General features: G+C 48.3%; 1 protein-coding gene across 1 annotated transcript; it reads right to left on the reverse strand.

Moving 5' to 3' along the window:
* Positions 1–18,655: 18,655 nt before the first annotated feature.
* On the reverse strand, positions 18,656–31,653 carry EFNB1 (ephrin B1). The gene is made up of 5 exons (XM_084789472.1): positions 30,725–31,653; positions 22,069–22,346; positions 21,070–21,162; positions 20,765–20,890; positions 18,656–20,524 (listed from the first exon to the last, which is right to left on the reverse strand). Exons 1-5 carry the CDS (start codon positions 30,850–30,852, stop codon positions 20,112–20,114), a joined length of 1,038 nt encoding a protein of 345 aa, XP_084645598.1. The 5' UTR covers positions 30,853–31,653; the 3' UTR covers positions 18,656–20,111.
* Positions 31,654–71,689: the final 40,036 nt, after the last annotated feature.

The raw sequence follows: 71,689 nt of genomic DNA on the forward strand, positions 1-71,689 counted from the left end.
AATTGTCATGTACAGTTTAAATTGGTTGAAAGCAGACTCTGGGAGCAAAGAGGACTCATTTGTCCCAAACTCCAGCGTGTTTATTTTCAGTGTTTTCCAAAACTCCCTGTCCTGAGGCAAACTGGGCCCCTAATTCTGTAATGGGGAGAAAGGACATCAAAGTAGCCTGTGAGTAAAATCACCACACCCTTGAGAGCAGCTAGAAGGGAAACCATTGCCAAATGCAGGTTACTACTGTTTATCCTGTCATGGAAATATGCCTGCAGTGGGAACTAGAAGCCAAAAGCCAATCAATGGAAAGACTCCCAGGCAGGCAAGGCAGGCAAGGCAACATGACTGCGTCTTCCCCAGTCTGTTTTTGCTGGGCGTTGTAAGCCCCAAATTTGATAATGCTCCTTTTACTTGCTCTCTCAATTGAACAATTCCAGTTGTTTGCACTTGATTTGATGATGACAGACAGCTGTCTGTCTGTCTACCTGATACTTTTTCTTTGCTCCTCTATTTTTGCTTGTCAAACTTGTAATACACTCATTCACTAAAAATGGAAAGTAAGGCTAGCACGGGTCATTCTCTGAACCCTACGCAAAAAAAAAAAAAGTACCTTATCTACATATCTGTCCTAAAACAGAGCTACAGTGGTCACCACGAAAAAGTTCTTAATCCCATCTCCCCAATTCGTCCTCTCGCTAGCTGAAGAGTTGCCTAAGAGGCTCAAGAATTGAAGACTTGGGCCCTAGATAGTAGGTTCTAACAAGTTAAGGAGGTAAAGACGCACTAATGGAATTAGGTCACTAGAGGGGAGTCCTTGCAAGTATTTTGTTCTTTTGGGGAGAGGTTGAGACAGTGTTTCTCTGTGTAGCCTTGGCTGCCCTGCACTTGAACTCACAGATATCCTCCTGCCCCTGCCTCCTGGAGTGCTGGGATTACAGGCATGCACCACTGCGCCCGGCAGGTGTTTTGTCCCGGACCCTAAACTGTCTGTTTCCTGTCTTCCATGAGGTGAGTAGCCACTGCACATACTCCCACTATTATGAGCTTCTGTTTCTTCATGTACCCAGAATCAATGGAGCCAAGGGCTAAGGACTGTCCTCTCTGAAACCATGAGCCAAATGAAATCCTTCCTCTCTTACTAGATGGTTTATTGTCAGATATTTTGTCACATCAACAAGAGCCAAACTGATACACATAGTCCTGGTAACTAAGAAAAGAAGAGACAAATCTATAGTGCAAATCATAAGTACATACCTCTACCACCCATACTGTGTTCTGCACGGATTTAACCTTCCCCCTTGCAAATGTGAATATCACCAAAAGTTCATGTGTTGGAAATGTAATCCTCAATTCAACAGTGCTGGGAAATGAACCCTAATAAGCAGGCCATTTGCACTTGGTTCTCATAGGTGGATTTGTGCCGTTACCACAGGAGTAGGTGTGTCTAGATGAGCTTGTTATAAAAGTGAGCTTGGCATCCTCTTGCTCTCTCATTCCTGCCCTTTCTTGCCCTTCTGCCTTTACCATGAGATGACACAATGTCCAAGGCCTCTCTAGACGCTTGTGCCCTGCTTTTATACTTCCCAGACAGTCCGAATCACACAGCAATTAATTTCTGCTCACTTAACATTATCCAGTGTTAAGTGCTCTGCTACAGCAGCAGAAAGCAGAGCGAGATAACCCTCCAGAGTGCAACAAGATGATTCCTAGGCTGGCCTGCAGGAGCCCAGCCTTGCAGTGTCCACTCCTCTCTGGATGTGTCGGAAAACCTCAGAGAAGGACCTTAGTGTCCTTTGGTGAAACCTGGCAGTGCTGGATGCAATCAGTCCTGCTCAAGCTTGGGATATAATCCACTGCCTGTCAGAGGACACCAATTCCTGACTTCTGAATAGATATAGCTCTTGTCAATTATAACCCAGTACACATGTGTATGCTCCCACTTAAGAGACACTCTCCAATTGAATGGCAGCTATGAAAACACCTTTCAATTGCAAATTGTAGTTGTCTTTACAAGAACAACTACATTTAGTATTGAAATAAAAGCATTTTTTTAAAAAACCCAATTTCATCCTCAAAGGACCTGTGCCCAGTCATGGTGGCACAGGCCTGTCATCTCAGCACTCACAAGGCTAAGGTAGGAGGGCCATATGTTCATGTTTAGTGTGGATTTCATAGCAAGTTCAGAGTCAGTCTAAGATATATGGAAGCCCTTGTCTCAAAAACAAAACCGAACAAACAAAGAGGAGAAGGAAGATGGAGGGAAAGATTGGGGGCGGGGAGGAAAAGGAACGGAAAGAACTTGTGGCTCCTAGTGATACAGCATTAGACCCCCCAAGATGCCACAAACCGTAGAGAATCAGTGGGCCCAGTGCTTGCCAATATGCTTTGGACAGAAGCCCACTCTCACAATCTGTTAGATATGTGGATATTTATATCTGGGGGGGGGTAGCTATTCCCCCTCTTCATGTCCTATTCTGTCACTGCCAGTCCCTCTGGCAAGCTAGGCAAGACGGTTCCCCAATTTCTCTGCCAAGGACCCAAGAGCAGGCTGGCCTGTGGCTGGGGTTAAAGAAAGGCCTGAGTAGGAGTCAGCCTAAATCCCACCTCTCACCTGCCAATGGGGCCATGGGCCCAGGGTCTTGTGTCCTAGCCCAGTCCCAGTAAGAGTTTCCATATCCTCTAGAAAATGGCTGGACCCCAAGGGCCCTCCTCTTTCCTGTATCGCTGTCTCCTTCCATGCCAGGTGAGCTCACCTGAGGCAGAGGGAACTTGTTCTACAGGTGCTGCTGACAGGAAGGAGGGAATGTTGGGGAAGGATTTGAGGAGGCAGGGTGACGTAGCACATCCTTCTCTTTTCTCATTCCAGGGGAGCCCTAGCCTAGCTTGGGGGCAAGGGAGCACGGAGGCTCAAAGGGAGGCTATGCATGCTCAGCCTCAGTCAGAGAATGGTTGTCTTATGACGTCAGCACCAGCGATGTCAGTTTCCTCCTTGAGAAATAGACAGGGTCCTTGTTGCTGAGAGACAGGAGAGATCACTTGGAAACTAAGAAGCAATGGGCCCCCGAGCACAAGTGAGAATTCACATGGAAGCACGAACTCCCAGCATGCTGTGGGACTTCTCTCCTGTACCTATCTCCTGTTCACATTTGAGCAGACTGCAGAAACCTTGAAGGGCTTGCTAAAACACAGATTGCTGGGGCCCCACCCACACCTCTGACTCAGCAGCACTGGACTGGAACCCAAGAGTGTGCATTTTTCAACAAGTCCCTAGCACCTGATGCTGCCAGCCTGCGCCACACAGTTGAGAAGCACTGCCTTTCAGCGCCCCCCCCCCCCGCCCTTCATGTACCTGTTCATGGTTGTAGCTCGGGAACTTCTGCTACTCTTTAAATGAAGGCAACCCCAGCCCCCATGGGCAGAAGCACACCAGAAAGGTCTTGCAGAGCATTTGCCTGTCCCCAAGCAGTTCCATGGCAGAGCACAAAACAGATTCTGAAAGCAAGTCAGCCATGCTTACACCCACAACCACAGCACACTGTCACACACATGCCCATCTCACACCTGTATGTCCTAGTGGCTAATACAAAGCCACGGGAGCTAAACTGCTGGACTTGGCCAGCTGCCCAATTTCCTGATGCGTGCGGCCTTGGACAGGTCGCCTAACCTCTCTGACTTCTGGTTTCCTCATCAAGGAAATTAGGGGCAATAATAATACCTCGCAGGGTTGCTGAAAGAGTTGGTGAGATAACAAAGAGAAAAAGCCCTTGAAACCCAGAGGTCAACGGTAGCTGTAGTTTTGAACAGTCAGTTGCAATCACCCAAGCTTTGGTAAGGAAAAGGACAAGCTGGGCGCTTTGAATATTGTAGCTTGGCAAACACCCACTTGGAGGGCAGGAGACCTAGACTCTAATGCTTCTGAATCCCTCACTGTGTGCGTGCCTACCAGCTGGTCCTTGGAATACCCAGGCCTTGCCATTCTTATCTATCCTGTAGGGACTATGTGGCAACATTTATTGTGGTTTTCTTCAGGCACTGCCACACTGTGGGGTTCATGTCTAGTGGTACAAGATAGAGGCGATAGCCACAGTGCCATATGTCTGGTGCATAGCCTCATTTCATCCTCCCCGGAGCTATAGATGCTGCTCGTCCCCTTCTCCCCCCTCCCCCCACCTCAGCAAGAGTCTGTCAGAGTCTTGTCTTCTCTTCCATAGCTCCTCGAAGAGCCCTGGGGCTGCTGGAGATGTGGGAAGAGATACTGGAGAAGACCCACAACAAGCCCCGCCTCTCTACTCTGCATGCAGCATCTTCTCAACACAGGCCTGGACAGTGCTGAGCACAAGAGAGTATGGAGGCTCCCAGAGGTGAGTCTTGCCTAACATACCGGAACATGGACCCAGGGTATTAAATCCCACAATTCCTGTCAGGGGCTATGACAGTCTTGGAATGAGACAGGAGACCATTCTCACATGACCTCTGCTTTCTTCGAGGTTTTGCTTCAAAACCTCGTCATCTCTACAGTACCTCAAGCCAGCCTTGCCTCTCAGTCTTAACTCTCCTTAGACGCCTAATTTTCTTGTCTTTTTTCCTTTTCTTTTGTAGCTCTTATCACCATCTCTCATAGTATCTACATTACTATCGTGCTCACTGTTTATTATGCATGTAGCTCCTTCCATGTAGAAAAGTAAAGCTCTCTGTGAACATATTCCATGCTGTCTATTTCAAAGATCAACACATGCGATAGGGTGGGGCACAATACAAACTCTTCTTGCCTCTGCCCACCACATTGCTCTGAGTGTATAGAAGACCCTGAAATGCAACACTAACCAGGACCCCCAACCCCAGCCAAGCCTTTCCCACAAGCTGTATAATACATCCCAAATGCCTGCATGTCCCCAGTCACTCACATATACCCTGCCCTCTAGGAAACTTCTCTCATGCTCCTGTAGTAGCTCAGCTTCTTCTGACCTCCAGCACCCACCCCCTGAAGCCTTAGAGCCCTCTGATCATGCCCTCCTCTCTACTCAACTCCCCTCTTAGAAGCCTTTTCCAAAGACATGGTAACTTCAAGCACCCCCCTGCCTGTCTCTGATCCTCTCCGACTCTTGACCACCTCAGTGGCTTCCAAATGGCTGAAAGAGGTTTGGAGTCAAGGTATCTGAGGTATCCTGGTTCAGGGTACCTTCCTCAGAGAGTCAGGGGCCCCTTGAGGGTGGAGACTCATCATGTCTTAGTGACCTTTATGTCTCCAATGCCCAGCCACGGTGCAGTTTCATGACAGAGCAGTGGCTGAACGGCTAGAAGTTTATAAAGACTTCAGTGCATAGACACTGTCATCTCCATTAGCAAACACCCTACAGGAGAAAAGTGTTTCCCTATGGCAATGTTGTGTGTGTTAGGACACCAGCTTCTTTTGCCTTGGGCTAGAAGTCTATCACCTGGATGAGGCCACTCCCATTATCACATAGAAAGCCCTATTACATCCTCACCTATGCTCCCTGCCATGTAGACCCACTGTGCCTGCACACATCTATCGAATCTGTCACCTGTTTGCATGCATTCCCTAGATACTGCCTCCATACCTGTCTTCTGTGAAACTGAGACAGATCCAAAAGGGAATCTCAGCCAGCACAGGCATATTCCCAGATCAGACCCATAAGCCAGGTGGATTGATGTAGCAACTTAGCGCTGCTGAACCTCAATGCCCTGTCTGTAAAAGGCGGTAGTGACAATGTCCCCTTCCTCATAGACTCGTGAGATTAAATCAGCTGATTCTCTGTAAGCACTGGTGACAGTGAACATTTGTTACATGATGACACTTCTTACAACACCCATTCATATCATGTTATTCATGAAAAGACTTGAACAGCTGAACAAATGCCATAAAATTGAAAGTGATCAAATATGTATTTGAAAAGAAATCAAGATAAAGAAAAATGAGGTTAGGAAAATAATACACCCTGGGGTGCATGACATACTCATATACAAGATGCCTTCTGTAAGGTTCTATAGCCACTAAAGTCTGCATTTAGGCCTTGGCTTGTCTGAAAGTCACATAAGTAAAGGAAATGGCATCGCCTATAAGCCTCAAGACATCTGTAACATGGACATAGAGAGTGCGCCTCTCTTAGTTCTTCACAAAGGGGACCCCAGGAGACACCATCACATAACAGAGTACTAGGTTGACTTTCCCATAAAGTTCGCTCCAGCAACTGTGGCAACTGTCAAAGAAAAATGACAAATAATGATAGCCACCACTTACTATATGCTAAGCATTAAATTCCCCCAAATAAATGCAGGAGGAAACTGAGGTCTGGTGAAATCACTTGCCCAAAGACACACAGACAAGAAATGGTAGGAGGTAAACCCAAGTCCCAATGCTACTGGAACCCAGATTGATGGCTACCATCTTCTCCTGTCTCCTGAAAGGTCAACTGTGCTGTAACAAGCTCAATGTGCAAGCCTCTGCTCATGCGTTATGTGAAGGATAGCAAGACACTTGAGGACAGAGACTTCACAGCCTGCCTGATAGGCGGTCTCTGCTCAATGCTACTTCTTCAAGCTGAGCCAGCAGTCAGATGGGTGCATCAGGCAATTGGTGACTGAGTTCTCTGAAGCAGTCCTGCCCCCTCGATAGTTGTGAGTTGTTGGTGCGCAGCAGAGTCCTGGGCACCCTTCCAAGCTAGGCAGAAGGTGGTGGTGTGGTGCTTAGATGGATGAAGAAGTCCCAGGGAACCCAGAGGGTAACCCCAGACAGGGCATTTTCCCCCTGAAAATGGTCTACAAACCAACCAATGTGCTAAATTCCCCCACCATCGAGCCAGGCCTGCAGCTATTTCTGTCTGGAATGCTTTCAAAGCAGGCGTTACCAATTGCCACTGTGGCCATTTAAAAACTCTCAATAAAACACCCCTAGAACATCTAATTTAGGCAATATAGCTTCCCGGTGAACCCTCCAAGATGAATTAGTTGCAAATTGCACCCGCAGGTAACTGAATGATTTGACCTGCTGTATTAAATTGTTGGAGAAAAACCAATTGAATGCTGGGGGCCGTCTGCCAACGCTGATGATCTCGGGTTTCGGGTAGTTGATCTTAAGTCCTGCTTTCTGACAATAATTGGGCAGTAGGATCAATTGTCTGTTACAGTCAATCCTAGACCATGACAATAAAGCTATATCAACAGCAGAGAGGAAAATACTGATCTTTCTCTTCTCCCTTGCAGGGGGCCCAGCACAAGCATCCAGTATGCCCAGAAGTCACATGGAGTCATTCAAACTCAAGTTCAGAAGAAGTGGGGGGTGGCAAAATCCATATACCTCTTAAATGTAGTATCTGATTTCCCAGGAGACCAGCCTTTCCTGCTAGCCCTGATTTATAGTTTTAAATGCAGAGCATTTGGTAGACAAAGCTCTTGCAGAGCCCTGGCCCCTTGGTCAGGCAAGAAGAGCTAAGAGGAATAATTCCAAAGGGCAGGACTGGGTGCCCCAAACGGTTAAGGGGCCTCTGTACCAGGCCAGCTCTAACACTCACCCAGCTCCACAAGGATGATGCCACTTTAGTGATTCTAGATGCCACCCCCAGACTGGCCACACTGCATCTACCTCTCTAAGTGCTGACTTGACCCTAAGCACTTGAAGATGTAAGCCCTTGTAGAATCAGGCTTGTGGGCAGGCAGCAGGGTTTTCTGGGACAGGAGGTCATTCCATGTGGTGGGAGCTGCTCGGAAATGACGCGAAGGCAGAAAATCACTTGGGTGTTCTAGAAGCCCTCAGTGCTGCAGTGCACTGCAGTATGAGGGACGGGAAGGAGGGGAACTTGGAGTGTCAGTTTAGGGAATTTAGACTTTATGCTGTAGCTACCAAGGAGTCAGCAACTTCCAAAGAAGGTTAAACAAACAAACAAACAAACAAAAACACGACAGCATGAGCCAGGCGGTGGTGGTGCACGCCTTTGATCCCAGCACTTAGGAGGCAGAGACAGGCAGATCTCCGAGTTTGAGGCCAGCCTGGTCTACACTGTGAGTTCGAGGGGACAGCCAGGGATACACAGAGAAACCCTGTCTTGGGAAACAGAAAAACAAAACAAAACCAACTGAAGAAAAAAAAAAAAGACAGCATGGTTAAGAGGCCAAACGTAGAGTCAAACAATGTGGCTTTGATGTGTGCTTTGCTGGTTGCTAGCAAGTTGCATAATATCTCTGTACCTCAGAGTCATCTATGGAATGAGATGACCGCAGTGATAGCATGTGAAGTTGGTGGGGAGCTTACGTAAACTAGTCACATGATCTGCGTAGAAGAGTACCTGGTGCAGTCACCGCTCCCTTAGTGTCAGCTGCTTTCCTTGTGAGCAGGCGACTTGGTGACACTGAGCAGTTGTGTTACCTCAGGCCTGGCTTGGAGCGTTTTGGAAGCATGCTCCCTGGTCAATCTCACTTCAAAGATGAGCAAACTGAGCCTTAGAGGACTTACTCAACACACGGGGATGTGGGCTGGGGTGTAGAAGTAAGCAGAGCTTCAGTGTGTAGGTGAAAAGTCAGAGGTAAGTAACTAGGAGGAGGGCGAGTCTTAGTGAGCAGGCAAAGCAGAGGCAAGGGGTAGAGTGAGAAGCTGTAGGAGCTGGACAAAGAGCAACAGCAACAAGAAAGAAAAGTAGGAGGAATGGGTGTGGCGCGGGCCTCGCTCCTCTAAGCTGAGCTGGAGCTCCTAAATGTCTATCTGGGCCTCCGCCGGTGTTGAGAGAGTTATGCCTCACGTGGCTGGAGGGCTGGGGGTAAAGAGCACTGTTTAGCAGGCACAAGGACCGTGGTTTGGTTGATAGCAATGAAAGGAAACAAGACACTTCTTGTGAACACCAGAGACAGAGACAAGAGGAGCCCGAGTTCTAGTCCAGCTTAGGCTACATAGTGAGACAATGTCCCAAGAAATAACAATCAGTGGGACTCAGGCCTTGTCCAGAAGTTAGATAGAAATGGGGACTGGGTGGCTCATGCGCTTCAGCTGTGGTTAGGACAGCACCAAGCAGACATGCAGAAGCTGCCATGGTTAGTACCAAGGGGATGCTGACTTAGTCTAGCCTCTAGGTCTCCTTGCCCTCCGCCCTCAATTTATCCTGCTGTGCCTTAAAGAGGCAGCTCTTTGCTGTTTCTGAATACAGAAAAGGGAGGCAGAAGCAAGGACAAAGTGCCAGGTGGAGATGGCCTCCGCCAAGCAAACTTCCATCGGATTGTCTGTCACTGACACAGCCTACACAGTGTCATCTGGCCCCTGCCCTCCAGATCACTGTGGCCCCGGGCCACAAGGGACTGCCTTCTTCTTTCCCACAGAGATTCATGACGTGTTGGGAGTAATCTGGGTTGGGGGTGTGTGTGGGGGGAACTGAGTAATAAAGGGTAGGGCTGCCTGAAGGAGAATCTTTTCTGGCCACCACCAGCAGCCACAACTCTTGCTCGCTGCCCCTACCCCCACCCCGACCCAGGCAGGCTCCCCAGTGAAAGACTGAATAAACACAGGCAGCTGGGCCCTGTCTCGTGTTTGGGGTAGGCCAAAGGAGGGCACGTCGGCAGCCCCTTGCATGAGGGTGTGATGGGAAATGTCTTCCACACATCCCCATGCACGTGCTGGCAAATGGAAGGGGTTCATCTGAGTGGCAGCAGATCCAAGGCCAAGTCTCTATTCACTGCGATCCTTCCAGTGTGGGTACTGGTTAGTCCTCTTCTCTCTAGGGTGTGAGGTTCTACTAAAAAATTGTTGGCTCCTTTCCCCCAAATCCTAGCTAGAATGCACGAGAAGCCTAGGAGAGGGGCTGTCCAGGACCCTGGCTCTGTGCAGTTTCCTTGGGTCCTGCCTTTATCTGAACATCCACAGGCAAAAGCCATCCTCAGCAAATCAGGGTGGGCTTTAGGGAAGCAGAAAGCCTCAGGTTGGAAACTCCAGTTCTGTCACTGTGTGACCCTGTGTGCATCCTGTGCCTTCCCAGCCACAGAGATCCCCTCTCAGTACCCAAGAATACTATCTCCCTTGTAGGTTTAGGGAGATTTGAGGAGACAGTGTGTTTAAAGGACCCTAAGTCATTCCCTATTCACCCCCATTTCCATTAGCTGGGCATGCTGCCACATCAAAGAGCAAGCTTGGAAAAGAAGGGGACAACAGTAACTGCAATGGGACCTCCTAGCCCTCCACCTCAACTGAAGGCAAAGGAGTGGAGAGAGTTAGCCACAGGCCTGAGGAAGAGGAGGCAGAGGAAAAGGGAACCTTGGAATGGAAACAGGGAAGCGGGGAGGAGAAAGGAAGTTTATTATTCTTCTTGCAGACCAATCACAAGGCTCCTGGAGTGTCGAATTCTAGCTCCTGCAGCCAGATGTGACCTGTTCCTGTTATCATGGAATATTAATCAGAGGGGCCCTTGGGTAATTGGGGAGTTTTGATTAGAGAACTAGCCCTTACAATAATAAGCAGGCAGGAGCCTGGGGATAGCCACCCCACCCCTGGCCGCCCGCCTCTTAGGCTCCATGGTTTTGAAGCCCAGGGCCCCAGACTATAAAGTCAGAATGCAGAGAGGGGCATGACCCCATTGTTGGTGTGGGGACCAGGATCAGATGGGGGTGATGGAGGCTTCAGGGATAGTTGGCTCCAAGTTGGACTGTACTGGAGTTCTGAGGGCCTGGGGCTGGCCTGGCTCCACTCACCTCCCCATCAATCATCACATTAGCTGTTCTCTGGGCTTTCCCTCTCCAGGCCCCTTCCCAGTCAGCCCTCTACCGGTACTGCAGCCTTAGGCTTGGGCCCTACTGGGACCCCAGCTCTGTTGCAGGCTGCACATGGCCCCCAGGCTCTGTATATTTAGATGGTTAATGAATCTTCCTGTTTGGCTGAGCCAGGCTAGAGCCCAGGATAGAGGGAACGAGGACCAAAAAAAAAAAAAAAAAAAAAAAAAAAAATGGGGAGGGTGCAACCTAATTGGCCCCACCTTGGACACCATCTCATCATAGAGAGCCCAGACTAAAGATGATGAAGAGGCAAGGATCTCCAGCTCCAGGAATCCAGTAGGTTGTTCCCCTGACACCTGCTATCCCAGGAGATCACAGTGGAAGGTCAGAGACTTGAATTCCAATCCCAGCTCTTCTTCCCTCCCAGACCCTTGGTGGTCTCTTCTCTACATTGAAGGCATCAGATAGTTTACTCTTTGACCAAACTCACTCAGCACCTATCTTGTGCCAGGCTCTGTACTGGGCAGTGGAGCACCAAACAAGAAAAATAGAAGAGTTGTGACATGCCCAGCACTCTATAAGGGCTTGATGTGTTACCTCTTGGCATCTTCTAGCATCTCCATGTCACAGATGAGGGAGCTGAGTTACTGTGCGTCTCTTCTGTGTACAACTCACTGTGAGTCAAGTAGCACACATGAAAAACTCCTGAGGGGAGCCAGGGAGGGTTTTTATGGGGGCATTTACTGTATACTGTACTGACTTTACAAAAATGTTATTGGAGGTATGTGTATACGCTCGCACATATGTTTGTATATGCATATGCACATGTGTGCACCCCAGCCTGTTTATATATGTATGTGTATTTGTGTGGGTAGGTCACTTATGAAAAGCATTTGGAATGACACAGCGGAGGTGTCTTTCCAGGTGTGTGCCCAGTTCTTGATAGTAGAATGTTATTTTCTAATATATATGGCTGTGGCTAGTGTCCCCAATATATATGGCCTTCTTTGGTGCTGGAACTGATTTGTACTATTTAAACAGTCTTCAGAAAGGCCTTATCAGTTCCAACTTCATCCATGTGACAGTCAGTATAGAAAGGAGCCATCTACTGCAGAGACATCCCATCAAACAGAACCTGGGACTCCAGTGACTCTAAAGGATAGGAAGGAAAACAGTTTCTGCCTTCTGCATTTTTTTTTTTTTTTGCCCTCCCAGAAGGATTCTAGGCCACTTTGGAATGAATGTGCCTGCTTCAGAGTTGGTGTGCTGGCTGGAAGAGGCTGGCTGGGCAGGCAGCGGATTGCAGGTGGAGAACATTTTTGCTTCTTCACTATTAAGCAGATTTTGCTGAGGTACAGGCCTACTGCTCCAGAGGTGCACACATTCTAGGAGGAAATGGTAGCTCCTCACATTGAGCCACACTTGCTGCTTGTTACAAAGGAATTCTGCTAACATCGTCCAACTCGTATTCGGCAGATGTTAAAACGCAGAGCTGAGGAGAAGAGCTGACATTTGGGTATCTGTGGCAGAGTCCCATCTAGAAGCGAGTCTGGATGCTGACTCCAAGCCCTTGCAAGGGGCACGGTAACCTAAGAGTCATACCAATCACTCTAAGCCTGGGGCCTGGGGCCTGGGGCCTGGAAGAGCTTGCAGCCCACCGTCTCTGCCCTCCTTAGTCCTCACTGTGGCAGCTGGGTGTAAAAACAAAAGTGCAACAGAGTTTCAATGACTCGATTGACGTTCCTCACTAGAGCATGGCAAAGCTGGTGTGTGTGAACCGTGGTAGCCTAATCTAGATCCGGGGCTCTTAACTACTACACTACACTGCTTCTGTAGCCACATGGCTACAATCAAAGGGACAGGCCCTAGAGCCTAGACTCCATCAAGCTGAGGACAACAGTTTCTTCACTGGTCTAAACTCTGGACTGTTCAAATCCATGTTCTCTAACTTTCTAGCCATGTTCCTGAGAGCGAGGTACTTTCCCCCTCTGATTCTCTATTTCCTCAACCATAAAACAGGCTAATCATAGCCCTGTCTCAGATACGGACCTCCATGAGACATCAGTACAAGAGAAGGTGTCAAGGAAGGAATACTTATTCAGGGTTGAGCAAGGTGCCTGGCCCATAGTAAGTATTCAATAAATGTTAGTGTTTATTGCATGGTAACAGAATGGGACTTTGCATTTCTGGATTGGCTGGGCAATACTGTGAGCACGGGAGGGCAGGAACTATCCTAGCCCAGCCAAGCCCTTTCTATTGAATCAATATTTCAAAGGTTTATTGACATCGCCTTTGTGCTAAGCTGGCTGTATGCTGAGTAGCCCTTCCGGTGAGCAGCAGCTGGAAACAGGCCCCTGCCCTCTGGAAGCTCACCGTCTACTCTAAGTAGCCATAGGCGCAGACGTACTGTGAAAGCTGAGAAGCGTACCAGCCTGGCTTCCACGGGGGTCAGACATGTGTGACAAGGATCAGGAGGAACTTGCCAGGCCACCAGCCAGGGATTTCTGGCTCATAGGCGTGCATGGAAAGCACTGAGGCTTAAGGCCGGCTTCTGTGGTTGGGTGCCATAAGTAGGCGGGTGGTGTTGGGTACATAGCTTAAGCAGCTGTGTGTGGTGGGGAAGGGCGAAGGTGAGATGCTGAAGTCTTGAAAATGTCTAGGCCACCCAGTGGCCTGTAAACCATGTTGAGGAGCAGGGGGGTGGGGAGCTGGCGGGGGGGGGGGGGGAGGGGACAACAACTGATAATCTGGAAGGTAAGCAGAGACAGACAAGGACTTTCTTTCCTCTTTTCCTCCTTTGGTGTTGATTTTGGTTTCCTTGGAAAGTTCATTTCAGAAAATTCCTCCACCTTGTTCAGCTGAAGGAAACTGGAGAAAAGTCCGTCCCCCACTCCCACCCCCACACCCGCCTGCCCGGCCATATCCCAGCTGGGACCAGAATTCTCAGGGCCTCCCAGAGCCCAGGCTTTACTGTGGTAGGAACTCACTGGAGCAGTGAGAATGCACACACCTGGGGAGGCCGCAGAGGCCTTGGACTGGACTGGGCTTGTTGGGGGCTCAGCAAGCCTGCTGGGCTAGGGGAGGAGTAGTTTGGCCTGGACCAGGGGATGGAAGGCAAAAGAGACCAGTTTAGCAAACCATCCTGCTGCCTGTTCCAAAAGAAGAATGGCTCCCTTCCCTGGGCGATGCCCTAAGTCACAGTCACCTCTGGCCTTTTCTTCCCAGATTTCACACTCCCAGGCCCCACACGGAGGGGTGCCTAGGAGAATCTATAGCTCCGCTAGAAAGAGAGGGGGGGGGATCCCCAAACCCATAGTAAGCAAGCCAGATGGGAGGGGGCTGGTGGGTGTAGAAGAGGCAATGGATTGGGAGTCAGAGGAGACCTGGGTGCGGGCCAGTCCAGTGAACTCTCTGCATGATTTGGGCAGTTCCTGCCTCCCCTCTCCGGGCCTCAGTTTTCCCATCCATCTAACAAGGGGGCTGGACTCCAAGGTCTCAAAACGCCCTAACAGCTTGAAAGATTCCATTCTCTTCTCTGAATCTGCCCAGGGGGAGGCCTTGGGGGCTGGGGCACCGGCAGGGGCTGAGAATTCCATAGCAATTTGCATGTGAAAGCATGTTACTGCCATGGCTATTAGTGTGTGCTTGGGGGGGGGGGCGGGGGTGGAACTGAAGACAGGGCAGGGACAGCTAACTGTCAGGCTAGTCAGAAGGGCCCAAGCAGCCTGCTTAGGGGAATGGAGGGAGCCTGCCCTGAAGTGTGCCCAGGAGGCTGGACAGTAGTGCTCAACACGAGGGGGTAGGGGTGGGGGACCTGGATCTTTAAGCCTCTGCTTAGCCTTGGATTGCCCAATTCCGCGTCTGGGCCACAAACCAGTGGGTCGAAGGCCTTTACAGATGTTGGCAAGCTGTTATGCTGATGAGTGGCTTCAGAGCTGTGTGAGGTGGCCCGGAAGAGTGGCCCCCAGGGAGAAATGCAGTTAGTGCATTTTCTAAGTCGGCTTTGAACCAGGCTTAAATCGCCCAGGGCCACATTTTCCTCAGCTGGTCTGGTAATCACCTTTAGCAAGAGTACCCAGTTACATATATGTAGATATGTTTGGTTCAGTCCCCTGCAGCCCTTTGATGTGCGCACCTGCCCCCTCTCTCCGGTCTCTCCTCCTCCTCCCCCTCCTTCCCCCCATCTCGGTCTTGGCAGTACAGAGGAGTTTGCTCCTGTGTGTCCATGGGGGTAGAGCCTTCCAGCCTCAGTTCCTTCATGAGAGATTTGGTACGGAAAGGTGGAAAGGAGATAAGGGGGAAATGCTAGCTCTACAATTTCTGCCTCCTGATCCCCCCCGCCCCGCCCCAGAGGAAGACCTGTACAATTTAGCCAGTGTGCTTCTCCCCATGTTTCTCCTGGAACTGCCACATGGGCCGGTTCCCTAGGGATCTGGACAGAGAGGCCCAGCTCCTCTTCATCACCTTCAGCCATGTGGCTGCTGGGACACTCCTTCCTATCGCCTACGGAATTGTTTGGGGTTGGAAAGGGAGGTGGGCTTGAAGAAGCAGACTAAGAGGCCAGCTTTGGCCATTTATGATGAAAACATAGGCCAAACTATCCACTATGCTGCCCCCTGAAGAAGCTGCAGCGTGCTAGGGACTCAATGTTCATTGGTTTACAAAAGAAACCAATGAGCTGGGCAGTGGTGGCGCCCGCCTTTAATCCCAGCCCTCGGGAGGCAGAGGCAGGTGGATCGCTGTGAGTTTGAGGCCAGCCTGGTCTACAAAGTTAGTCCAGGACAGCTAAGACTACACAGAGAGACCCTGTCTCGAAAAACCAAAAAAAAAAAAAAAAAAAAAGAAAAAGAAAAAAGAAAAAAGGAAACCAATGTATGCATGAATGCCTGACGTTAGAAGCCCAGTTTTTAATCTGCATATGTTTAATCTGCCTCTCTCACTCCTCCCACCCAGTCACAATGTAAGGTGAAATAACGTAGCCAATTACTAAAAGACTTTTCTAGAACATGGGGATCCTAGGACTAGGAATCCCATCTATGCTGTTTATTGCTGTAATTGTTTTTAAGAAGATGAATAAATCTCATACCAACTCTACAATTATGAGAGGAAAAAATGAACACCCAAAAAGGCAGAGGCCTGGTCAAAAAAGGAGTGATGGCCGAGCAGGGAAGGGCCCTCAGGTGTCCACTGGTTCACCAGCCTGGGATTCTTTCCTCTGGATTAAAGGGCCCCATGTCCAAGTCCTCTCACCTTCCCACAGACCTTCATCAGTTCCTCATTCCGCACGCCCTTCAGCATTTCCGCTTCCCTTTTTCTTTGCCAGATGAATAATAAACCACTGGAAACAGAGCCTACAATTATTTTCTCCTCCATGCCCTTAGATTACTTTCATTTGGGGCTCTGTGAACTCTATCTTGGGCAGGTGCTGGTTGCCCCTCTCAACTGTTTCCCAAAGGGGGGGGGGCGTCAACAAACATAACAAGTACCAACTGGGGTCCCAGTCCGCCAGATCTGATGGCCAGTTACACCACCCGCAGCAGATGGGCAAGGAAAGTCCCCAAGCTGACTGAGCTTGGGTGTCACTAAGATTGTTACATGTCCAGCCAGGTAGGACAGGAAGCCAGGCAAACAGGTGGCGAGCTGAATTTCTAAGAGTGATTGATAACCAGCTGGCCAGAGGGCCACTTGCCTAGCAGGGCCCACCCTAGGCATTTCCAAGTAGGTCGCAGCCCTCTTCTGATTTTTGCACCCATTTTTTTTTATGGCCCTGTTTAGAGGCTCCCAGGCCAGCCACATCCCACAAACACCAGAAAGTACCCAGGGATTTAAAATTGGGTGTCAAGAAGCTCAAAGGACCTTTGGCCTTCAAATTCTCCAGGGCCCACCTGTCCTTTTCAGGAGCACCAAGGCCCAAAGGTAGCACCTGTTCAGTTTCATTTCATAGGTCAGTTGGGTTCTGCTTGCAGAGGAAGCCAGGAAGCCCCACCCTCACCTGGGAAGCATCCTCTATGTCTGACTCACCAGGAGCTTGGGCCCAGCTGCAACAGGAAGGCAAGTAGAGGGCGGAGCTGTTTTGGAGCTCCAGCCCTGGAGGACCACCCGTTCCGCCTCAGGGTAGCTAAGCCTGGCCCTTCCCTGAGCCAAACAGGAGAGTAAGGGGATTGAGTGAGAAAGACTCTGGTTCCTCAAGGCTGCCCCCTTCACAAGGAAGACAAGAGGCAAATGGGGGGTTGGGAGTGGAGGAGTGCTTCACTTTCAGAGAACTCCCATAGTCCTCACGACCCTCTTCACCTGGGGTATATTCTTGGGTAAGTTATGCCCTAACTGCCACCTTCACAGGGCATCTTCTGCAGCTCAGAGAGATGGGTTAAATTACATATTTGGCAAAAGTCCTGGTGGGTTCCTGGTGAAGGTCACTGTATATATACCACACGGTATACTGAAGAGTACCAGCCACAGGACGCTTGCCAGGAAAACAGCTTGCCAGAAGCTTTCTGGGCTTGGGTAGACTGCCCAGTCTTTCCTTGGTCTTCTCCTACTCATTTTTTTCTTTATAGTCATACATCTTACTTCGAGAATCCTAGCCCCCCCCCCATCCCCCACCGCACTCCAACCCCACTGGGCCAAAGGCCAGGTTAGGGGACTGCTAAAGGACAGTCTATTGAGGAAGTATAGATAAGGCTCACCAGAGGTCAGTCAGAGACAATAATCTGTCCCGAGCTAGCCCTGGTCAGAGGACCCCCCCCTGCCCCCCGCCCCCCCGCCCCCGCCCAGCCCAGGCTGGGCCCCACTCTGGGCAAGCAGTCAAATAGCAGAGGCCTGATCTGATCCAAGCACTTCCTTTGGTTAATGAGAAACCAAATAAACAGACTCTGCCCCAGCTGGCTCCAGCAGCAGCACAGGCTGGCCCAGCCCTATTCTAGCCCAGCCTCTTTCCCCTCCCCTGTCAAATCCCAGTCTGAAGGCCCTCCCTGGGAGCCAGGCCTGCTCCTAGCCTGCTCCACTGGGCTTCCTGCCTCTGATCCCTTTCTCACCCTCCCCTTCCTTCCTTCCTCCTCCTTTTCTTTTCTCTGTCACCTTCTTACCCATTTTTAGCTGGTGGGATCTCACCTGTCCTCATCCCCTGATCTGTTTTGGCCATTGCCAGAGGCAGTCCCTTGACAAGGTTCTCAGGCTGCTCTGGGCCCCGCCAGTCAGTTCCTCTTGTCAAAGGAAGGAAGCCCAAGCCTGATTAGGACCCTCCTCCACAGTTTCCGAGCTGAACAAGGTAGTGTCTGCCCACTGACACTCAGCAGCCCTAGCCTTAGGGCTTCCGCTGACAGCCAGGAGCCACCAAGTATGCCATGGTGGCGCCTCTGGCGTGGTCCCATTGTGAAGACAGGAACAGGAAGATTGTTTTGCCTGAGAGGCAAAATAGGCAGTCAGAAGTCACCCTAGTGCCCAGTGGGCCATCTTCAGATGGCGTTTCTCTCCGGCTCCAGGCCTCTTGTGGTAGGTAGGACAGGGCTGGGCCTGGCAGCAGGTTCCACATTTTGCCCCAACCAGGTGCTAACAGTACCTGCAGACACACCCAGGTTCCCCAAGGGAACATCCCCTCCCGTCAACCCTTTCTGGTGGAGCCTGGTGCAGATGCCTATGGTCCCTGACACAGAGGTGACAAGATGGACAGGGTAGAGGGATAGACTCAAGGTCCATGACAGCAGAACTTAGGAGGTGGGAAGTGGGCAGGAAGGGCATGGGCACTTTAACCATCTTGTTTCACAGGATAGCCACCTTCCCAGATTAGCTCTGGTCTGGCAAAAGAAATTCTCTCATGTACAAGTGCAGGCACACACATACAAGCACACCGTCACACTTCATGTCCCAACATCATGACACTAGTTTACACTCATTTCTCCATGTGGTTAATTTTTTTTTTTTTTAGTTCTCATTTTTTTTTCTAAGAAAAAAGCAACAAGAAAATAATTCAGAGTTTATACAAAACATCTTTACATTATTTCTTCCAAAAAGACTAGTATTTACACAAATGGCAACAGAAACAAAAACAAAAACCCCTTCCGACTGCCACCTGGAAGGGGCTGGCTGTTTTGCTCCCTCTCCCACCTGGCACTGGGGTGGGCAGCTGGCCAGGAGGCAGTGTGGAGGTGGGTGGTGTAAGGCCCAGCTCCTTCCATGGCAGCCCTGGGAGTGCCTGCAAGGCGCACATGAGTGGCAGCCTGTTAGCAGCCCTGCTGGCAAGGAGCTGGGGTCAAAGTGCACTGCAGGCTGGCCCAGCCCCAAGCAGCCTCTTCCTCTTTCCAGGCCCCAGCTCAAAACTTGGGAGGGGGGAGTGGGAGCCATATTGAGTGAGTAGGGGTGTGTGTGCTTACTTGTACTAGAACCCAGAGAAGGAGCAGGCCACCTGGCCTTACACCCGTTTAGATTTCCACCTTGAACCTCTGTCTCCCCACTGAACCAAAGATGCCAAAGGTGAGGAGAGAACAGGGTGGTGGTGGGGGGGAAACTCCCAGCTCTGCAGGGCAAATAGCCACCTGGGCACCTCACCTCCCTCCACCCCCCATGAGGTCATCTGCCTGCAGCAGCTCTCTTGTTCCCCAGGCAACAGCCAATTAAGACATTAATTACCGTGAGAGTGAAGGAGGCAGGAGATGCCCAAGAATCCCACAAGGAAGGGATTTTTTTTTTTTTGGTAGAAGGGTGGTAGTCACTACCCCACTGCTAGGAACAGCGTTGTATTATGAGGGTCAGAAAAGGAGGGTGGGACACCTTGCCCATTGGCACTCTCCTCTTCCCTCATAGGCCTTCCCAGAAATAGCCCTGGCCTACCCTCCCCCCCCCCCACTCTCCTGAAATACTGAGGAGTCTATAAAAGAAATGCCATCCTATGCTTCCTGGCTGGCCACATCCTGCCCCAGGCCCTCTTATACTGGGTGGTGCCAGGGCTCAGAAAGCCTAGGGAGGGGCTGCCTTGTACATTTTTCATTTTTTTTTCAAAAAACAGATGAAAATGAGTTGACAGCTAAAAAAAAAAATGAACACAAAAGCATTAAAAACAGTGATGATAGTGGACGAGCAGTCCTGGGAATGGGTAAAGGGGATGAGGAGGGGGGCAGGGCCAGGGGGCTGTCTCCCTGCCTGCAGTCCATCAGTGTCCAACCCTGCCCTCCAAGAAAGGGCACCCCCACAGAGCCCAGAGGCCTGGCCAGAGGGGGAAGGCACAAGAGCATTGGGATTGGGGGCACAAGCACCCCCCTCCGAAGCCCAGGGGGCAGGAAAAATGGGGGGATTATAAAAGCCAAGAAACTACAAAACTAAATACAAAGGTGGGCACAGCTGGCAAGGGGAAAGGTGTGGGGGAGAAAAGAGAGGCCGGTCCAGGCCATGTGTCCCGTGGAGCCTGAGACCATGCTGGGCCTTCAGACTTTGTAGTAGATGTTCGCTGGGCTCTGAGGTGGCATCTCCTGGACGATGTAGACAGGATGCCCGTAGTCCCCACTCACCTTCTCATAGTGGGGGCAGTAGTTGTTCTCTGTAGTCCGTAAGGGGATGATGATGTCGCTGGGCTCAGTGCCTGCTGTACCACTACCCCCTTTGGGGCTGGCTAGGGTACTGAGCGAGAGGGCAGCCGCCCGCTGCTGTGTATGCTTGCGATGTCGCTTGCGGAGCTTGAGTAGTAGGACTGTCAGGAAGATGATGATGAGCAGGAAGATGACACAGCCAGCGCCTACAGCTGCGAACAGTGCTACCTTGGAGTTAAAGAAGCTGTCCGCGTCCCCGCTGCCACCACCACTTGCACCTGAGCCACTCTTCTCTTCCTGGTTCACAGTCTCTGAGGAAAAGGAGAGGGGAAAGCAATGGTCAGCCAGGAGAAAATGAGGCCGTTCGCATGATGGCAGCACACAACGCCACCTTGGAGCTGAAGAGATTATCTGGGTCCCTGTTGCCACCCATGTTCACCAGAGATAGACAGCACGTGCTAGGGAGGGGGCAGGCAGCAGGCCTTTCTTCAGATACAGGACTGAGCAGGTGCATGAGCAACGCCCTCTGTAGAATATCTCCATATACTTACCATGCTTGCCATCAGAGTCACCGTGGGGTCCTCGACCAGGAGCCTGCGTGGCTGTCTTGACAGTGTTGTCGGACTCTTTGCTTGGCCGGCTGGTAGTCAACTGCTCAGGCATCACAGCATTTGGATCTGAGGGAAGGAAGAAGACAATGCGATGAGAGGGAGGGCTCTGCCAGACTGGGTGCCCTTAATTTCCTTGGGTGGATGAAGAATGGCCCGAAGATTAGACCTCTGTCCCTCAAACCACGTCCCCGCTGCCAACATAACCCAACCAGCTGGCTATCCCAAAGGCCTAACTGGGCACTCACCTTGCCCAACCTTCATAATGATCTTCATGGTGCGCGTACGACACACACCTCCCTCCCGGTTCTCCAGCCCTTCCAGGCTCCCGTTGGATGTTGCTGCAGGAAAAAGGCAGAGAAATCAGGAACTGGGGGTCGGGGGGGGGTTTCAATTTCCTCCCCTTTTTTTTGGACAGACTCATCAAGAGAGAGCCAAGAACGACGATCAGGAGTGGAGCACAGCAAACAGCTTCTACCTACCTCCCCCCCAACCCTTCTACCTCCTTCCCAGCAGGAAGGAACTCAGCTTGCCAGGCCCATATATGAGCTCCTCAGCTAAGGGCACTCCCTGTGGTCAGGCCTTGGTCCTGGGGGGTAACATTAAGGTACGCCTTTTTTATTGGGAGATGCTGCTCAGACCAAAAGAAACGGAAGTGGTACCATTAGAAGGGTTTTGTCTTAGACTAGAGGGAATCCTACAAAAAATGTGAGCCAAGCCAAGCTAAAGTCTCCATCAATTTATCCCATCAACTCCTTTTGTGTTCTGAGGCAAGATGCCTATGTATCTCTTGGCAGGGGGTGGGGAGGGGAGGGGAGACGAGGAAGGCAGGGACTAAAAGGGCCTCACCCCTGCTAGTCACACACTACCACTGAGCAACATCCCCAACCCTATTCACCTCTTGGGGCCCTAGACCCAACCCCCAAGGCAAAAAAAAGCTGGCTGGCTTCAAAGGATTCTGTTCTCAAGAAAGGAAGAGAAAGCAACATGGATAGGAAGCCTTTCCCATCATGCCCTGCCTGCAGCTGAGGCAAGCTGCTGTGCATTGAATGTTGAGGACAGAATTCCAAGGCCAGGCTGGGAGGACAGCATGCTAGTCTTCAGAGGGGATCAATCAGGTAGCGCTGTAATGTGTGCAGGTGGTATCACGGTACCACTTGGAAGCTGCCAACCCATAGGCAAGGAGGCTACAGGAAGGCAAAGCTAAGGCTAGGGAAAGAGCCAGCGATGGCTGAGTGCGGACTCACATGTAATGTAGTAATCCTGGTACTTTTTGAATTCCAGGCCCATGTAGTTGGGGCTGAACTCCTGGAACTTGATGGTAAAGCGGATTTCCTGCTGTGGCTTGTTGCAAGTGACCAGTACATTGGGATCAAGCACAGTGCTGCAAGCAGCTGCCTGCTCTGGCCGCACCAGGTACAGCTTGTAGTACTCGTAGGGCCGCCCTGCTTCTGCTCGGGGGCAGATGATGTCCAGCTTGTCTCCAATCTTCGGGTAGATCACCAAGCCCTTCCCACTTAGGAACCTGCCCAAAAGAAAGAAAATGGTCAACTTCAAGGTTGGGGCGCTCTGGCTATCCCAAAACCAGGCAATGCAACACGGAGGCCACACCAGTCCTACAGGGTGGAGATAGCAAATTAGCCTTCTGCCCTTCCTCTATCCTTGGGCTGGGGGGTGGGGGGTGGGGAGAGAGAAGCTAGCAGGGTGTGGAAGGGGTGGCCCATAGGCAAGGCTGCCAGGCTTTCAGTGCATTGCAGGGTGGGGCAGTGCCTAGCTAGGGGAGCCCTTTGTCCTAATGGGGCATTTCCGCAGGGGGGGCTGACGTGGCCAAATGAGCCAGGGACCTATGTCAGGCCTAGGATGCCTGGAGGTGGTGCCCTATTCCCCATACTTCCTAGCATACTCACATTCCTTCAAAGGACACTGCTGCTAAACACACACACACACACACACACACACACAGAGAGAGAGAGAGAGAGAGAGAGAGAGAGAGAGAGAGAGAGAGAGAGAGAGAGAGCGCGCATGCGCGTGCAAGCCCACACAAGTCTTAGCCACCACCCCCGCAGCTCCCAGCCAAAGACTAGGGGAGCTCAACCTGCCTGGAACCTGCCCCCCCATCTTGCTAATCTTGGGCATGATGGGGAGACAGAAACAAGCAATGGAGCCAAGATCTGACGGCCACCATCTCTGGTTAGGGGCAGTTGTATCATACCCTTCTGCTGATGCGCTGACCCCAACTCCCAAAGCGAGAGGTTAAATTCCCAAACTTGACTACTCTCGTGCCTAAGATGACTAAGGGAGGGAAAGAAAGACTACTCCTACCAAGGATAGCAGATACGAACGTAAGACAGGACCTCAGGAGTCCCGCACCCCTGTAATCTACCCTCTTACTTCTACACTGCAGCTATGACAGATCCCAAGGGGAGATGACTAATGCCTTGAGCCGGGCTTCACTGTCTAATCTGGGAAGCACAGTAAAGAAATGAAGCTCTGTTGACTATTTCTCAACTTGTGCAGGCAGAAAGAGAACGTGTTGGAATCAAATTCCACCGCCAGCGAGGCCCTTACTAGCTCCATAGTCTGGGACAAGCTCTTTGAACTTCAGTTTCTTCACTTATAAACTGGCGCCCAAAATTCCTAGGGTTGAGGGGTGGGATCAGCACCTAGAATGCAGTAGGTACTCAAGAAGATTGAATCCTTCTTTGAAATAGTCCGCCAAGAGGCAGGAGATCAGATACCAACATTAAGTTCTGTGGTTTCTTAGGCAAGATCCAGGAAGAGAAGATACAACTTGACTGCCATGGACTTGATTGTCTGGTTTGGTTCAAAAAAGTAAACAGCCCACACTCTAGCCACAGACAGCTGCAGGCTATCTGTAGGTTACATGTGAAGATGGTGTTTCACATAGGCAGGGTGGGAGGTGTTCAGAGGAAGAAGACAGCTCATCTGACCATAACATGGTGATGCTCTGAGATGGTTCATACAAAGATCAGGATAAAGGTGGGTACTACGTGAATGATTAAAAACATCAATACACGGCAACAGTAGACAGCAATGGGTAAGACAAAATCCAGGCTTGCTGATTGACTCCTACAGCCTGCACAGGAAAGAGTAGAAAGTATTGAGAGGTAGGAAAGAGATCTAAGGCTACATGGAAATTCTTCAAAGGCTATGACAAACAGTGTGGGTTTCATGCACTTGGTGACAGACGCTCCAGCAGAAAGAACAGTGGAGGACGAAAGCTAATACATACAAAGAATAGTGTCATTTGGTATATTGGTGCAGAACCCCAGTTCACAGGCTACTATTATGTGGTTCCATTTGCTGAGGGCCACTGTGCAGTGGGGACAAGCAATGAAGGTATATGGGAAGCTCAGAGCAGCAGCCGTCATATCGTCAGACACATGCCCTTGTCCTGACATCTTCCCAGGCAAGGAGGGGATTTGACTAAGTAACCAAAGCAGATGAAAAACACAGGCCTCCTTTGATGTCATGTCATGTTCCACCAAACTAAGAGGTGCCATCTTGATGTGCAGGAGAGGCGAAGCCAGAATGGGGTGCTTTGTCCTCGGCTCTCTAACTCTACAGCTTCCCAGCAGACAGAAAGGAAGCAAACAGGGCACTCGGGAGGGGGGGGCCAAAGTAAACATTTGACATGGAATGCCCTCATCCGCTTTGCCATACAAAGCCCGCATGTCTCACCAAAGCTTCTGTAACTCTCAAAGGCATTTTTGAACTTTCCTCTGTTACTCTCCAGATGGCAACAGACCATTTCTAACATTTCAGAGCTCAGAGGAACCCTAAAGACCAAGTCAGGGAGCCCTTAATATGAAGAAATGGGGGGGTCAGAGAAACATTTCCATGGAGGAAAGCTGCTCAGATTCCTCAAGCTTTCACAGGACCTCAGCAGGGTCTGATACTTAAAGAGCGTTGTACCCCAGCATGACGTGTAAGTGCAGCTACACACATGACACGAACATGGGAGACACACCAGCTTACTTCTTAACCACGTGGCCCCAGCTTTCTCACCAGAGAAATGTGTCTGCTCCGCTACTACAGTCTTCCATCGCCACCCACCCAGACTCTAGAGCCCCAGGACTGAAGAGGGCTTTTAGCTACTTGGGGTTCTACTTTGAACCCAGACACATTGAGGAAACAGATGTCTGCATCGTGGGGGGAGGGGAAGAAGAAAGGACTATTGCCCCCAACACCCCTCAGAGAGGCTCCAACCTCAGTGAACGGGCCTCATAAATATTCAACGGCTCATTTGCATAGCAGCCAGCAAAAGAAAACTCACCTTCTCCTAAAAGTGTGGAAGGGAAAGGAGTCTAATGAGGCCTGCATCCTTGACCCCAATCCCACGCTTTCTTAGCATCTTCCCCTAACTGGACAAATTCCACACAGGTGTGGGCACATGAGAAGTCCCAAAGTACAAGGGATCACAAGGGTCGGGTGTATAGCCAATGAAAGTGAAGCCCAAAGCCAGGAACAATGTTAGTGACACTATATATGGGTATCCTACCTATCTCTCCTTTTTCTCACCAAGTTATGAGAGGAAAGAGAAGGGGAGAAAAAGGCCTCTACCGTGAACTCTTTAGGCACCACCTTTCAGAAAGGACTACTCCCCCCACCCCACACACCACCACTGTCAAGCCAAGCTTTCCTGCCTGGGGCCACCCCCAGACAAAGCCCTTTTCTAGAAAATAAGGGGATTGACATGGCCCTGCAGGAAGCCTAAAGCAGGTCACCATGGCAACCTGAGGCCTTCCCTCCCTAGCCTCTGATAGCCCTGGGACCCCAGGGAGCCACCCCAGGGAGTAAAAGGACTTTAGGAAGGCAGCTGGAACTATTTCAGCTCTAGTCTTGTGGCCAGTCCTTTCCCTCCTCTCCTAGCCCAAGTTTCTCCCTCAGCCTTTCTCATTACAAGTGCCGCAGTAAACCACTCAAAAGGATACTGAGCTATGACAATCCCATAGGGTCTGGGGACAGTAGCCTCCAAGGCCCCCAGATGAGCTGCTCTCTACTTTCTGGAAGTCACCTACAGGGGAAGAGCTTGCAGCTGCGACACTTCTGCCTAGAAAGCTATTCTTGCCCCACCAGGCCTATACTTCTCCCCTCAACTTTTTCCTCAGGCTCTACCAGAGAGGTTTAGGGGGAAGGGGGGGGGAGCTGATTCCCAGCCATACAAGTCTAAACGTGGTCCAAGACTCTAGCCACAATTTTGGTTTGGTGACCCCACCACTACCAGGCCTGGTCTCACCCCAGGGTGGCAATACTGGTAAGGGACAGACCCCAAGCCAGAACTCAAGTCTGCTCTCATCCCAGCTAGGGTGGGGAGCCCCCAAATTAAAGGCTCCTCTTTCACTCCCCCAGCTCCACCCAGCCCCCGAGGCGGCAGGAGCAGGACTGGCGTGTCCCAGCAGTGCCCGCCCAGGCGTGGGTAGGCAGGAACAGCAGCTGGGCCCTGGCACACACACAACTCTGTCGGAGGCAGGCAAGCCAGAAGAGTCCTAGCGGAAGTCACCCTCCCCACCTACACGAACTATGCCTGCCTCTCGGTCCCACCTGACTAAAGCTAGTCTGCTGGGGTTTAAACCACACACACTCCCCCCCCCCCCACACCATGTTTTCCCTGGAGTTCCTAAGAGGAAGAGATTCCTGGCCCAGATTGGAAGCAAAGGAGCTACTCAGAGCTGGGAGGGGCAGAGTGCCAGTCAGTGAATTGGGCTAGGTCACCTGTACAGGGTGCCCTCAGAACTAAGCCTAGGTAAGTTAAACGAAGAAGCTGGAACCCTACTCACCCCTACACAGGCAGGGCCTGAGTCATAAAGCAGACACAGGCCCGCCTGGGAGGAGAGAGGGGAGAATGCAGGGGCAGCAGAGGTCTGGTTTGAAGCCCACTTTGAATTCCTGTCCCTTGCAGCAGGATGGGGTGGAAAGAATGGCACACGGAGCAGCTCTGCCCGATTCAACAAGTCACGGGCTGACCTCAGACAAGTCATTTCCCCTTTCTGGGCATATGCCTCCTCCTCTAGCAAGTGGGGCCTATGCCTACTTCCCAGGGCTGTTGGGAGCACCCGATGAGATCATATATGAGCATGCATTATAAGTAGCAAGGTACTACCTGCCTATTACTGAGCATGCCAACCACAGTATCATTTACAAGTAGCAAACTGAAAATGCTTCTATGTCTGGCTCGCCGGCACCCTGACCCCAAACCACCACCACCAAATCATACTGGGAAGAAGGGACTTTCCTAGTCTCCAAATGCTGTTGCTGAACAGCCCCCACCCCCAGGGCCCCTTATAAGCACAGAGTGGCTATCCCCCAAACCTGTATTCCCATGACAACCAGCTACTGGTTGGCCCCACCAACCATACATACATACATACATACATACATACATACATACATACATACATACATACATACATACATACCAGTGCTGTACAGCAAGTAATATCCAAGGTCCAGCCATCCTCACGTACCCAAGCTGGTAAGGCAACTAACTGAGGGCCCCAAGGACCCAAGAGAAGAAAGGGAACCCCCAACTCGGTCCCCACCTTGGCTTCCTCACAGGACATTCTGGGCCTTGCCTAGTTTCCCTGGGTGAGGTCAGGGAACAAGAACCTTTAGGAACTGCTGGGTTCCCAGGACTCTCAGACTCTCACCTGTGGCCAACCAGACATGAAATAGAATAGTCATGTCCCTAACCACTCTGGAAAGGAGTCCCTTAGGCTGGCCTCCCCAACACTGTGAGCTAGAACAGCTGTGAGGGGGCTGGGACCAACACTTTAGCTTGTAGTAGGCAAGCATGAGTTGGGGTCTGCAGCTGCCCCACCCATGCTGGATGGAGTCAAGGGTCCCGGATGCCAAACTGAGTGCCCCCCAACCCCCATTGTAGGGAAGGTCTGTAATGTGATCTCAAACACATTCCCACTCCTTGGAGGTGGGGGAACCTGAGTGAGGGGGACAGTGTAGGGTCAGAATGGGACTGAGCAACTGAACTGCAGCAGCTGGACTTGCCTGAGGAGTCAAGTGTGAGGCTTTCCCGGCTGCCCCAAGTTCCCAAGGGGAAGCAGCTGGGGAAGGTGGCTGCCCTGAGACCATTTAGACCGTACCCGTCTTGCCATGCTCCCCCACCAACACGCTCGCTCTGGTTTCCACCAACCCTCAGTGGGACCAAAGCCATCTTCCCATCCGGTACTCTTGGGGCAAAGCTGACAGGAGGGACCCAGGAGGCAGAAACTCCTATCACACAGGGCCTACCACCAGGACAGCCCTTAGCAGCAGTCCGAGAGACAGATAGACTGGCAGACTTAAGCCTGCTCTTCCAGCTCACCGAGGCTGGGGCTGCATGCGCCCTGGAACCTAGAAGCAGACCCCATCACTTCTTTATTTTGATTTTTTTCCCAAGGAGGAAGCAATTAAGCAAGGTTTATAGGCACTGGGAGATTTTTAGAGGGAGGGGTGCCAGCTCCTGACAGGGCTGAGGAGAGGGGACCAAAAGCCAGGAGGAGGAAGAGGGGAGGGATAAGAGAAAAAAAAATGAGCCTGCGAGGGAGAGCACGGGCATGTGCGAGAAACAAAAGGACTTGAGAAAAAGAGGCAGAGAGTGACTAAGAGTGAGAGGGAGTGTGAGAAAAGAAGAGCAGGTGAGCCTCGCTGGGAAGGGAGGTGAGCTTCACTCTCAGAGGGTGTGAGAGGGCACCAACGCTGGCCTGAGAGGGCGAACTCAGGCAGGACATAAGGAAGCAGAGAGACAGACAATGTTTATTAGAAAAGCTGTGGCAGCCTGAAGGTTGGGTGCGGTGACACAGGCAACCCCCAGGGCTGAAGGGCAGTGTCTCCAGCCTGTCCTCCTGCCCTGCACCCTGTGCCAACAAATGCAGACATAGACTGCATTCCAGACCCTGAGCATAGATTAAACGGGGGTGGGGGGGTGGGGGGGCAGGGAACGGACCCTGGGATCAGTCCAAACTGTCCCCAGAGTCTGTTCAATTACAGGATGGAATCTAGGCAGGTTCTACTGAGTCCAAAGTCAGTGTCCCATCCCCACCCCCAGGGATGCCTGTCCTCAGCTTGAGGTGAACAGGATGAGAGCAGAGGGAACACAGCCTTCTCAAGCTTGTAAACTGCTCTAGAGCTCTAAAGGCAGAGAACACATAAAGAGGGACGCTCCCATAGATCTTGTTTCTCCCAGCAACCTCAGCTCTGCAGGAGGGCTCTTGTCCAGCTGTGGAGTTGCACGGTATCTCAACCCAAGAGAGCAATTAGGTCACTCCCATGAGCCCCTAGGATGGGCTAACCCTGGGGGGGGGGCACTGCAATTCTCTTAGCTAAGGAGCCTTTCCAGCCTCCACCCTTACAGTGAAGAACTGGGCTCTTCACAAGCTTTCCCCATGGCCTTAACAGCCTAGAGGGTCCCCCCCCCAGAACAATTTGAACCCCCAGGAGTTAAGGCACAGTGACCAAACAGGCTTCTGAGTAAGGTAGAGATCTTTGTCAGTCCCTTTCCTTGTATGGCGGGACAATTCTCTAGCCTGACCCCCTTTTAGCTACCAACAGTAATAGGACCCTACCTTAACCCAAGGAGAAAAAAAGAAGCCCTCTTCTCTCACTTTAGGGGTGAGAGATACACCATCCCTGGGACTCAAGGTGGGCAAGAACCTAGTAAGTTAGCAGAAAGCCCAAAAGAGTGGACAGGAGGAAATTCCAGAAACAGCAATCTGGGGACGTGGAAGGGACAGGTCAAGTGCTGCCCCCCCACCCCGTTTTCCACTAACTGTGTTGTCCACACACTGCCCATACTGCCAGAAAACGGGAAGAGAGATTATGACCCCGAGTCCTGAGTCCTAGACACCAAAAGAGAAAAAGGTCCAGAGGTCACAACAGCCTAGGCTACTCCCCACCAACAGCCCAGAAACCACTGAGCCACCGCCCTGAAAGGTGTGTGTTGTTTAGAGATGGGAGGGGGCAGAGTTAGGAAGGAGAAGGAGAAGAAAGAAAAGGACCTCCTTTATATCACTGCTCCCCCCCCCCCAACTATTGGAGAAATCTAAGCACGGCTCTCCAGTCTTGGGGGGGGGGGACGGGGACGAACTAGGACCTGCCTGGACAGGAATCACACGTTCCCCACCCACCTCCCTCGCTGGCTCCCGCTACCATTCTCAGCCCTGGCTGGCTCTAGAAGAAGCTCTGCTGCCTGGCTCAATTGGACCCCCGACGGGCGCTGGATCGACCCCCCCCCCACAACAAACCCTCTTCTACTCCGCCCTTCTCCACCCGCCGCCTTTGTGAGCCTGGAAGCAGCGCCTGCCTTTCTACCTCCCCGGCAGGGAGAAATGGGGGGGGGGGGGAGATACAAGAAGAGAAAGCAAAGAGAACGATAGGGAGGCAAACAGACAGGGAAGAAAGACAAATGAAAACGGGAGAAGCTGGAGAAGGGATACAGATGCTGCCACTCGCCCTGGGCGCTAGGTCCCAAGCCGCCCTGACACCTAAGCAAATTAGGAACCTGTGTTCTGGCCTGGTCCCTTGCTCAGGTCGATCTCACCCGTGAAGTGGCTGTGAGAGAAAACCACCACGTTCCCAGGGGCCCCGGGGTGGGCTGCTTACTCGCCCCCACCCAGCTCCCGGGTGCGCTTTCCTATCTGCTTGGTATGACCACCGCGACTCGATCTGGGACTTGGGGAGGCTAACCGAAGGGTCACAGCCCAGCTAAGTGCCCCCACCCCACCCTTCTGCACCCTGCCCCAACTGCCCTCAAGAAAACATTAGAAAAGGCCAGATAAAAACAAGGCGCCGCACCTCCTACGGACACCCCCCACGCACTTGGGGGTGCATCTCACCCCCGAAGAAGTGCCTCCCACCCCCAGGGAACAGAGCAAATAAGTTACTCACTTAGGGTTAAGAGAGCTCCAGGACACCGGCTCCAGATTCTTGGCCAACGGCGTGGCAAGCCGGCACAGCGTCAGCACGACCATCGCCACAAGCCACTTGCTGAGCCAACGCTGCCCAGGCCGGGCCATTTTCCCGAGGGCAGGATGCACTTCGGGATCCCCTGGCGCCTCCTCAGTAAAGCTCGCCTCGCCCGCCCGTGCCGCGCAGCGCTCGGAGCCACTCAGGCGCCCATCCTCCGCAGCCGCCGGCCTTGAAGCACTCCCCTCCCGCCGGCCTCGGGGTCGCTCTCCTGCGTCCGGCTGGCCAGGAGGACTCACTGGGCAGGCGTCCCCAACCCGCGCATGGGCTGCGGCCTCCGAGTACTCTCTCCCCTGGCCTCTCCGCCGCACGAGGCGCGCCGGGGGCTCGCCGCCCCCGAGTGATCCCGCCGGATTCCGATCGGCTCTCCCAGACTGTTTGGGACTGTGAGTCCTCTCCTCGACGGGGTCTCCCCGCAGAGCGCTCAGAGGTTGCCCCGACGCCTCGACCGTCCTGGGATTGACGCCTCTGGGAAGAAGAGAGGGTTGTCTCCCAACAAGGCGAGCTCGGTCCCCAGGCTCCCGACTGGGTCCCTCTAGCACGGACTCCGTTCCTCCGGGCCACAGTGGGACTCCGCGCCGCGCGTCCCACGACAGCTTCTACTTTAGCACCGGCTCCTCTCAGTGTACTTAAAAGACTAGTACGGCCCTGCCGAGCAAACCAGTCCCATCAATTTGCACCTCTGAAGCCTCGGCCGGGTATTCCGGCAGCGCCGTCGCCAAGTCCTTAATCCCAGGCGAAGGAGCCCGAGTGTCTGCAGTCAGTGCGAGTCTCACACACCCCCAACTGCTGTCCAGCGCGCATAGACTCCCTCCGCTGCCGCCGAGCTTTCTACTCTCCTGCTCAGGCGAGCGCAAGGCCAACCCTGCTCCTTCGAACCAATAGAAAGCTCTGTGACGGGGTCCTTGCCCCATACCACGCCCACAGAGCAGGAAGGGGTGGGGTTTCGGGGAGCTCTTAAGGACGCTGTGCTCTCGATGGCACTAATCTAAATGTGCGGCTCTTGCGGTTATGGCTGTGTCCCGCTTAGTCTGGTTCCCAGGGTGTTCTTGGGAAGTTGGCGTTTCTCAAAAGCTGCTGGCCTGCTCTCCTTCGTGCACACCTGATCAACACCCGCCCCACTGACCTAGACCAGACAAGCTCTGTCCCAAGTACCTCCAGAAAGCACAGTGCTCACACACACACACACACGCACACGCACACGCTCACACTCCATGCGCATAGTCGCATACCCGCTCCAGAGTCCTACCTAATCTGTGCCCACTTCTGTGGCCAAGTCAGCCTGCCTGCTCCCAGTCCATTATCCACACTCTGTTGGGCTCTCTTTCTGCCCTCGAAGTGCACCCCTTCCTTGCACTGACCACAACAAAATGCTAGCTATGGCTGGTGGAGACTCAGAAAAGTACTGTGTCCAAGGAGGAGGGGGAATTTCTTTGCATCTAGGGACCAAGCCTTTAAGAATCTCATCTTCCGAGAGTGAACCCTTTGGGACCTTCCACCCTCAATCCAGGCACACAGATTTAGTCCGTCCTGTCTGAAGGCACAGGCACACGAAAGGGCCTGGGTTAGGTGAGGAGGGACAAGAGGTCACATGCCATACAGAAAGCTCAAGGGCAGAGCGGAAAAGGAGCAGAGCGGAGGCCTTTTGAAAGAGCAAAAGCAGGCATCTGGGCCCTGAGATTCCGGACTCCAGCCTTTCCCCCGGCCTCGGCCTCACCACCATCTGGGTCTTTGTCTCACAGCCCTGGCCCGTTCTCTCCGCCCCTCCTTGTCTCTTTGCTTATAATTTGGCTCAATCCCATAGCTCAGACCCTCCCGGTCTGACCTAGTCGCCTTCCTCAGGTCCCAGCGGACGTACCCACGTGCTAATGTCTCCCCCTGCTGGCCTTCTGTAGACTTGCGGGCTCCCAAAGTAAGAGGAGGCCTCTCCCATCCGGAGCCTGCCGAGCAAACCTGGCACTCGAATTCGAGCGCACAAACAGGGACAGGCATGGCAACAGCAAGAGCCGCCCCTCCGGGTAAGAAAGGTGGGAAAGAGCTAGGGGAAGGGTCTTTGCTTGGGGACTGCAAAGGCTTCTTATTCATGCGCCTCCTCTTTCTCCTCGTCTTATTAATGCATCACCCGGGGGTTCTAACTTAGGGTCTTAGACTTACTAGGCAAGGGCTCTACGAGGAACTAAATTCCCATTTTTTTTCTTGTGCTGCTTCTCTATGGAGATAATTGGCTGAGCACCTTTTTTGTTTTTTAAGTGCTGAGCCATTTAGGAGTTCAATGTCGATCATCTCACTAGCTGGGAAATTGAGCTACCGAGTTGTTCCCTGCACCATCTAATGATCTTCGTAGTTGTAGTGGGGACATCTATGTGGGGGAAGAAGAGTAGGGAAGGAGGAAGCTGAGCTTCCTTCTGCTTTTGGAGCAGATGGCTCTGGATACACAGTCTAGGGTCTCTGTGTTCCCCAACTGGACTCTGCACTGAGATGTAAGCCGAGCAAGGAGAGAAAGGAGAAAAGGAGAAAGACACATCGGCAGTCCATCTGAGAGCCACGCCATTAAGAAGCGTCAAGCCATGAACCTAGAAGTTGTCTCCTAGGCATCAAGAACCACGTGAGATGACTTACTCTCATCACCCTTTGAAATCCGTTCTGCTGGCCCTGTTTTTTATTTAAGAGGGGGAATTAAGGCGCAGGGTTGAAGAAGCAACCTATCCCTGGGGGAACTGGGCTCAGTTCCTGGTGTGTCTGTTCCCAGTGCTATAGCCATTCTCTTGTACGATCCCGGTGGACCCGCTTGCGGCCTCTCCGTATGGACTTGCTGGCTTGGCTCCTTGTGAATTCCAAGCGGCGTGGTGCCTCCAGGGTGGCCAGAACCCTGCTCTTCACCCGCACGTCTCAGAAGTCAACTAGTCCTGAGAAAGGTCAGTTATTTTGACCCTAGGCCAAAGTTCTTCTCAGACGAGATCACTGGTGCTAAGCCCAGACCTTTCCTTTCTATGGACAACATGCCCCGTGGCCCTCCAGGGGACAGCCTCAAGCTGAGTGAGAGCTGTGGGAATGTGGCTTTGCTACCCAGCTTGGGAAACCTAGGAAGACAGAAGTAGTTTCTGAGTGTGCCAACATCTAGGGAAGAAGCGAGGACAGGACTCTTAGGTCCAGACCTGTTCCACATACTGCCCACCTCGGGTCATGCCACCGCCCTTGTGCCTCAGCCTACTCACGCTAGCCTCAAGGACCTCAGGAGCTTGGTTAGACAGACCCACTCTCTGCTTCAGACAGAGCCAGCGGCTGAAAGTTCCCACCCTTGCCTGACCCTAGCAGGTAGTGATCCAGGTCCCTGACTGAGGAAAAAATTGCCCAGGAGTGCCAGAAAGGAAAGCTGGATCTTCGGGAATGCTATTCTTTTATCCACAGACTGTCATAGTCCAAGACTCCCAGGTTATGGTGTCAACACAGACACACAGACAGAAACACACACGCACACATACACACACAGACACGTCGTCGTCATCATCATCATCATCATCATCATCATCATCATCATCATCATAATCGTCATCAAGCTGTACCTTCTGGGCCCAGCTGCTCACACCCATAGGCAGGAAGAGGGGCTAACCTTCAGCTCTATCCCCTTGGGCAAGTGACCTCACCTCTGAGGGTCTGTTACTGTTCTGTGACCTGGAGGTCATTCCTCCTTCGTAGCTTCCTGCAAGTACTGAATGAGATAATAGGCATGCAAGGCTGAGCATCATACCTGGCCTACCATGGGGCTTACTAAATGGAAACTCCTATTCTCCCATGGAGACACACTTATCCCTTGTGGCACGTGTTTGTACCAGTTCACACATGCTTTGTGTGCCACACACATACTTTTCCAATCCCCTGTAGTCTCACACACACGTCCACTTTCACATACAAACTTCTCCTCTTTGCTGAGCAGCAGCTGACAAGGTGAGGTTCTGGCCTTAGGGAACCTAGAGTCCTCGGTTTCTCATATTCACTGTACCTATAGCCACACAAAGGCCACCTCCTTTCCACTTCGGTGCCCTGTGCCCTTGACCTCTCTCTCTGCCTGCCCTATACTCAAGAGCCAGTGCAGTAAAGCTGTTCACCCAAGGCCACACTAGGAAGTAGAGAAGTCAGGCCATCTGGACAAACAACTTGACTTTCTAATCACAGCTCTCTGTTGCTAACCCAGGGCTCTGGGCTGGAGAGTGGTGTTTTTGCTGAGCCACCAGGATCAGCCAGAGGCAACACCTGGAAAAGCAACCAAAGGGTCAAGGAGCAAGTATCCTGACCCGAGATGCCATGCCAACTGGTGAACCCAGCGAGGCCGACCACCTTCTGATCTCTCAATCTCTGGCAACCCTGTGCCCCTTGTCTTTCCCCTTAAAATTGACTGCTTCTGCCTGTAGCCTCCTAGGTTGTACACAACCACTCCTTCCAGGCAAGGAAGAGCCACCTTCGTTAGACACCCCCCAAGCCGGAAACGTCAGGTGAGCGCTTTCACGTGGTGCTACAACGCCTTTGTTTGGGCCTTGCAACATCCCTAACGGTATATGCATTGCCCTGCTTTAAACATAAAGAGCCCGAGGCTTCTCGAGTTCAGTGTGGTTGCAGCTTGCCCTCTGCCCTGTCATCTTTAGTTTGCAAGGTCTTCTCTTTTGTTTGCCAGCTTAGCCCCACCGCTTCTACCTACAACGGCTTCCACGTGTCTCCCAGCTGAGGGCAGCTGATCTCCAGGTCTCCAGGTCAGGCCCAAGCTAACTTCCTTCCTCCAGTGAATTTCTTGGCTTTTCTCAAGCAACTATCTCTAGGTCTGTCTCCTGGTGAGCACAGGATGGACAGAGCCACCCCACTTCTCCTCCTCCCCCCCATCTGTTCCAGGACCCTAGAGCTAGGCCACATAGAGCCCTAGGTTATTTGCTCAGGAAGTATGTTTCACAACAGTGGCCAGGGAATGTGGGGGTGATTCCAGAGGCCAGAGGGGCAACCATTCTCTCCCCCTATCTCCTCCCTATCCCTGCTCCAGCCGTATGCCTGGTTTCTGGGGGTCTGCACTGAGAACACCTGGATCTGTCAGGTGACAGCCTGGCTCTGGTCAGGCTGATAGCAGGGTGACACCAGGAATGAGAAGAGCCCCCATCAAGCCCAGGCTCGCTCTCTCCCCCTGTGTCGCTGTACCCCCATACCCCTTTGATCCCACTCTGGACTCCTAGACACCTGTCCTAAGTCTTCAGGCCCCATTCAGGCAAATGGCCTGACCTTGTACCCAAAAGATCATGGACAGGGCATACAAAGGGTAAAAGGAGAGCCCAGGTCTGGCAGGTGGATGAGGCTCTGGCCTATAACTAAGGGACCTAGACTTTTCTAAGGCATCATCGCCAGCCTCTCAGACCTCTTGTGTTTCACCGAGCTGCTCCCAGCTTCCTCTACAAGGTCCTCTGTCCTGTCTGCTCTCTGGTGCAGGAAGAGGTAGCCCAGGTGGTGGCGGGGAAGGCTGGTGGCACTGTGGCCCAGGCCACCTGTTAACTTCCTCACTCTGGTTACCTGGGGATGTACAGGGAGGGGCGAGGCCATTCATCACTGTCTAAGGCTCAGGAATTCAGGGGAAGGGAACAGCAGCTGTCTCCACTTGTCACTGACCCAAGCCTCGTTCCCTATCTTAGAGGGGGGAGGGGGGGGCAACGCTGCCTAGAGAAACAGCACCTTTGCCCAGACCCGAGAAAACACCTGACCCACCAGGCTCTGTGTTTACAGAGTAAAGCTGCTGGGGAGGGACAACCAGATTGAGCAAGCAGTGGAACGGGGCTGAGGAGATGCAGCTGTCTGGAAAATCTAATCCCCCCCATAAGCTAGCGCACTGACTTCTTGCCTCACATCCGGCAAACAGGCTAAAGGGTCAGAGTCCAGGTTTTCTTCATTGATAACCTCAGGCCAGTGGGAGACAGGCCATGAGTTGCAGGGGACATGCTTGGACAGATAAGAGGTCTGAACCCACCTTGCCAGATAACTATGGGCGGATATGTAGTACTCAGGCCCACTCCTCCGCCACCACATCCTTGAGTCAATTCAGAGACCATGGCTGACACTGAAACCTACCTTCCCTGCTCACACCTTAGCCCCGGGGGGGGGGGGGGCTTTATGCCCCATTCGGATCTCGACCTACTTCCCACAAGATCTCAATCTATTCCCAGACCTTTAGTTTCCCTTCTAAGCCCCCACAGCCAGGCCTCTACCTTCCCAAAACTGCCCAAGGAGGTCAGGCTGAAATGCAGACTGAGCTCCATTAACAGACCACCTCGGATCTTCCCCTACGGAAACTTTTGACTTTCAGTTCCCAGGCCTGGCTAGCCTGTCACAGCCCTTCCTTAGGACGCAAGACCAAGCATATAACAAACCTCTGCCTCCTGACAAGGGCATATGAGCTTTCTTCCAGGGATTTGGCCTGGGCTGAGGTGTGAAGGTAGGAAGATTAGGAACCCCTGAAAGGAGAGTTCCCCCAGGGTATTCGGGTTCCAAAGACAAGAGAAGGAAGGAGTGGGTCTCAAAGATGGGAGAAAGAGGTTTTGGCAGATGAAGGAATCAAAGAAATGGAGTCCTTGAGGAAATAGTTCCCTTTCCCTAGTAGCGTCCCTATTCTTCAAGCTTTGTCTCCCTCCAGTGGTCAGTTTGGACATTGCAGTCTCAAAGCTGACCTAGCTGTGAGCCTGAAGTCCAACAATCCAACAACAGTTCAAGAGACTGCCAATTTGCAGTGTTGGCTAACTCTGAAAGAAGCTGGGAATGCACGCACACACCCATTTCTTCATACCCTCTGTCCCGTGATGAAAAATCAAAGTATTGAGTCTATCCTTAAGTATTTACTTCTGGGTGGCCTTCTTAGAAGTCCTGCCTCACAGCACTGCCTGAAATTGCCATTTGGTCTCAGGTTACTTATGTACATTTCAGCTTTGCCAATTAAATACTAACCCAAAACAGAATCCTCTGAATGTTTCTCCTTTATCTGCTGTGACAATGCTAAGGAAAAGGACTGGCATACAAGAGGCACTCAATAATTGCTAATGATGATAGTGCTGGCCGTGAAAAAACACAGTTTACTGAGCACCTATTATCCTTCAGGTGCTTTGCATACACTCTCTCACACAAAATGTATTTCATATACAGACAAGGAAGTCAGGGTTCTCAGGAGTTAAGCAGCCTAGACAGCATCTCCTGCCCAAGGAGAAGCAGAACCATTTTCTATGTGACAGATCCGGCCTTCAGCCTTGAAAGAAATGCAAGAATGACTCCAGCTCGGTTCCTAACAATGTAGGTGGCGTGGTCCCCAGTTAGGCTTGTGTGGGTACCCAGTACATAGAGGGGCTTGTTGTACATAAGTTCTTTTTATCTCCCACCCCAGGGCTAGCCTGCTCTACTTTGTCAGTGACAGGAGAGACAAACCTCAGCTTAGATGCTCAGTCTCCCACCAGATGCTGCCAAACAAGAAGCTTGTGGTCAAGTAAAAGACTCCTGAAGTCAGCAGGCCCAGGAAAATGCCAAGGCTACAGGGCAAGGAGAGTGACTCCCTCAAAAGTTTGTTCAAAAACTCCTAGGGATCAACATGGATTGATCCAGTTCAAAAACACAGCTGGCCTTCCCCAGGAGTCTGCCATGTTCCGAGGCCTGAGACCTAATGAGAGAAAAGCAAACCAGATTTGGTAAAAAAAAAAAAAATGTTGGTAATTAGAGTAGTTGAGATTTGAAAAAAGGAGAAACAGAGGTTCAAGGTTAGTCCCAGCTACATAGTGACTTTGAGAGAGAGAGAGAGAGAGAGAGAGAGAGAGAGAGAGAGAGAGAGAGAGAGAGAGAGAGAGAGAGAGAGAGTTGTGTGGCTCCTGCCCATGATGTTATGCTGTTGGCTCACTCTCAAGCTAGCAAGTGCCCAACAAAAGAGGCCCCCACTGACCTGACTTCTACTCTGTTTAAGGCTTTAGCTTATGTGTATGTATTTGGCTATAAGTATTTCTGTGCAACACATGTGTGCCTGGTGCCCACTGAGGTCAGGAGAGGCCATTAGATTCCCTCCCTAGAACTGGAATTACAGATGGCTACAAGAGCCACCATGTGGGTGCTAGGAACGAAACCCAGGGCTTCTGCAAACGCAGCAAGTGTTTGTTTTTAACTGCTGAGCCATCTCTCCAGGCCCCTGAACTTTACTCTTGTTTGGCTTTGCTTGAGAAATCTTATCTGTGTGCACTGTGATGACCCTGGAGGAAGCCGAGATACGTTACTCTTTCCCAAGGGGGCCCCTCTGTGAAGATCCCTTCAGGAGCTGAGTAACCCTCCCTCTTTTTTCCTGTCTCCCCACTGATGTAGCCACAGTCCGGCATTAAGGCCTGGGACTCCATAACTGTGATCCCCTCCTTTTTTTCTTCACTTGGTGAGTTACAAGCTGATTGTTGCAGAGACTCTTGACTCTCCTTCCAGGGCGTCCCAGGACCCACTGCTGCACAAGAGCACAGTGAACACACTCTCAGAAGGAACAGGCCATCATTGGCAACTCAGCTTCCACCAGTGACTGACAGGCGCTCTTCCAGCCTGGCTGATTGCTAAGCCTGAGGGCACATGCCTGCCACTCCCAAGTCGGCATTCCAGGTACTCAGCAGAGGAGATGGGTTTCCATGCTGCTGCCCTCTACGTACAGAAACTCCAGAAAAGCCGAGCCAGCAGCCCGCCCCAAAGCCCTGCAAGTCAGCAAGCCTCCCTGACACGCTTAGCCCCTCCCCTGATGAAATCAGGTCGCTGGAGTCAGTGGTGTCCAAGTGGGCATTGTGGGAGCACATGTCACCTCACACAGCTCATCAAGGGTCCTGGACAGGCCAGGGCTGGCTGGCACCCAGGCTTCATTGTGAGGGGCTAGGAGCCTCATTCACAATCATGGCAAAGCTTGAGTGACCCGTGAAAAGCATTTATGTAGCCAATGCCATAGAAGGATTAGACCTTCTTAGCTGTCTTTGACCTCTTCAAATATTTGCTCACCGTTTATATCACATTCCTCCTTTTCATTTTTATTGAAACTGGGCTTTGGAATCTACATTACTTTTATAGTGTTACTGTTTTTCAGGTTATTCCCTATTTTATGTCAACTTCACAGAGATAGAATCTGCATGCCATAAAAGCTGTTCCTTTAAAGTGTACAAACCCAAGGGCTAGGGTGTGGCTCACCAACAGAATGTTTTCTGCCATGTTAAAGGCCCTGGGTTCCACTATCCCGGCATCACAAAAATAAACAGTCAACCAATCAGTAGTGCTTAGACCAGTACATTTTAATGCACTTGGGCTGCTGTGTAAACACCACTGCAGAGTAATTTCAAAAGATTTCACTACCACCTTGGAAAAAACCTATGTCCATTATCAGGCACTGCCCATCTCTTTCCTCCTTCCTTTCTCTCTAATTCCTGGTAAAGACTATTTTTCTTTCTCAGTAGATTTGCTTATCCTGAATACATCATACAAATGCATACATTAGGTGGTCTTTTGTGACTGGCTTTTTATACAGGATCTATTTTAGAGGTCCGTCCATATTGGGTGATATTGCTACATGACATTCCACTATATGGATGGATGAAATGACTTTATACCTTCATCACTTCATGAACATTCAAATTGTTTCTACTCCGGGCCATTAAACATCACCTTGTAGGGCTGGAGAGGTTCTTCTGTAGTTAGAAACACTGGCTGCTCTTGCAGAGAACCTGTGATCTACTCCAGAATCCAAATGCTGGCCCACAACTGTTTGTAACTCCAGTCCCAGGGAATACGATGCCCTCTTCTGGACACACACATACACACACACACACACACACACACACACACACACACACACACACCCTGATGAGCTCTGAGAGCCCCACCAAAGATGAACATTTCAAGGACAGAGGAGAAAGGATTCAGGAAGTGAGCAGCCAGTGAATTGTGGGGAATGGGAAATTATTTTTTCTCCCAAAGAAAACTATTAGAAATCACAAAAAAGGAACCCATCAAAATCTCCAAAACTAAAATCTCAGTTTGAGTCAATGATCCCACTGAAGACCTCCAGGAAGATGCTGTTACTTAGGCAAGGACCAGGCAGTACTTTGCTCTCCTCAGCAGACCTTCAAGTGATTGGCTAAATCTCATCCCCATTAGGACCAGAAACCTGCTTTACTCACTCCACCACTTATATGTTAATATTGGGATTTAATGGTTAAGAGCTCTTGCTGCTCTTGCACAGGACCAGGGTTGGGTTACCAGACTAACACATCAGACGGTCATCTATACGTAACTTCAGATCCAGGGGATCCAATGTCCTCTTCTGGTCTCCTCAAGTACATGGCATGTACTTGGTGCTCAGATGCACATGCAAATACTCGTACATAAAAGAAAAGTTTTAACTGATAATATCATCCAAAATCCTGCACATAGAAATATCCAGAACAATCATTTCAGTTTGGTGGTTTTGTTAATTGTATGGTTTTTTTCTTTTTTCAGCAAGCGTCAGGGCTTTATTGTACACTGAGGAAGGGGCCCATGCCTTAGTCAACCTATTCCCAAAGTTTCAAGTCACTACTGCTCTGAGATTCCTAGCAACTCCTCATGATGGCCACATGGACCTTTGAAGACAATATACTCAGGGGAACTCTTAAGACTTTCTCTCCTTATACACAGACACCATTAGACACAGACTTCACTGTTAGGTAGAAGCTGAAAATTACACTAGAATTCATCCCTTACTTTTTTTTCTTCTAAATCTCTTTACTAAATGTCTTCCCTGCCCCAGTGATTTCTCACTCTTCATTTCATGGTGAATGTAACATCTATGCTCCTCTTTAGATTTTTCTGTACCTTTCCTGTCAAAGAAGAGCACAAAGACCTTCCCGAGAGTACACAGAGTACAGCTTCAGAGGAAGTCTACACCTAGGGCCAAAGTCAGCAGGAAACGAACATGCTTGACGTCTGGAGGACCCGAGTGACATCTCCCAGCTCATGTAGCAGAGAAGGAAACAAGTGAGAAAGATATGAACATTCCACCAAAAGGTCGGGAAAAGAAAGGCATCCTGGGAATTCAGACAGTAAGTGTGTGAGATCTAGAAATACTAGAGCACAGCCTGGAGGAAATAGTATTGGTTTTTGTTTGTTTTGTTTTGTTTTTGTTTTTGTTATTTTTTGGTTTGGTTTTGTTTTTTACAAGGTTTTTTTTCCCTCTTTTCCAAGACAGGGTTTTTCTTTGTAGCCTTTGACTGTCTTGGACTCTCTTTGTAAACCAGGTTGGCCTTGAACTCACAGCGATCCACCTGCCTCTGCCTCCCTCAAGTGCTGGGATTACAGGTGTGTGCTAGTGCACCCGGCTCCAAGACAAGGTATTTTTCTGTAGCCAGGTTGGCCTTGAACTCTTGATCTTCTAGCTACGTCTCTTGAGTGGTTAGATTATAGACACCACACCCACCTCCTAGAATAATGTTGGATCTAGCGGCTGTACACTTGATTGCCCCCAATCAAGTTAACATGTAAAATTAACCATTAAAAGTCCATCTCTTGTTAACTTGTCAATAATATACATCTCCTTAAACCAGGTTTTAACCTTCAAAAGCAATTTTAAAAGTCATAATGCCACCCAGTATGATACAAAAATCCTATGTAAGACAAAAATGCACTAACCCTTTCCTCAGAAAAGAAGACAAGGCCTTTGAATGATGCTATCTTCTCCAAACCTCTTGTAACTTTGATAAATTATAAAGGTAACAATACTAAGATACTGGGATGATAACATCAAATAGCTCTCTGCCTTTTTGTCATGAGGACACTCATCATTGGAATTTTTACTAAGATAACTCGTAACGATCTCTTCATCCCAAGATCGTTAACTTAATCACGTCCACCAAAAATGCCTTTCCAAATAAGAGAATACCACAGGTCCAGGACTTAGGACATGGACATGTCTTTCCGTATCCATCATTCACTCTCTGGAGTAGATAATGAGATAAGAGGATGGGATGAAGAGTGGGGACAAAGGTAGTGCTGTCACGATGTGTTTGTCCCAGGCACTGCCACCGGCTCATAGACATTCATTGAGTGGTTACAAAGTGCCAAGCTCCATGCTAATCCCTTTATGTACATTACAGCATTAAAGTGGCTCAAGCCTCTGCATTCTCACTAGTATTACTGCCATTTGTCACCAAGGAGGCAATGATATAGAAAGGTTAAGTAACTTGTCCACATTCCAGCAGTTGGGAGATGGTGGTGTCTGGTTGCTTGCTAGCTGTCTGACTTCAATTGCATTTCCTCCTAATTACAATCCTAAACATCCCTTCGGAGAAGCATCGGGAGTGCCCATCAAGTAACTGCAGTGATTTAATTTGCATCTTAATACCGCTGTTGGGAGCTTGGATTCTAAGGTAAAACTGATTTGGGTTTCGATTTCCACTTCTGACCCTTATAAACTCCTATGCAGCCAACTTGAATACAGACTAAGGCTAAAGTACACAGCTCTCTAACATGTACTACATAAAGGACACACACACACACACACACACACACACACACACACACACACACAAGGTTGGAGAAAGAAACAGAGAATTGGAGAAGATAGACTGAGTCAGGTATGGAATAGCCCAGCCAGGGACACATTGGATCATACAAGTCCTTAGACTCATGTAACAATCATGAAAAAGAGACACAAAGCTTCATATGTCTCAGGAGTCACTGTGCAAATGCCAGATGATCATCTCTGGTGAACTTTCAGCTAACTGGAGAGGTGGGATGGGCCTGGGAGCAGTTGAAGGCAATTATGTCCAAGTTAGAGGCTCAACATCAATCCAGATGTGTGGCCTCTAGCACTTATGAGGTCTTGGGCAAGGCTGTCATATGAGAGAGGGCAGTAAGTCAGGGGAGCAGATGGGTGAATACAGCAACATCATCATGCTGTCAAACTTGTTCCTCAGCTCCGCCCCTCCCCTCCCCTCCCCACCCCCAGCACAGCAGTGAACACACCAGAAATGCTTTAGTGACTGGATGATCCTTACATTCCAGGGAGAGGAGAAAAAATGAGGTGGAGACCAAGATACTGGCCGACAGTCAACAGTCTAATGAGGATAAGGCAGGAGTATGAACCTGAAAAGGCTGGAGCTGCTTATGGTGATGGAGTTCCTTCAGAGGCAAGTGTAGTGGTCCCCATGGGGAGTCCTTATGTGAGCTGCAACCAGGACAGCAAAAGGAGCCCCTGCACCATCACTGCAGTTTACCTCCACCACAGGGATGCCTACGAACTGCAGCGCCCGTGCTGCTGGTCTAGGCTATAGCAAGGATCTCCGGATTGAAAAGATGACACAACAATGGGTCATTCGTGCTAAGAGAATGCTATTTATTGGGAGTAACAGAACAGCTTATATAGGGGAGAAAACAGCAACCAAAGAACACTATGGAAAGTCTCCAAGAGGAGGCAAACCAAGGGCCAAATAATGAGACTCAAAACAAGGAAAATGAAGGCAACCAGTGGAGCACAACGTTTCAACTGCAGACAAAAACAAGTAATGTTTCAACTGCAGACAAAAACAAGAAAAATTTCAACTGCAGGCAAAAACAAGTAACGGTCAGTACCAGCATAGCTGCAGGTCCCACAATGAACTCTTACTGGAGTGCAAGCTGGCTTCTCAGGCTCCCTAGAGCTAGAATTGAGACATGGATGCACTGCCATTCTTGACCTTGACTGGTGACCTTTCTGTGACTGCTCCCTCTTTCTGTCTCACCTGGCCTTGCTTAGCCTTCTGCCATGTTGTGATGAAGTAAGAAGGCTCTCAGATGCGGACTTTTAATCTTTTTTCATTTGTTTGTTTTCATGCTGTTTAGCTTCTTGTGAACTTGACACAGTTAGGTCATCTGGTGAGACCCTAAACTAGGAAATATCATCATATTGGCATTTTCTTTGATTAATGATTGGTGAAGGACAACCAAGCCCAGTGTGGGTACTAATAATACACATAAACAGGTGGTTCTGAGTAAAAGAAAAAGTAAACCGAGGGATCTGTGGGGGGAAAAGCCAGTAACCAACATTCCTTCATGGCCTCTACTTCCAAGCTGCTGCCTTGAGTAGCTGCCCTGACTTCCTTCAGTGATCGAATTAGTTACTTTTCTGCTGCTGTGATAAAACACCAAGGCCCAGGCAATTTATAGAAAAAAGCAGTTTCTTGGATTTACAGCTACAGAGGGTTCGAATCCATAATAGCAGTAGCCATGGCAGCTGAAGCAACAAGCTGAGAGCTCGCATGGTGAACTGCAAAAAAGAAGCAGAGAAAGAAAGGGAGCACTGGAAATGGTGTGAGGTTTAGAAACCCCAAGGCCCAATGCCAACAATGTACTTCCTCAAATAAGGCCACATCTCCTAGATTTCCCCAAACAGCGCCACCAACTGGGGGCTGTATTCAAATACATGAGCCTACAGGGGGCACTCTCTTTGAAAATACTACAATGATGGGTTCCTGATGTGGCAGTATAAAGCAAATAAATTATTTCCTCCTCAAGTTGCTTTTGATTAATGTGCTGGTTAGTTTTGTTTGTTTTTTGTTTGTTTGTTTGTTTGTTTGTTTTGCCAACTTGACACAAGCTAGCATCATTTTGGAAGAGGAAACTTCAGTTGAGAAAATATTCGTACCATATTGGCTGACAGGCAATACACTGTGGTGTATTTTATTGTTTAATGATTGATGTAAGAGTGCTGAGCCTACTAGGGCCTGAGCTGCCCCTGACCAAGTGCAGTTTCTGTTTCAGTTCCTGCCTCCAGATTCCTGCCTTGCTTGAGTGCCTGTCCAGATTTCCTTCAATGATAGATGTGATTCAAGAGGTGTAGGCTAGACAAATTCTTTCACCACCAACTTGACTTTGGTCATGATCTTTATCACAGCAACCAAACTAGGACAGTTACAGTGTTTATCACAGCAATAGAGAAACCTAACTAGGAGAATGTGTTCAGTCTTGTTTTTTGATACAGAATCTCATGTAGACTCAGCTGGCCTCAAATTCACAATATAGCACAGGTTGACCAACTCTTGAATCTCCTACAACCATCTCCTGAGGACTAGAATGACAGGTCTGTAGAGCTCCAATCTTAAACTTTTCACCCTCCATAACTGTGCTAGTGTGTAATGGGTACTAAGAACATCCAATTCTCTTATTTCCCATCCCTGCTGATATTTAAAAGGCACTAACTGTACATTCATCATAAAACACATGGAATGCCTTGTGAAGTTGAATAACAATCGCGCTCACTAATTCCTGCAGGCCCAAACAGACCATGTCTCCACCCTTTTGTGCATTTCCTGCCAGCTTCTTTCTATGTTTTTCTTGTCCATTTCCCCCTGAAAAGGGGCCTTATTTAGCTATACTTTAGATATCATAAAGTTCACCTTTTAAATTGTGCATGAAGTGGTAGATTCCTACATTCACAAAGATGTATGGTCATCATCACTATCCAGTTTTCAATATTTTATCACTCCCCAAAAAATCTTGTATCTATTAGCAGCCCCTTCTACATAACCATGCACTCTCTGCCTCTATCGATTTGCCAGTTCTGAATAGTGAATATTCAGTGTGTCTGGCTTCACTTCGAATGAGTTTGAGGTTCATCCATGTTGTGGCATATATCAGCACTTCATTTTTCCTCACAGTCAAATATAACCTCCTGTTGTAGGGCTATGCCACATTCCACTAACTCAGTTGTCAGAAGATAGACACTTGGATTGTTTTCGTCTAGTTGTTATGAATAATCCTGCTGTGAACATTTGTGTTTAAGTTTTTGCATCCACACGTGTTTTCATTTCTCATAGGATTGGAATTTCAATGGCATATGCTAATTGTGTTTAACAGTTTGAAGGACAGGAAGACAGCCTCTATTTCTTTCTTCATGGTTCTGGTGATGCCATGACATAGTCCACTGCACTAGCTTCCTGAAACTTTCTGGCTTTCCCCTAGTTTCTTGGTTAGAGCTGTTTTTTAATCATTCTCTCAAAAATTACATTAGCTCAATGATGCATGGTCTAAGCCTTGGGCATCGAAACCAGAATAAAAGGATGTCATACAATACAGAGAAAAACTAGACACAGCTGGCTAAATCCCACATGACCTGAGATACACAGCAAGGTAGGCCAGTGCTGAGAAAGCACAAAGGGAAAAGAGAGCCAGATATCCTGTGGAGTGTGAAGGAGAGCTTCTGCAGAAAGGTAACAGAGGCCTAGGCTGGCAGGGTGAGTGTGGGCTTATCAAAGAGGTAGAGGAGGGAAGACATGCATCAGGGAGAGGCACGAAGATACACAAGCTGCATGTGGAAGCACGCATCTTTAATCCCAGCACTTGGAGGCAGAGGCACATGGATGGATATGAGTTCAAGGCCAGTTTGGTCTATATAGTGAGTTCTAGGTGAACCTCTGCCTTAAATAAAAACAGCAGCAAGAACCATGACTAGTTGTAGAAGCACCGAGGACTGAAGGGAATGATTTCCAGGATGCTGCAAATGGATTGGCATGGCCAGAGTCCTAAGTGCTTTCAGAACGAGCCAGTTATGACATTGGCAGTGTAAGGTGAGGTGAAGTTGTGAAGGGACCAAAGTGATACATGAAGAATTCACAAGGAAACCTATTTAAGCTTTAGAAAGAATATGGACAGGAGTGACAGTGTTGACTTTGCTGGATGTATGGCATCTTTTTAAATAAAAATAATGTGTATATGGTTAAAAGTCAAAGAGCAAAGGTGTTTGTGATGACAACGATTTCTTTTGCCCTATCATCTCTTGCACCAAACCTTCCCTTCTTTCAGCTGCTTCTCTTGGTAATGAGTTCCTTCACTTATTCTTACTAATATGCTTAAGCTGCTGCTCCTTAATGTGTCAACTGAAGATGTAACCTCCCTCCACTCCTGCTATCTTCTCAGTGCACCTTATCCTTAGTTCCTTCATTGCTTTTATGTGGAGCTTTAGATAGTATACTCAGGCCTGTATTTCTTGCTCTGTCAACCCTAGACAGTATCTCTTGACTCCCCCATTCTATAAGCTAAGAACATTAGGCAGCCTGGCTTCCTCCTTAGCTCTGTTCTTCTTTTCTGCATCTTATCTTCAATTGCATGCACTTTTAATTTTACATTGTTGACACTGATTGCATTTCTGCAAGCATAGTTAAATCACTCATGGCTTCTCTGTAGGGTAGGTTGAGTTGAAAAGTTAAAAAGAAGGAGATGAATCTATGGTTCAGTGGTTAAGACCACTTGCTGCTTTTGTGGGGAACCAGAGGACCAGGGTTCAATTCCTAGTACCCACATTGTGGCTCACAACCATCCTTAACTCCAGCTCCAGGAGACCCCACATTCTTGTCTGACTTTTGTGGGTACCAAGTAGACACGTGATGCATATGCATACATTGGGGAAAAACACCTATGCACATAAATCTTTAAAAATTGAAAATGAATAGCAGCTGCATGTTTGAGGGAATATACTGTGGTCCTTTCATAGCTCGGCTGTATATTGTACAACCATTTCCATTTCTTATACAGTGTTTTGTTTTCCTAGATTTTTCTTTCTTTTCATTAAAAAAATGTACTGTATTAACAGCCTTTTTGTTGCTGGATTTGTTTGTTTGTTTGTTTTTGTTTTGTGTGTGTGTGTGTGTGTGTGTGTGTGAGAGAGAGAGAGAGAGAGAGAGAGAGACAGAGAGAGAGAGAGAGAGACAGAGAGAGAGAGAGACAGAGAGAGAGAGACAGAGAGACAGAGACAGAGAGACAGAGAGACAGAGAGACAGAGAGACAGAGACAGAGACAGAGACAGAGACAGAGAGACAGAGAGAGAGACAGAGAGAGACAGAGAGAGACAGAGAGAGAGAGACAGAGAGACAGAGAGAGAGACAGAGAGACAGAGATGGTCCCACTATGTAGTGCAGACTTCCAGACTTTCATTGTGGCTCAGGCAGGCCTCTAGCTTAACACCTTCCTACCTCAGCTTTCAAGTGCTGCTTGAAAGAATGTGTGTATCATGACATTGGTCTTGGCTGGACAGTGTTATTTTATATGGATATACAATTTTTTGTTTATCCACTCATCCGTTCTCTAATGGACACATTGGCCATTTCCATTTTTGCAAGTATGAATAATACTGTTATAAACATTTGTATACAAAAGTTTGAACATGCATCTTATGTTCTTGAGGTACATGAAAGGTGGGATTTCTAGGTCAAATTGTAATTCTAGGTTTAATTTACTAAGTATCTGCCTGTTATTTTCACACTGGCTGCCTTGTTTTACAGTGCAGTTCCTAGGTAGGTACCAATATTTTCACATCTTCTGGTGTGTGAGTGTGTGCACAAGTCCACGTGTGTATGTACTTGTTTGTATGTTTTCAGGTGATTATGTGTATGTAAATGGAACTTGACAACTTCCAGGGGGCATTCCTCTAAAAATCCATCCACTTTATTTGTTTATTTAGTTTTGGAGATAAGAGTCTTTCACTGGCCTGGAATTCATCAAGTAGCTTTGGCTAGAGGGTCTGCAGGGCCCAAGGACTTGCTTATCTTCACATCCCTTGCAGTGGGATTACAAGGGTACCCCATCACACTTGACATTTCTTCACATGTGTTCTAGGGATCAAACTCAGGTCCTCGTGCTTGCAAAGCAAATACTTTTGCTGACTGAGCCATTTTCCCAGTGCAGCTTTTGTTGGTTTTAGTTTTTCAAATTATGACCAATTAGAAGAGAGGAAATCATCACTCTTTAACTATTGTTTGAATTCCCCCAAGGACTAATGATGGTGAACATCTTTTCATGAACTTGCTGGTAATTTTTCTATCTTCTCTGAAAAACAAACAAACATATTTTCTCTTTATGTCGGTCTGTCCCATTGGACCGTGAGTTCATTGAGAAGGAGGCTGTGAACTTCACTTCTGTAACTTCAGCTCCTAACACAAGGCAGGCCCAGAACAGGCACTGGGAACACTTAACGGTAGTGAGGAAACCAGAATAGGTTTTTAAGGGAGAGGGAGCCAGGCTGCCTTAACCTCCTGAAGCTTTAAGAGTCCACACTGCATTCTCATATCGTGGTGGACTCTTCAATGGCTGGGCAAGTTGGAATCCAGATGGAGAAGCCTTGAACTTTGTGTTTTCCCCAGCAGAGCCTCACATGGAACTGCTTCAAGCTTCTGACATTTTGTGTCCTGGAAAGAGATTAAGAAGGAGAAGGTCCTGTAGGGTGCCTCAGTTTGGTAACCTTGGCCATACTACTTTCATTTCTTATGACACTCTAATGACTTCCCATCCTGAGGCTCTAGTGTAAAGCATAGAGGAAATACTTTTCACATCCTTGGGTAAGTCCCCCTGTGTGCTGTGTGGGGCCATTTCTTCATAGAAAATTTCTTTGCCATGTCCAAGCCCCACAGTATGAATGTGATCCCTTTTATTTGTCTTCCTCAACACTTACTTCCCTTATGTTGCATGTGTGCATGCATGCGTGTGTGAATGCCTGTGTGGTGTGTGTTTTTAGAGAATTTACCACAGTTTGTGTTTAGGGATCATTCTGAAGAATTGCTTGCCTATTATCTATCTCTCCTAGCAGGCCAAAGTTCCATGAGGCAAAACGTTAAAACACTCAGTCTTTAACACAAGTATTTGGCACATAGTAGACGTAATAAATGTTTATTAAATAAAAGGAAAAAATAATTAAGAGAACAAAGGCCTGAGTCTAATTTTTTTCCACTAGCCCATTCTGCCTTCATGCTGACTATTGCCCCTGGAAACCAGGTAGAGCTCTATGAAAGTTAGCGCCTTCTCTCCCTCTCACCTGCAGATCCTTCATCCTTTTACCCTCCATCCCCACTTCCTCCCCCCCCCCACTTCCACTGCTAACCAATTTTCCATGGAACTCCTGCCTTAAATGTTGGAAGATGCCAAAGCACAGTAGGTCTGCTTTATGTGTCCAAGACCCATCACTGACTTTGCCACCAGGGCCAGGTTGGAGAACTCTGGAGTTCATGAGGCAAGTATGGAAAACAACAAGGATATCAAGAGCATTCTTTAACATTACTCCCTAGCCTCAAATGAAACCTAGATAGAGGTGCTGGGGAACTGAGCCCCACTGTGCATCCAGAGGGAAACCACATGGGGGTAGTCTCAGGAACACAACTCGACAGGGTCACCAAATCTTTTTCTAAATCAGGAAAGAACACAGAACTGTGTCTACTTCTAGTCTGTGTCACCAGCCTCTGATGCTCAAGTCACTCTATAACATCCCTAGCAGCAATTCTCAGCATTTCTGCATACATAGACCCAGACACAGGGAACTCAACTCCTAAAGAAGGCAGTAGGCAAATCCTCTCTTGTGTCAGTTGGGCAGTCTTTCTCTCTGTACTATGCCATCAAAGTTCAGACTCCATCTCAAAAGGATGACTTTGGTTTGACAGAATGGTCTGTCCTGCAGTGAGTTCACCTGAGCCACAGACATATAAGTTTGAAGGACTCAGTACATATCAATATCCATCTGTCTATGTATATCTAATATGGAAATGAAATACAGAAAAATGTTAGCAATGTTTATGCTGGGTGTAGGGGGTATTGTATGCTTTTTCTTCTCTGTAATCATCAATACCTGCTGACTTTTATATATTAAATCCAGGAGATAAGAAAGCAGTGCCCTGGCAATATACTATGACTAAACCTTAGTGGCATGGTACTTAATGGAAGAATCTAGTCATAGAAAGCCATCTATTATAAGACACCATTTATAGGAAGTTTCTAAAGTAGTCTGTATAGTTGAAAAATACACCAGAATTGTCTAAAGCTAGGGTGTATGGGAGGCTGGAGGGTCTGGCTAAAGGATGGGAGGTTTCCCTGAGAGGAAACAAAAACACTCTTGACTGTTGTGCTGGCTTTTTGTCAACTTGACAGAAACCTAGACATATCTAGGAAGAGGGAACCTTAGTTAAGAAAATGCCTGTGGTAGTATGCACGAGAACGGCCCCCTAGGCTCATAGGTTTGCACACTTGGTCCTCAGTAGGTGGAACAGTTTGGGGAGGGTTAGGAGATGGCATGCTTGGAAGAAGTGTGTAACTGGGGGCTGACAGTGAGCTTTCAGAAGCCCACACCATTCCCAGGTAGATCTCGCTTTCTTTCTGCCTTCTGATTATGAATTGGATGGACTCTCTCAGCTACTGCACCAGGGCCCTCTCTGCCTGCCTGCTGCCATATTCCCTACCATGATAGGCATGACTCTTAACTCTCTACAACCATAAGCACTAAATTAAACTTTTTCATTTATAAGTTGCCTTGTTTGTGGTGGTTTGTCATAGCAATAGAAAAATAAATAAAACAATGCCCCAATAAGATTGGCCTGTAGACAGGTCTCCGGGACATTTTCTTGATGAATGATTGATGCAGGAGGGCCCATCCCTCTGGAGGCAGTGCTACCCCTGGCCTGATTGTCCTGGGTGCTACACGACAGCAGGCTGAGCAATGCTGATAAACACCACATCGCCATGGCTTCTGCTTTAGTTCCTGCTTTCAGGTTCCTGGTTTGCTTGAGTTTCTGCCCTGATTCCCTCAATGGTCTGTAACTCAGGATGTGTAAGCCAAAGAAGCCCTTTTCTCTCCAAGGTGCTTTTGACTGTCTTTACTACAGCAATAGAAACCAAACCTGAAGGAGAGATAAGCCTGTTTTTTAGGATCCCAAGTGCGGGATTGGAACGGTCTTGTGAGAGAACAGGTGAGGTTAATCCACTAGAAGACCAACCACCTCGTGCAGGAGCTTGATTGTTGCCAGCTGAAAAGATCCCGTGAACAGACTCTGGGAGGAGATATATAAATGAGCCCAGAACTGGAGGTGCTTTTTTTTTTTTTTTGAGACTTGGGGTAGTTTTGGCTGTTCATTGCTGCACTTTGAGACACTCCTAGAGAGAACCACTCGAGGGAAGGCCTCGGGGCTCCAGCTCCTGCTGAGGTTCTGGGTTCTGGTTACTTTAGGTTCCCGCAGAAGAAATCCTACAGATTGCGCCAGGAGAATTGTTCCTCGGAACTGATATCCTTACAGTTTTGTTATTGTGTCCATTAATCCTCATTTCCTATTGTTTTGGTTAGTTGGGTTGTAAGTGACGTATGCTCGGTCACTAAGTTGTTGATAAAATATATTGGTTAAGAAAATTGAGCCTACACAAACTAGGATAATTGTGATTGTACTGAACTCTGAAAATATAACAAAAGCCATTAAACTGTATACTTTGAATTGTATGGTATGTGAATTACATATCAGTAAACTTGCTATTTTAAAAAGGACAAGAATATCACCTTTAAAATATGTGCTGCTTTTAGAACCTGAGAGAATGCACTGAAATTTTTGACTGTAGTTTTCATTGTATAATTTTTTTCTCAAGTGGGAAAGGTAAGCATGGAGAAGAAAGGCAAGAAAGAGAAAAACAGCTGAGGGAGGAGAGAGAACAGAAAGAGCCTGCCTTTGCCCGCATGGTTCCATCTTCCTAGCAGCAGCAGGCATCCTTCTTGTAGCCAGAATCCACAGATCAGGTCAGGGGTCTGCACCTTCTCATGGCTACTGCTCACAGGCCCTGAGACAGCCCTATTCTGCTGGGCTCACCAGGCATCACTCTCAAGACTCCTACATGTCCATCCAGCATGTGTTCTACATCCAGCTCTGTCCTGTGCTCTGAACATGAGTCAGTCTGTCATCTGACAAGTAGGCAGATTCAGAACAGTACCGTAGGAGTCTGGGGTAGGGAATCAGGTACAAGATATGAAAAAACACTTCCAACTGCCTGATATACGTACATACTTATATGTATGTAGATGTATAATAGATAGCTATATAAGTAAAATCTTTATACACACATACACACACTGGTGGTTATTATTTTTAAAATCAGATGTTTTATCACTGTGCTTTATTTCAAAGTGCCTGGGCTTTATGACACTTTCCATAAGATAAGAGAAACACACAGAAGAATCCACTGTGCTGGAGAAGGAGCTGGTGACCAGAGGAGGCCAGTGAGAAAATATTCCAGATATGTAAACAAGCACAAGGCCACACATCTAGGATCTGCAAGGAGGTAGGAATCCCTTTTCCTTACTTGGTTCCCTCCTTCGTTTTTGTCTCAGATTTTCATACTTGCGGCTGCCACAGGTTGGGATGAGGCTGCAGATCTGGGAAGGTATATAAATATAAATTCTGTGTATATCATTGAATTATCTAGGTAGAGCCAGAAAGATGAATACATAGTCGATAAAGTGCCACTAGACCTGGCTAGCTTCTTTGTCAAATGATGTACGCATGTACACTCATGTTTGTATGTGTGCAGATACACATATATGTATATGTGCATGTGGATAACAGAAGATAGTGTCCACTGTCATTTTTTCCATAGACCTATATTCAGAGTCAACCCAATTTCTCTAGATCAGGATGTACTATTTCAGTATAAATCACTTTGCAACATCTTTATGGTGTTGTGTATTTGCTTGTATGAGGAACTTCAGTGACATTCTCAGTGGCCTTGCCCAGTGGTGTGAAGTGACCAAACCCCAGGGGATGCTTCAAAGGTACATACAGGCTTCGGATAAGGCTACCATCATAGTACCACCCACTATTGCCTCATCTAGACCAAAACTGGGATAGGTAAGAGGTTTCGGGCTTGTTTGTGGAAATAATGACTTCTTCCAAGATGCTGGAGGCCTTTCTCTAGGATGCAAGTGACACAGGATGCTGAGTCTCAGGTTGGCCTCTCTTTTCTACACTCCCTTCTATTATGAGGCATTGGAGTTCTCAGCTATGATATGGGGGAAAATGTCACCATTCCACATGGTAGCTGCAAATTACTAACAAGAAGCTATTTAGTCAGGCATGGTGACAACTGTCTAGTCGGGCATGGTAGCTTATGCCTGTGACCTCAGCATTTGGGAGGCTGAAGTAGGAAGAGTTGTCACAACTTGGAAGTGAGTCTGAATTAGTGAATTTCAGGCCAGCTTGGATTATAGTGTGAGACCCTGTCACAAGAAATGTGATGAAGAACAGGATAGAAGAGGGGGCAAGAAGAGAATAGGGAAGAAGGAGGAAGAGGGAGGAGAGAAGGGAGGGAAAGAGAGAGGGGAGGAAGGAGGGGAGAAGGAAAGGAAGAGAAAAAAGAGGAAGGGGAGAGGAAAAGGAGTGGCAAAGCCAGGACTACATGTGCTGGGAGCCACCAGTACTTGGCCACTTCCTTTCCCTACTTTAGGGGCAGAGCATTCAAGGGCCTCTGTCTTGCCATCTCACAGTCTAACTTTTTGAGAAGGGCAGAACACTAGTCGGAAGGACACACCAGCACATCCAAGTTTGCTCTTCGTGAAGCCATTCTGCTCCCAGTGTTGGAGGTTTCCATTTGACCCATTGCCTCACTAACTGTTTCTTTGAGCCTTAGAGGAAGATGTTGCCTTGAGTTAGCATCACCGGTGAGTAAGTATCATCAGTAAGATGAAGTGACTGGCCGGAGGTTCCATGACCAAAAAGTGGCTTTTGTAGCAACTCTGTATCTTAGAAGGCCAGGGTTGGGTCATGATGTCACATGACTGACACAATAGTGATGGGATTCACAGAACCACTTTGTTCAAAGCTGTATGAAAAGAGCTGATCGGGCGACCTTCAGCAGGACACCAGGTTGATTGCCTTTGAAGATGAAGGGACGAAATTTTGATTAGGCAAGACAATGGTAAGTAAAACAAGCAAAAAAAAAAAAAAAAAAAAAAAAAAAAGCAACCCAAAGATGTGTGATGTGGCCAGTAGATCTCTAAGGGAAACACCAGACAGGAATGGATGCTGCAGCTCTAATGCTTACTGCTTAGACATCATTATGGACAGTTTATCTTTCTTTGTTGGACCTCAGTTTACCCATCTTCAAAATGGAGGTGGTTATAGAAAACACATTTATCGAGCTGTTAGGAGAATCTGATGAGAAAATTCAGGTAGCTTTGAAAATACTACCCATCAATTAGTATTTCTTTATAGAAGCCAGAAAAGCAAGTCAAGGATGCAGGTCCTAATCATGGGTTCTCTCTGATTTTTTTTTCCTGAAGAGACAGAGCGCAGTGATGATTTGCAAACCTGGGAGTGTCTCAGGCCACAGCTGTGTCTACAAAGATCAGATCAGTGGAGTCATAAGAGAGACTCTCCTACAGAGGTTAAAGGCTTCTTCAGACAATTCTTTGATGTCTGGATGCAATGTGAACACTCTGTACTTGTGAATTGGATGGAGTGAAAGCAATGGTAACTTGAGTACTGCCAAAACATCTGCTCTGGAATGTGGTATCCTAGGAGCCAAGCAGCCAAGGGTAGAGTTTTCTGCTTCCTGTGCCTCAACCTGCTACAACTTCCTAACCATCAGAAATTCGGACACACACGTCTTTAAGTGATGAGGTCTCGTTTCATTACCCTGTCCCCCCTCCCGCACCCCGGCTCTGGGTCTAACAGAAATAGAGTTGCTAAGGATATCAGAGGCTGAGAAATCCAAGATAGTGAGGCGGACTGGGATTAATCAATCACTAAGTGGCAGGAGAAAAGGCTGAGAATGAGCCAGTGTGTGTGTGTGTGTGTGTGTGTGTGTGAGAGAGAGAGAGAGAGAGAGAGAGAGAGAGAGAGAGAGAGAGAGAGAGAGACAGAGAGAGACAGAGAGAGAGAGAGAGAGAGAGAGAGAGAGAGAGAGAGAGAGAGAGAGAGAGAGAGAGAATGGGAAAGAGTGGGCTCATTTTGTAGGCCACTCTCTCAATAACAAACTACTCCTGAGATGCTGACACCAGTCCGCTGATGAGGTCTTCATGCTCATGATCCACTCACCTCTCATGAGGGGGCAGGGGCTGGCAAAGCTGTTGTCCTGGAGTTTAGCCTCCAATACTCTAGTGCAGGGCAGACTCCCTAACAGCAGACAAGCTGTTAGAAATGACATGATGTAACCCCCAAGCCCCAGTCTTTCCAAGGGTCCAACAGAGACCCGTGAGGTCCTCACAAATTGGGCTCTCTGAGTGTTCCAATAGGGCTACTTCAGCCTGTACCACCACCAACCACTGCCAAAATGAACTGGAATGCTGAACAAGCCCCACCTCCCTAGCATCTCCTTCCATTGCCCGTCTGCTTCTACTTGTTCCACTGTGCATTTGGCCTTTCCTGACACATACTAGAAGGGAGACAGGTGAGCAGAAACACCAGTCAGCCTCTGGGTATTGGGGGGCATAAAAGGGTAGCCTTTGGGTAGAGGTGGGCTTCCAGAATATGTGTGCCTTGATCGGTCATTGAGACAGATCATGGAAAATGGGGCAGGCTCCTGGAAGAAACAACAGTCCTCAAGCATTCTCTATGAGGCCTCTGATACCCTGAACTGGCTGCCAGGGCAGAGGCGCCCCAGGTAGGCCCTGTTGCATCAAGAGACCATGGGGTGGAGAGAGAAGCTGGGAGAACAGTCTGTAGTTCCACATGGACATCCCCCTCAAACCCTGCGGCTTCTTCCCAGGCAGTCATGGGCTAAGTAATCCAGCAAGATATGGTACAGCTGCTTGGCCAGCCTGCCTCATACCCACGTGTTTGCTTGTAATCCTTCCAGAGACCTTCACATTTCCTAAGCACCAACACCTCCGGTAGGGCTTGTGATCACATGGAGCAATGGCCTGAGAACTTGCATTTCCGGCAAGCTCTCAGGTGATGCCAGGCTGCCGGTTCTCACTTGGTGCCCTCAGATCTCTGAGTCCTGGACGTCAATGCACATCAGGCTGCATTCTCAGTCACTGGATCCCTGTTGCACCGTGGTTTAGCCACCCTCTAGAGTCAGGGCTAGGACCCCATCCCTCTTGGGCCTGGTCCGGTCCTGCCAGGAGTCAACAGCCACTCAGAGCTGCCCCATAGTGCGCATCACTACACGTGCTGTCACCAGCCCCTGAGCTTGGGTGACCACAAAACAGCTGTGCACATGCACTGGTGGGAAGAGGCCCAGGTGGGTGACATGGGCACTGTGTAGACACTGATGGGAAGCTGCAGACTCCAAAAGGAGGGCATGCATCTTGGGCTGCTCTTGCAGCTGCCCCTATAGATAGAAGAGGCTGATCAGCTACCTGGACTAAGCAAGCCTCTGAGAGCTGGAAGCTGCAGCCTGGAGCCAGCCTTGGTATAGTCCACAAGAGGGCAGTGGTACTCCATGGGGGATGTGGACCACACTAGCCAGGAAGCTACTGAAAGTAAAGCCCACCCTCAGCTACTGCCTCCCAGGCTTGCCAGGGTCCTCTGCTTTCTAGGCCTTTCCATTCTCGGGGTCATCCTGACCTTGTGCCTTCCCCTGCCCCTCAGTTCTCCCCAAGCCTTTGAAATAAGGAGACCCTTTTTCATGTGGGCCAGTGATTGGTCCAACAAAGCTTTACTGAGTGTTTAGTATGTGACAGCCCCTGCTGTTACACCAGGCATAGCCCAGGGACTGATGTGAGTAAGAACCCCTGCACTTGCTGAACAACCATTCTAGATGAGGAACACATATAGTAAGTCATCAAAGTGGTGAGTGTGTTTGAGAGTGACCAGTGCTATGGCAAACAGAGTAGGCAGGCAGCAGAGACTGTATTTTGCTTCCATTGATTTATCCATCCATCCATTCATCCATCCATCCATCTATCCATCCATTTGTCCATCCATCCATCTGACAATCCATTCATCCACCCATTTGTCCATCCATCCATCCATCTATCCATCCATTTATCCATCCATCTGTCTATCCATCCATCCATCCATCTGTCCATCCATTTGTCCATTCATCCATCTATCCATCCATTCATCCACCCATTTGTCCATCCATCCATCCATCCATCTATCCATCCATCCATCCATCCATCTGTCCATCTGTCCATCCATTTGTCCATCCATCCATCCATCTATCCACCCACCCCACCCCACCATCCACCCTTCCAACCATTCACTCATATATCTATCCACCTATTCATCTACCTGCCTCTGCTGGCTCCTTTTATATCAACTCGACACAAGCTGGTGTTGTCTGAAAGGAGGGAACCTCAATTGAGAAAATGCCTTCATGAGATCCAGCAGTAGGGCATTTTATTAATTAGTGATTGATGAGGGAGGGCCCAGCTCATTGTGGGTGGTGCCATGCCAGCATTAATGGTCCTGAGTACTATAAGAAAGCAGGCTGAGCAAAACACAATGAGCAAGTCAGTAAGCATCTCTGCTTCCACAGCCTCTGCATCAGCTTCTGCCTCCAGATTCCTGCCCTGTTTGAATTCCTGTCCTGAATTCCTCCTATGATGAACAGTGCTATAGAAATGTAAGCCAAATAAACCCTTTCCTCCACAACTTGATTTTTAGCCATGGTGTTTCATCACAATAGAAATGCTAAGACACCATCCATACAACCATCCATCTGTACGTTCGTCCATCCATCCATCCATCCATCCATCCATCCATCCATCCATTCATCCATCCATCCATCTAACCATCCATCCATCCATCTACCCACCCACCCATCCATCTAGACTTTAAGTTGCTCGCTTACCCACCCATTCATCTACCCAATCACTCAGTCACCCACCTACCCATCCTCTGGACTCTCCATCTAATCATCTGTCCATCCATACATCTGTCTATGCATGCTTTTACCTACTAACCCACCTGGCTGTCGTCCAGCGATCAAGGGGAGAAATGGGGAGAGCAGGTTGGAGAGGCCCCTGATGAGTTGGGCCCTCAAGAGGTACTGGCCCAGTCCTTCTTGCTCTGCATCCTTAGCTTCTCCTGTGCCCAGGCCCTGTTCTTGGTGTCTGAGGCTCCCTTGCTTATTCTGTGTTTTCTTTCCCTCCCAACTTGGGAAACATTTGCTTCTGCTTTCTCTTCTGCCCATTTCCACCCGTACTGCTTCCACCTGAATCTGTTTGATGCTTAGAGTTGTCTCAGGTATTTCTGCCCCTAAACCATCCTTTCCTCCACTTTCTGTCAAGTGACCACCAAACTTCCAGTTAGGTCCCCACAGTGTAGCCCTCCCTTTTTTCATTCTCAACTCTTCACTTGCCATGTATTAGGTAGTTTGCTGTGAGTGGAGGTATGACCTGTCTTGAACTCAGAGGACCCAGGTTGATCCTTTTTAGCTATGGGGCTTTGGGGAAATTATTTAACCTTTCAGAGACTGTTTCTACAGCCACCAGAAATGGCTCATAAAGTGAAAAATGTATGGTGTTTATTACATAATGGTATCAGCCTGTGCATGGTTAACTATACATATAAATATATATTTGCAAAGTAACTTTTTATCTATTTTTAGTTAGTTTTTTGAGAGAAAGTCCTTCATATCCCAGAATGTCTTGAACTGTGTATAAGATGATCTTTAATATTTTCCTGATGGTACAATTACAAACATATATAATACCACACCTGGTTTTATGTGGTGCAAGGGATCAAATTCTGACTCTAATGCACACTAGGCAAGCACTCTTCCAACTAATCCCTACCTAAATGCAGAGGTTGCTGAGGCTTAAGACTTCCACAAACCTCACCCATCTGGTGACACTCAGGTCAAGCATGTCATCTTTTAAGCTTCAGAGGATGTGATCCTTCCTATCTTTGAATGACCACGGTGATCTTCATCTTTACCCAGGTCTCCACCTTCCTTATGTCCGTACTCCTTCTTAGGATTCTTGAGGTACCAGTTATTTGATCACATGTACCTAATTATCTTAATGTATAACATTCACCGTCACTCAATTCATTTGCAACTATTTTCTATCTTTAGTTCCAAAACCATTTCCTTTTTGTGTCAAAAGGTAACAAAGAAATAAACAGACAAAAACAAAAATGAAAAGCATACCCATGTCCACTAAGCAGTCACCGTAGTTTCGATGACAACCATTTAAACACTTTTTAACCTAGAGGCTCTGACTGTTCTAGATATTTCAAAAAAAAATCAAACAGTATGAAATTATGCCTGGCCTCTTTCACTGAACTTAGTGCTTTTGTTCCACCCAAGTGATAGCATGTATTTATTTACGTATTGATTTCCTACCTTTTGTCTCTCTCTTGCGAATAATGCCACTATATACATTTGTAACCCCAATTTAACCTACTTTTTTCTTTGCTTGTTCATATTTTCTAGTTTTAAATGTAAGAGTTTTAAAAATCATGGTAGGTGTGGTGGTACATGATGGTAATCCCAACACTTGGGAAACTGAGGCAGGAGGACAGATTTTTCTAGGTCTACCTGGGCTATGTATAAAGTTCCCATTTCAGAAGAAAAGTGGTTTTTTTTTTAACCACATTGTTTGCTGCTAGTAGCTCTGATATTTAGCTTATCAAGTTCATTTTTGTTAGGCCCAAAGGAAACTCTAATTTTCCAAACTCCAAAAGGTAGTCCAAATAACCAGAAATGGTCTTAACTTGGACTTATAGGAGGATTTATGGTGGACCTTTTGAAGCTGGTTCCACTCTACCACAAAAAGAGTCATTTCCCTTATTACAAGCAGAGAGGACAAATGGCCAGCCATGGGTGTGTTAGCATACCAAAGTACACTCTGGCCTCCAGGCTCCCTCAGTATTACAAGTACCTGTTACACATTTCAAAGTCTATCCTTGCCTTTCTCACCCCCTTTCCTACCTAAACTCCCTCCAGGTCACCAGCTTCCCCCTACCCCACACAGCTACTCATTTTCCTTATAATCCTGCTATTTTCTCTATATTCTCTGTCTCTGTCTTTCTCTTTATGTCTCTGTTTCTCTCTGTGTCTGTCTGTCTGTCTGTCTGTCTGTCTGTCTGTCTGTCTGTGTGTCTGTCTGTCTGTCTGTCTGTCTGTCTGCCTGTGTCTTTCTCTTTCCTATGTCCCTGCTTCTCTTACTATGCTTTCTCTGTTCTCTATCCCCTGCCATTCTCCCCTCTCTCAGGGATAGCCTGGCCAGGTCCAGTCTTCTGTCCATGTTCAGTCTACTACTTTCGTTCTCTGTTCTGGACTATTCCAGGAACCTCATCTCTGTTTTGTACCTACATTAAAACACCTTTCCTTAACCATACCATAGAGTGCTCATGTCATCAGTTTATACAATTTTAACTTCATTTTTGTACTGGAATGAAGTATTGATTCTCTTTATTTCTCTGCATGTGATCATTGTGTTGCTGAAACATTTGCTGAGAAAACACTTGTGATTTATTAACTCACTGAGCTTGGGTGCATTTTACATATGGTTTCACATTTTAGCTCTGTGGCCTCAGATAAAGCTTGCCACCTGTTTGGGTCTCAGTTGCCTCATCTGTGAGTGGAGTTTGAATAGTGTGTCTACCAGGATTTCTGTAAGGTTCTGTAGGGGCTAGAGAAACCCTGAAATGGCCTCCTTCATCTTTGTTGTTGTTGTTGTTAATCATAAGCATATAATTTCATTTCTTGTTTCTTGAAAAACCCAGGAACAAACTCAAGGGACCAATAACACAATTATTTTTTGTATTCATTCTGTCTGTGACTCCCTCCCTCCTAGAGTTAAGGGAGCAAATTAGATGTACAGGCTGTGCGCTCTCCCCTTCCAAAGGGTTAGCGGTATTGTCGGCAGTGAATAGTTGTATTCTCACAGAAACAAGTCTTTCAGGCTGATTTGGTGCTTCATTTAGACTTTCATGGGGTACTGTGCCAGACTGTAGCTAAGGTGCTTCTCAGACACAGCACTGGAACTCCGCAGGACTCAGAGTGCTGTCAATTATCATCTTTCCAGCTCCTGCTCCACTGAACCTTTTGTAGTTTGAAGGTTTTACAGTGAGGTGGCTCAGCAGGTAAAGTCACTTTCCACACAAGCCTGTAAATATGAATTGGATTCCCCTGAATGCAGTAAAAGTAGAAGGAAATAAACCGACTCCACAAAGTTGTCCTATGACCTCTATATGCCTCTGATAATACACATACACACAAAATAAGAATTAAAAAATATATTTTTGAAAAAATAAGACTTGATAGCTCTTATTGTTGGATATATAGCAAACAATATATTATTTCCATAAAATATATTTATATTATATATATGGAATATTATTATTATTTATTTATATGATATATATATATATATATATATATATATATATATATATATAGTTATAAACCATCTGCCACAGAGTTAGTTATCCCAGTTAATACCTGGGTATCTGTGTTTATTGTGAATAATTCACAGTATCCAAGATATGGAGCCAGCCAAGATATGTGCGTGTGTGTGTGTGTGTGTGTGTGTGTGTGTGTGTGTGTGTGTGTGTGTGTTCAGAGAGACAGAGAGAGAGACAGAGAGAGGGTTTTATTCAGCTCTAAAGAACATAATTATTTCACTTCACAGGAAAAGTGGATGGGATTAGGTTGTAATATAAACAAAATACTCCAGACTTGGAAAGACAAATGTCTCATGTTTTCTTTTACATGTAGAATCTAGGTTTTGAAAAGAGAAGTAAAATGACAAGGGAGACTATCTGGTAGGAGGAAGGAAGGACGTTCAACTGGAAGGGGGTGGGGAGAGTAATGAGGAGGCAATATGATCAGAGTGCACATATGAGGATGTCATAGTGAATCCCATGATTTTATACAATTACTATAAGCTTAAGAAAAGACTTGGTGGCTCTAGAAGAGGGAGGTGATGTAGGCAAGCTCATGTTACTAGCAAGTAGGAAATAAGACTGGAGACCATTGGCTCTAAGACTTGTGCAGCTTTCCCTTCAAGCCTGCCTTCTCCAAGAAGCCTTCCCATTTCAGCTGCAAATGCCCTCCTTGCTCATCAGCAGCAATCTTTATGTCTGGGGAATTTAGTGGAGTGACTCATCCCTGTATGGAATCCCTTGGGACTTTCCTCCCTCCTCCCTCCTTCCTTCCCTCTCTCCCTCTCTCCCTCTCTCCCTCCCTCCCCCTCCCTCCCCCTCCCTCCTTCCCCCTTTCCCTTTTTCTCTTCACTGTGTTTCTAAAACAAGTCCTCAATGTGTAGCTCAACTTCGTTCTGAATGCAAGATCCTCCTGTTTCAACCTCTCCAGTGACAGATGAATCCCCCCCGAAGCTGAGGTCACTGGACATATGATGCTTCCAGAGCTCCCAGGGTGATTCTGATATGGTGCCAGGCTTAAGGACCACTAATCCAATGTTTCCCTGCCGTCACTGATGGTTGCAATTACCTGTGCTCAGCCTGGTGCTCACCAGTTCCCCAGCTTAGACAGCTGTATATTTGCTAAGCATCCGGAGGGCTATTGAGATCAAAGGCTTTTGTCATATGCATCTTCTGTCAGCTTCACCATAACCTGGGAGGAAACAGGTCACAGCTTAGCAATTCCATTTGTCAACTGAAGCTCTGGGAGTTTATTAATTTAGCCACAGATGTCCAGTGAGTGGAAGAGCTAGGGCCAGCACCCAAAGCTTCTGACTCTGTCACATCACAAGTGTCTTGAGTTAGTCTTCATTGTGCAAGTTTGGACATTCAAAGACAAAGACTGCACCCCCCCCCCCCATCTTGTGAATTTCATCTCAGAGAAATGATGACCTTCAAGGAAACCATGGTTCTTTCATACTCCCTGATCCTAAGACACTATTGACAGACATGGTTAGGAGGTTAGCTCTTCCTTTCTTTCCCCTTTATTCTTCCTTCTTTCCTTTCTCCTTTTTTTTTTTACTCCTCTTCCTTTTTTTCTCTCCTTCTAATCCCCACCCTATTTAAGTAGACTTAACATAGTAAAGTTAAGATTTGACATGGGGAAGGCCTAATCTGGTGAAGAGGATTTTTAGACAGCATTGGGAAGCTTGTATGGTAAAATATTCAATTTCATTTAAAAATATCATGAGGCTGTTTCTATTGCTTAAAATATCAACATAATCAGAACATTAAGTCTACCCCATATATACAACAAAACACACAACTACCCACAGTGAAAATAAAAGTTCATACTTAGTACTGTCAGCATATAGTCTGCTCTGTAAAGCATCTCTAACAACTTAACATACTATTTGTTTGTTGGTTGGTTTGTTGGTTTCTTATCTGTCTTCCTGCATGAGACCACAAGACAGGGACTTTATCTTACACTTAGCAGGAATCCGTTCCTTGTTAGAGTGCACTTACCACGCTGCTTCAGGTACCAAGTGTATGATTTGGGAACGTATTGAAGCACGCACACTCTGGAACCATAGCTTCTGGGCACCAGTCCTGGCTCTATTGTCCTGTAGCTGAAGGGTCTCAGGCAAATTTCTTCAGCTTTCTGTGTCTCAGTCTCTCCATCTCTAAAATGGACCTAACTCTAGTTCCCAACATAATGCAATCCAGAGAAAGGAAATGAACACTGCTACCTCCCTTAGACAGGACCAGGGGCTTATATGGCCTGGGACAGGTCATCTGCTACTCCTCATACCTACCACAGAGAAGGACACTGGAGGCTATGAAAAAGACATGGAACATGCTCTCATCAGGACCACAGGAGGGCTTGGGGGGCCTGTCAACATTTTTTTAAGCTTTATGACCTTCAGAGAATAAATTTCTGTTGAGGTCAGTGACCTGAATGGAGGTTACTTGTTGTATCAGCCTTGAGAAACAAATATAATACTCCCCATATTCCCACACTCTTTGCTTCCCTTGAGCAGATCTTAGAACCAGCAAGGATCTGAGGATCAAGGACAGGTCCCCTATCATCCTTGTCTCCTCAACAAATTCCCCTCTACATGCTGTCATCTATTCTATGTATTACGCCATCTGAGACTCATGAGAGTCTTATCGACCCATTCCACATCATTGGCTAACCCAGCTACTCTAGGAGCTTCTGGTGGCCACTCTGCTCCATGCATACCAATATATCTGGCTTTAAAACTAGAGCCCCTCGTTAGCTTCCTGGCACTGGCACTTGGCTTAGGGACCAAAAAGTCAAGTCAAGTCTATATTCTCTCTCTCTCTCTCTCTCTCTCTCTCTCTCTCTCTCTCTCTCTCTCTCTCTCTCTCTCTCTCTCACTCCCTCCATCCCTTTCACAGGTGGCCTCCTCCACTCTCACTGTAGAATCTGCCTCTGCAGTGAGCTATCTGAGCTGTTGGGTTCCAGATAGTTGGTCCAGTGTTAGTCTAGTGCCTGGGGAGGAATGTTTGTTTTGTTTTGTTGGATGTTAGTAAACTGACTAACACGAACTACCCCCAAACAATCAGGAAGAAGCCTGAATAAGAAGATACCAGGCTCCTGAGACAAAGAGAGTGGATTGTGGAGCCATCAGCTGTCTCCAGCTTTTCTTGAGTCTTGAGCCTGCTGGTGTTTACACTGGTGCTCGTACTGCTGCCTCTCCTAGGCCCCAATCCTTTGTACTAGCATCCGAGCTTACCTAGCCTATGCTTCCAGATGGTGAATACAGAATGAGTCACCGCAGCCTCTGTAACCACACAAGCCCGCTCCTTATAGCAAAGCTTGTTCTTGCTCTCTGTGTATCGCACTTGTTTTGTTATCCTGTGTTACCCATGTGCCCAGACACCCATTTCCTCCAAGACCTAAGATTTCTGTTGCTTTGGCAGTATCAGGATTTAGGATCAGGGGACCTAGAGTCAGATCCTGGTTCTATCACTACCTTGCTACGTGACCTCCGCCTTCAGTAGATGAGTCTCTATACAGATAAGATTAAGGACACCTGACCTCTTATCTTGCTGGACTATTGCAGCCAGCCACATGACAATGGTACACCCATAGTAAATAGAAATGTAAACCTCTATATCTCCACCTTTTCATCAAAAGACAAAAATCTTCCTTCCCTCTCTTAAAAAAAAAATGTCCTGGCAGAACAAAAAAGCCTTGAAGTTGGAGGGGTCTGAAATGCTGACCTCTGGGTTCTTCTCCTGTCTTAATATGTGGCTGGGGGGGGGCTTTTGTCCTCAGGGTCTCAGTTTCCTTTGAAAACAGTACCAAGACTGACCCAGCAGAATCGGAACACAGAACCAGCGCTAATCATCTCCTAGGGACTTGGGCCCAGATGTATTCAAGCTCCAACTCTCAGGAGTGGCTCAACTTCAAGTATGGCCGGTGGTTCTGACCCTCTTATTCAAATAGAATCTATCCAGCAGCCTTCAGAGAACAGATTTGCCCAGGTATGAGTGCACCAGGCACCTCAGCTATTTGTCTCAAAACCTTGTGCATGGAAAGGATTTCTAGACTGTTTACTTACTTACCTTTTGCAAATTGCCATTATCTTCTAAGTGCCAAGATTTCTTTCATGGGTGTTTCTTAGTAAAGAAATACAAATTGTTTAACATACTGAAAGGTTTATGGGTTCCCTTCGTCTTCTTGACCTTTCGGCCTGAGTTTTTCTTCAACAATAGGTTTCTATCATCTAGTTCTACTGGGCAATCAAAAGGAATGACAATAGTCTGTATTTTTGGGGTAGGGTGACTCTGGAACCTTCCTGACCAACAACTCATGAGGAGGTATCATAGTATAAATCGTGCTACACCATCCAGCTCTTACCTTAAAGCTACACTGCTCATCTAAGGGGCCTCCACAGAATGTGTTTACTTAACCCTGCCCTCTCTCCTCAAGAGTCCACAAGAGCAGCCTGACTTAATTTGTACTGGAGATGAGGAATTCTTCACAGATGTGCAATTGATCACATGGACACTTTTGTTAAGACATTGGGATAAATTTCCTGACAGTGAGACTTGTAAAAGATAAACAGAAGGAACCAATCTGCCCAAGGATACAGGGAAGGTATCCTTCCCCTCTCCCCTTTCTTTTTGTGGGAACTTACTGACCTGAGGTATAGCAATTGCCTTCAGATATGGCCCCCTGGTAATTTTCGGTAGGGGCAGGGAGGAGGCCTGGGAGCCATCCTTTCTGACTTCTGCATCTGTGCTGTCCTGTGGTCTCACAGAGCTACGCTTTCCCCACTCTGGATACAACATTAAAGACATACCATGGATGCTCCATCCAGTGCCTCAGAACTGCCCTGCAGGTTTTAGCCAGTAAGGTAGTTCTGTGAGCACCTGGGCCCTGCATGGTTCATGGGCAGTGACAGGTGGCCAGATAGAAGGAGTTGCTAACACCTCTGAGGAGATGAAACTGAGAAAGCCAGGAGTCAATCAAGAGTTGAAAAGTACCATCAGCAAGGGGTCAGGGGAAGTGTTACACCCCCCTGAGGAGGAAAGAAGATTCCAATTGGACTCGGACAATGCCTTTATGTGTGTATCAAGATGCTGAGAAGAAAGGAGAAACAATATACCCAACTAGACTCATTTCTCCAGCTGCAGGGCCAGCTTGACCTGTAAGTGCTGGGTGCCTGTAAAGGGAAGGGCCATGGAAAGGTCTTGAGCTCAGGCAGGAACACGTACCCTGCCCAAATATCTGCTCAGCCTATTCTGAATCAGGAGAGAATGCCCACCCCTATCCCCAGGCTCTGTATTCGAGGTCAGCAGCCAACATCCTGCAGAGTTGAGCTCAGAGCCAAGCCTCCTACCTGGCTGCCTCTCACCCCAACAGGCTGCCTCTTTGCCTTATAGGGCAAAGACCTAAGGATAGACAGTCCCGGAGTCCTGCAACCGGTCTGCAGAGCAGGGCCATGGGGCCTATTATCTTACCATATATATGCCCCTTTGTTCCTCTTTGTGATGCTGTTCACACCTGGGATCCAGCTCTGCATGAGGGCTGCAGAGTGATGAGTAGCTGGGTGCCCAAGCTGCAGCCCCAGCTCTGCATTGTGTGTTGGGGTTCTGAGCACAATCAGTCCCTGTAGCAGCCAGGGAGGCTGCATAGGAGGCTGCAAGAGCTGTGTCTTTGTTCTTACCCTTACTCCTGTGCCCTCCTCTCAGCTTGACTCCAGCTGAGGCTGAGGCTTCATGGTACCCACAAACCAAGGTCACTCCATCAGTCACCCAGATGGTGAAAGACTGTGAGCCTGTGTGTCCATGTAGGCACATGCTTGTCTCAGTGCCTGGGGTTTTTCTGTGCTGCTGTGTGGACACATGCTGGTGTGGCCTGTATATCCTTGCATGGCCATACTGTAGCACATTGTGACACCAAGAACACCTTGGGGACCATTCTGCTAACAACACTAAACACTCACCGGATGGTCTTATTTTTATTGTCAGGCGATGTGCTCTTCTGGCAGCCCCAAACAGCCCTACTGATTTCTAAATTCTTCTACCAAGCTGCACCAGGACTAAGGTCATCAACAGAGCGAGGTTAAGTGGCAAGATGGAAATGTCCTTTTCACATAGTGCTGGATAATAATGCTCATTTTTAAGCTGAAAGTTTAATGGTTTAATTTTAGACCTTATAAAAATCTCTTTGTGTGAAAGCCATCTCATCAAAGCAGTCAGAACACAATGTTCCTTGTGTCTAAATGGATGCATCAAAGCAGTCAGGTCAAAATGCCATGCTTGGGTCTCTCTGTGTGTGTGTGTGTGTGTGTGTGTGTGTGTGTGTGTGTGTGTGTGTGTGTGTTAGTGCATCTGCCTGCTTCCAAGCATATGAATAAGCCACAGACTCCCTTTTATGAATACTTGAGACAGTCCAATCTCTGTATGTCTGTGGGATTTGTTCAGCTTATACCATGTGTATACGTGGAGAGAAGTCTCTGCCAGCCTTGCCTATAGAAATAGAAATAGTCTGGCAGAGGGCATTACCTTATAACTTGCCTTTGCACTTTATTGTGGCAAGGAAATGAGGCTGACTGGTATAGGAATCACTATTTTCCTTTAATTCTAGTCCAGACACCTCCTCCCATCTCATCATTTCAGTGCTGTCAGGCAACCAGCTAGTCTTTCCAGCAAATTCCCTCTAATGCGAAGTCATCAAATGCTTCATAAAAGAGGAGGCTTGAAGCCCCATTAGGAAGAAATTAATTGCCCACTGTGGATTTCATGGGACCCCATCCTTTTAAGGTTGCAGGTTGGAGAGAGGCCAGAAACACACACAGCCTTCTCCAATGCCGCTACACAGTTGTCTCAGGCAGCCCGGTGGTGATCGAGGGAGAAGACCGGAATAGGATTGCCTGGTGCAGAGACCAAGCCCAGGATGGAGCTTGGTGGAATAAGGAGACTCAGTACTAAGATGTGGGCAGGATAGATGGCATATTGACTAGACCTGTTTCAAAGATAAGACAGGCCCCACTGCCATTGCCATGCCTCATGCGTCGTTGCTGTAGGTAAGACTTTTGTTTCTCTTGCCTGTACACTGACAGTCATCTCTCCTGATTCCCCTGTTGCTCTTCTTTTCCTTCCCTGTCTCAATCTATGTTGGTCCAGGGAGAGCCTTCTGAAATGCTAATTCACACTTATCACCCCCTACCTAAAAACTTTTGTTGAGTGTCTGGGGCAAAAATGGCTTATGTGGTCTGAGATGGTCACTTTGGTTAAAAGACCAAATGCCAAATATATTAGGAAGATTCTTGACATACCTTGTCCCTCCCAGATGAATCGGACATTTTGATTGCAGGAAAGAATCAACATCTTAGCTATGTTTAAGGTGTCCTCACCAAAAAGGAGGGGCCTCAGAGAAGCCTGTTGCCCCACTTTTTGGCACCAGTCTCCTTTCCAATCCATCTTTGCATTAGAACCCAGCATCCAGAAAATGCAGTTTGAGAGTCATCAAGCCTCTCCAGCCCATGACATCACCCACATCACCAGAATCCCTTCCTTGACTTTCCCTATTGTCTCACTAAGGATCGGCAAGGCTCTTAGGCTGTGCTTCCTCCAAGAAACCCACACACTACCCACCTTCCACTCTGCAGATAGGACTGCAGTGTGTTTGCCTTATACTCTGCACTTGTCTCTGACTTGTAAATTACTTCTGTGATTTAAACTCTTTCTATATGTGTCTGGTGGACTTGACATAAAGTACCATCTATTCCATCTATATACGCAAGGTCCCCATACCACAGGAAGGGAGCACAGCAAGGCACTCATTTAGGAGTGTGCACTAAGCAACTCAAGATCCCTATTTGGGCCTGAAGTAGCCAGACCCTGTCTTTGAGCTGTTGTCCGTGCCTCTTTGGAGGCCAACTGAGAAGGAAAGGCCTTGAGGTTCACCTGGTTCCACATGAATCAGAGCCCCTGATGATATCTCTGGGTATGATTCCTTCTCTTTGGCTCTGACACTCAGAGTTAGATAACAGAAAAATAAGAGAAGCCATAAAAGTCAAGATGAGGATTTAGGTGAGGTTTCTTGAGGGAAGAGGCCAGGCAATCAGCACAGAACGGAGCATGCGACCTAGCTCAATAATAAGTGTTGAGCAAATGAACTTGGGCTAGAGGCTATGAGCATGGAGGCTGTGTTGTGACTCTAAAAATTCCAAAACAATGACTCTCTGAGCCTGCCACAGGCCCTGGATCTCCACTACTACAAGTTCACCATTGAAATACAAATATTTTCCAAGTAGGAAAACTGAGCTGGGCACAGTGGTGCACGCCTGTAGTCCCAGCACTTGGGGAGGCACGGGCAGGTGAATTTCAGCAAGTTCGAGGCCAGCCTAGTCTACAAAGTCCAGGACAGCCAAAGCTGCATAGAGAAACTCTGTCAACAAACAAACAAACAAGCTAAAATCAAGTGCAAAAACTCAGCATTTGGTCCTCTCATGTTTGCTGACCAACTTGCTGCCATGTTTGGTCATTGTACAAATATGGATACTCCCTATATCCCAAGCATTAGGTCCATGGGACACAGTCCTTGCTCTGTTATATTTCCAGCTCCTTGTCAGAGATCCTCTCCCCGCAGCCCAGGTGACAAAGTTTCTTGGCCAGGTAGACAGAATAGTCATCATTTAGGCATTGAAGCACGATACACATGTCAGTCACTGTGTTTCAGATGCTGAGGACACAGCAAAGACCAAACCTGTCAGAAATCCAGGACTTTGTTTGTAGCTGGGGAGAGAGATGATAAGCATGTATATGTAGATTAAGT

Source organism: Acomys minous (genome assembly GCF_964271855.1).
Source record: "Acomys minous genome assembly, chromosome: 7".
NCBI lineage: Eukaryota > Metazoa > Chordata > Mammalia > Rodentia > Muridae > Acomys > Acomys minous.

Bases quoted from the DNA above. Each gene is read 5' to 3' on its own strand.
- EFNB1 (XM_084789472.1), bottom strand. From the start codon at position 30,852: ATGGCCCGGCCTGGGCAGCGTTGGCTCAGCAAGTGGCTTGTGGCGATG. The intron at 20,891-21,069 runs GTGAGTGCCCAG...TCCTTCCCTCAG, and splicing joins CATTATGAAGGTTGGGCAAG to ATCCAAATGCTGTGATGCCT. The intron at 20,525-20,764 runs GTAAGTATATGG...CCTTTTCCTCAG, and splicing joins TGACTCTGATGGCAAGCATG to AGACTGTGAACCAGGAAGAG.